The sequence below is a fragment of the Trichosurus vulpecula genome, chromosome 2 (genome assembly GCF_011100635.1).
Source record: "Trichosurus vulpecula isolate mTriVul1 chromosome 2, mTriVul1.pri, whole genome shotgun sequence".
NCBI classification, from domain to species: domain Eukaryota; kingdom Metazoa; phylum Chordata; class Mammalia; order Diprotodontia; family Phalangeridae; genus Trichosurus; species Trichosurus vulpecula.
In genome coordinates, this window is record NC_050574.1 from 17446241 (window position 1) to 17518074 (window position 71834).

At 45.7% G+C, this 71834-nt stretch overlaps 1 protein-coding gene across 1 annotated transcript; it reads right to left on the reverse strand.

Moving 5' to 3' along the window:
* Window positions 1-8687: 8687 nt before the first annotated feature.
* Window positions 8688-52467, reverse strand: DISP3 (dispatched RND transporter family member 3). The gene is made up of 20 exons (XM_036746390.1): window positions 51390-52467; window positions 49586-49805; window positions 44879-45015; window positions 36944-37078; window positions 36443-36603; window positions 35366-35505; window positions 32001-32149; window positions 31438-31599; window positions 30904-31065; window positions 29205-29318; window positions 24363-24499; window positions 22792-22973; window positions 19838-19968; window positions 19516-19688; window positions 18978-19104; window positions 17709-17854; window positions 16012-16171; window positions 15002-15115; window positions 14201-14367; window positions 8688-9050 (listed from the first exon to the last, which is right to left on the reverse strand). The coding sequence occupies exons 1-20, from the start codon at window positions 52465-52467 to the stop codon at window positions 8688-8690; spliced, it is 4158 nt and encodes a 1385-aa protein (XP_036602285.1).
* Between the last annotated feature and the right edge of the window lie 19367 nt (window positions 52468-71834).

Genomic DNA, 71834 nt, shown 5'->3' on the forward strand with positions numbered 1-71834 from the left:
TTCAAGATTCCATTCAGGTTCTGCCTCCTGCATGAGACCTTTCCTGATCTCTTCCAAACACACCCTAAATTTGTGCATTCATGCTTTGTATTTACTTACCTGTGTACCTTTTGTATTTCTGTGATCCCAACTCTGGTAGAATATAAGCTCCTTGAGGGCAGGTGCTTTTTAATTTTTTGCCTTTGTATCTCTAACCAGGTACAAATGTCTAACACGTAGTGGTGCTGAATAAGTGATACTAAACAAGTAGTTGTTGAAATTTAATTTATTTAAGAAAGAGATGGAGAGAAAGGAATAAAATAAGGTAGGGGACAAAGGAATGAATACTGTTTTATGGACTGAGGGACTATTGGAGAATGAAGCCAAAGGAAAGCTGAAGAAATGATGTATGCATATGTAAGAAGCAAGAAAAGGCCATTGACAAGGCCACATGTCCCATGTGGCTGGCACCCTGAAATCTGACCACCTGCTCTATCTTTTCACTCATTCGCCTGCTCTTCTAGGAGATTTCTTCCTTCCTTCCTTCCTCCCTCCCTCCCTCCCCCCTCTCTCTTTCTCTTTCTCAGTTACTCAAAGAGAGAAAGTTTAAAGGTCGACCTGACTTCAGCTGATCTCCCAACACAGGTGGAAGCTGGGGTGAGCACTGCTTATCCCTATTGGAGGTGCCAGGTCCAGAGGGAGTATTTACCCCAGCATCACGAAATATATGTGATGATGGGCTGGAAGTCAACCCAGGAGAACTAGGTCCTACAAGGCCCCTTGAATTCAAGAACTCTGCAGGCAGCATGGGACAGGAGAAAGAGCTAGCTCTGGAGTAAGAGGATATGGGTTCACACCCTGTCCCTGTCACTTATGGAGGCTTACTGGAACCCATGGGCTCAGACAGCCTACTCACAGCTTGTGTGACCTTGAACATATCTATTCACCTCCCTGGACCTCGGTCTCCTCATCTGTAAAACGAGGGCATTGGACTAGATGGTCCCTAAGGTCTCCATGAGCTCTAGAACTACGAGACTATAGAGTTCAGATCCTAACCCTAGCTTCAAGGAATTGGGAGAGGAAAGGAAGGAGGAGGGGGTAGAGGGTTCTGCCTGTCACTTGTTTGACTTCCTCTCTCTCCCCACTTAGCCCCTTGTCACTCCTCCCTGCTCTGTGTCAGCCCGTCAGCCTGATCCCTCCCTCCCCATTGGCAGCCCTGCCTGCTGGTAATGAATGCCACTTCATTAAGGTTGGCCAAAGACTCATTAAGACTGCAATCTGTGCATTGGTGGTAAATAAGCATTAAGATTTTTGCCCTAGGAATCAGTGTCTTCTCTCTAAAGGGCAGCCCTGATCCTGTTGGAGCACATCTTTTCAGAGTGGAGGCAGAGGATGAAGGAGGAAGCCCAGCCTGGAGCTTTTCCCTGACCTCATCAGCTGGCATGAACTGAGCAGTCAGCTTCCTTTCCCTGGGAGAGCAACACAGCCTGTTTGACAAATGATCATGCACTGATTCAGATCACAGGATCATAGAGTCAGAGCTGGAATGGACCTTAGAGATAATCTAATCCAATCTCCTCATTTTAGAGAAAGGAAAACCAAGTCCCCTGGTCACACAGGTAGGAAGTGGCTAAGCTAGAATTTTAATCCTGGTCTTAGCTTTATACATAGACCCCAGAAAAAGTGATCCACATGATCAAAGGGGGCCTCTAATCCCAAAACATCCTTCCTTCCTCTTCTCTACCATGCCTAAAATTAGAGTTCTGCTTTTGGGTTCAGGCCCAAAGAGAGCAAGTGACTTGCCCACCGTCGTTCAGTGAATTAGCAGCAGTGTGCAGTCCTGAAACCTCTCTGGGCCCCAGCTTTCTAATCTGTCAAAAGAGGGATCTGGTTTCTATGGCCTCTGGTGACCCTTGCAGATCTAGGCTTATGAGCCAATGATCTCATCATTCCAGGGGCTGTAGGCTCTAGGAGGAGATGGGCAAGATAAACCCGTGTCGGCACTTGGTAGCAGGCTAGGCTCACTAAAAAGGGTGGCATCATTCTTGCTAACTGCTTCACAGCTGAATTTTTAGTCACTACTGGCTTCACCTAGAGGGAGCCCAGCTATTCCAGGGTAATCACTAAAACAACCCACCTCCCTCCCCAGTCCCTGACAAATGACTGGAGCAGGTTTCTGGGGAAAAAAAAAAAGGACTGGGTGAGCTGAGGGTTTCTCTTCAACTATATATTAATCAAATAGCATGCAAATGATATGCAGACACAATGCAAATGTGCCCACTATTAATACCACGGTCTCAGGCATTTTTAAGACTGGGATTCAGGTAGAGTTCCACTTTCCTAAGTATCTAATTTGTCACTTCAACTTGATGGATTCCTTCGTTCCCCTATACCCCTCCCTATTTCAGCCCCCATCAATCTCCTTCCATTGCCCTAGGGGTGATGGTCCAGGAGGTTGAGCTCTTCATAATACCTTTGACAGTTGGGTCTCCCTAAGCACAAAGGCCTTTTCCTAGGCACTGAGTCCCAGAACCTGGGAGTTTTAGTAGCTGGTAGCTTAGGGGGCAGGGACTTGCCAGCACTTGACTCAATTTTCAGAGTCATTTAGATAAGAGTCTTAAAAGTAACTGTGACATTTTCATTTAGCAGCAGCTGGAGCCTGTTCCTTCAGGGCTTAGTCTCAGATGTCAACTAATGTTGAAGAGTGAAATGAAGTCTAGATTGGGAGTCAGACGTCTTGGGTTCAGGTCCTAGCTGGGGAACTTTGGCAAATCACTTCAACCCTTTGGATCTTGGTTTCCTTATCAATACAATGGGGTGGTGGCAATCTATGGCCCCTAAGGTCCATAAGCTCTAAGTACTTGGTTCTGTCTTCCTTTTACTTCCCCAGCCTTCCCTTGACTACAAAAGTGAGAGAGTGACTCAGGCATGGCCGCGCATGCCTATAATCCCTCTTACTGGGGAGACCAAGGATGGTGGACTGATTGAGCTTGGGAGTTCTAAGGCGCAGTATGGCTAAGTCAATTCTATTGACTTATATGCACTATTTGTGGCACCAATATGAGGAGTCTGTTGGAGTGGGGAACCACCAGGCTGCTTATGAAGAGGTGAACTAGACCAGGTCAAAAAAATGGAGCCAGATAAAGTCCTTGTGTCAGTCAGTAATAGGACTGGGTCCGTGAGTAGACACTAAACTTCCAACTTGGGTGACACAGGAAGACCCAATCCCAAAAAAACAAAACAAAAAAGAATAAAATGAGGTTATGACCTCCTCTTCCTTTTACCTTTCTAGCCTGTTTCCTCACCCATAAAATCAGAACGTGGGATTAGATGATCTCTTCCTTCTAGCCCACTGCTAAGGTGTTTGCTGATATAAACAGACAAACAAATAAGCAAGCAAATAAAGAAACAAAACCCCAGCTGCCAGACCGCCCAGCCCAGTGCAGTGAGGACACGAGTAGAGTTCAGGGGCTCCAGTTCAAATAGATCCCTGAATCTGTGATCCCACCACCACTAACCACCCTCTGCTCCTAAGGGTTTGGTGAGGCTTTCTCTTTCCTCAGTTCTCCCCATTCTCCCCGAGAAATGCATGGCTTGGACAAGCTGGCCTTTGAGGTTCCTTGGAACTCATTCTAAAATTCAGTGATGTTTCCATTCCCAACTCCCTTTCCTCAGGAATGGGAGCTGGGTGTCTCTGACCCTTCCTTCCGACTCACTCCCCACCTTTCTATCACTGGCTCCTTTCTTAGTCTGGGCTTTATATTTGGGATCATATAACTTGGAGCTGGAAGGAACCCTAGAAGACCACCATCTGATCAAGCCTCTTCATTTGACAAATGTGGAAACTGAGGCTGAGAGAGGTGAAATCACTTGTTCAAGGCCCCAGGGGAAGGAGGAAGTAGGATAAAGAGATTATAAAGTTAGCTATGGGAGGGACCTTCAACCCTCTCATTTTATGGAGAAGAAAACTAAAGCCAGACCCAGTATAGGTGCTGCTCACACCCACCAACACACTTTTTTTTAATCTTAAAAAGGAAGTCACTCTTTAACTGGGGCATCTAGATGGCATCATAGTGAATAGAGCTCAAGCCTGGAGTCAGGACGACCCGAGTTCAAATGTGGCCTGAGATACTTATTAGCTGTGTGACCCTGGACAAGAAACTGAACCCCATTTGCCTCAGTTTCCTCATCTGTAAGATGGGCTGGAGAAGGAAATCGCAAACCACTTCAATATCTCTGCCAAGAAAACCCCAAATGGGGTCAAGAAGAGTTGGACATGACTGAACAACAAACTTTTCAACAGGAAGGTCCAGTGGGCACGGAGTTAATTCTTTCACAGGGGCATCCCAAAGGAGCCCAGGTGGCTTCTGGCTGGGGAAGGCTGAACTTACAGCACGGACTGGGTGGTGACTCAGCAAAGATGACTGATTGTGAAAGGAAAACATAGGCCCCCAATCTAGCCTGTTCGCTCCATCTGCCCACCACAAAGATGCTGCTGAGGAGCAGGTGGGAGGACTGAGTCAGTCTGGGGAAAGGAGGGATGGTGGAACGAGTGGAGCATCACTGGCCAATGTATAGGCAGCTGTGTCTCTGCCTGTAGGGGAAAACTTTACTAGGTCACTCACATCCTTTTGCTGAGGCCCCTTTGTGATTGATAATTTAGACCTCTGACTTGGTGGATCATGGGATATGTGAGAATCATGGAATCATGGATCACGGAATTATGTGAGATCAAATCTGTGGGATGATTACTACTGAGCTCCAACCATTGGGCTATCCAGGTGGCCTGGTATAGTCTGCCAGCAAAGTAGCCTTCTCTGGGATGGGAATGAAGGACTGGGATTCTGAATCTTTGGTGTGGCAATGCTGCATAGATGCGGGCTTGGAATCAGGAATACTGGGGTTCTAATCCTGCCTTGGACATATTAGCTGTGTCACCCCAGGCATGTAATTAACACCCAAGCCTTAGTTTCCTTCTCTGTAAAGTGGGGAATAATTTCATAAGGTTGTTATGAGCATCAAATGAATTAACACTTATAAAGTACTTTGGAAGTCATAGAGTATTAGATGTGTTAGACATGAGAAAGCAGGAGTCAGGAAGGTAAGAAGAGAAGTTCCATTACAAGGTGATCCCCAAGGATATCTGCCCTCTCCTGGTTGAACATTAGTGTGAATATTAGGCTTCCTCTTGCTCCCACCTCCCCTTCTCTGAAATATTTTTTTGGAGGGGGCAAGGCTGGGCAGTTGGGGTTAAGTGACTTGCCCAAGGTCACACAGCTAGTAAGCGTGTCAAGTGTCTGAGGCTAGATTTGAACTCAGGTCCTCTACTCTAGCTGCCCCTTCTCTGGAATATTTTGGGGAGACTGACAGTCATCCCAGGAATTTCCCAGGTGGCCATCTCTAAAATGGAGATGGTAGCATGATACCAGATGGTGAGCTGGCATCTAAGCCAAGCTGACCTGGGCTGAATCTGGCCTCTGACATTTATTAGCTGTGCAACTGTGGAAAGTCACTTACCCTCTTGGTCGCCCTAGGTAACTCTCTGAGTAGAGAAGATGTGTTGGTAGAGGGAGTTTCTTCACCTGGGTGGTCCCTACGTCAATAACATCACACATCTTGTCCATAACTATCACTAAAATTCCCTGCCCTTCTGACATTTCTCTCACATTTCATAAGGGAGCACACCTGGAAGGGACCTTAGATAGCATCTGGTCCAACCACCTCATTTTACAGATGAGGAAACCGAGACCTAGAGAGGGGAAATAACTGGCTGAAAGTCATACAAACATCAAGTGGCAGAGTCGGGATTTGAACTCAGCTCCTCTAATGCCAAATCCAGTCCTCTTTCCACTGCACTGCATTGCCTCCCTGCGACTTGCTTGCCCAGGTGACTAAGGGATCAGTTATATCTTGGTTAAATCTGCACAAGACCCTGCCCTCCATCCCCCATTAAACTCTGTGACTGTCGTTTTCATTTAAATGAGCAGGGGACGTGAATAAGCATTTATTAGTGCTAAGTGCTTTACAAACATCTTCTCATTTGATCCTCCCAACTCCGTCAGGAACAATTATTGGCCTCATTTTATAGTTGAGGAAACTTAGGCAGACAGGGGTTAAGTGACTTACCCAGGGTCACACAGCTAGTAAATGTCTGAGGCCAGATTTTAATTCAGGCCTCCCTGTCTCCAGGTTCAGTGCTCTATGCTCCGAGCCATCTAGCTGCCTTTAGTAGAGGATCTTTGGGCAGGGGTGTTATGTCCAATGAGAGGTCTAGGCACACGCTTGAAAATAATAACATATTGTGGACTGACATAAGGCATTATAACCTGGGGCCCCTTAAATGGAAGAGGCAGTATCAAGCTGGCATTTCCTAAAATGATATTCTTGGGGCATGGGTCTGACCATGTAACTCCTTTGCTCAGGAATCTACGGGGGCTCCTGTTACCATTGAAAGAAAGTTCAGGCTCCTTTACCTATGCCTTGGGCCCTTTGAAAACTGACTCTGATCTCTCTTTCTACTCTAATTCCACAACCTTCCCTCAAACAATCTGTATGGTAGCCACACTAGAACACTTGATGTTTTCCCAGGCATAACATTTTATGTCCCACCACCACACCTTTGTATAGGTTGTTTCCCATGCCTGGAAATTTCTCCTTCCTCCCCTGAGCCTCTTGGATTCTACAGCACCCCTTCAAAGCTCAGCTCAAGCGCCACCTCCTACAGGAAGCCTTTCCTGATTGCCACTTACAACTTTGAAACTCACCCCAGAATTTACTTTGTATAGGCATAAGGAAAGGATCTGTGATTTTATAGGTAAAAGAGATGTCCAGGTTAGGAAACTCCTTCTATTGATGCAATTTATAGTCTTAAGAGTATGGTTGAAGATAACTAAGAGACTAAGTGACTTGCCCAGGGTCACACAGTCAATATACGTCAGAGGCAGAATTTGAACCCAGATCCCTTTTTGTGCTCCCTCTGTTGTGTCTGTATTTCACATGTACTTTTGAGTACATGTTGTTCCTCACCACCACCCCCCCAAAAAAGGAGGAGACTTTTGTGTCTTTATATCCTCAGGACCTGGCACTATAATGCCTAGCACACAGTAGGTACCTAATAAGTGCTTGTTGGATGAGCCGGATTGAATTGAATCTTCTGCCATCCCATGTTGCTGGAAGTGGTGGTGTATAATGGAGACAATGTTGGCTTGAGAACCAGAGAACCTGGCTTTAAGTCTTGCCTCTGATGCTTGTTATCTGCATGACCTTGGGCGAGTCACTTTACCTTGCTCCCCCAGGGCCTCAGTTTCTTCAGAGGTTGGACTAGAATCACTAGATGGTCTCTCAGGTCCCTTTGAGCTCCAGGTCTAGAGCCCTAAGAGTTATGATGCAGGAGAAAGAGAACTGTATTTGCAACCAGACAAACTATGTTCAAATGCCAATTTTCCAACTGTGTGACCTCAAATAAATCACTTTGTCCCTCTGGGCCTCAGTTTCCTCATCTGTAAAATGAGCCAATTGAACAAAGCATTCCTTTGAGCTCTCAATCCGCTAATCTGTGCATTGTGTTTCCATTTGTGAGACGTTCCTCTGAAAGCAAATTCCCCTTTGCCTTGCTCCGTCTTGCAGATCCAGCTCTGCATCCCCTCCCAGTGAGTTTCCTTCCCCCTTCCCTTTGGGTCGGGTGGCTGAGCACAGCTTTCACAGCTAATTATCTCCATTTTAAGAAAATGATGGAGTCATCAATGCTTCAAATGGACTTGTTGATGATACTGGTCTGCACTTCCAGTTTGCTTTAATAAAAACCATTCGATCTGAGTGGGTGGGGGCGAGTGGGCCTTCAGCTCTCCCTTGTAGTGTCCACTGTTCTCTAGGTCCCTTCTTCCAAAGCTATCTCAACCTTAGGCCCTGGGGATGGGCACGGGGGCAATGAGCCTGGGTGGGCTCTGGACTCTTGGTTCCAGGAAAGGAAACTGATCTGGGGAGGATTGTGGTCAGGACCCTGGAATCATCAGACAGGGCCCTTAGGAGACCCTGGGGAGGATGGAAAGGGAAAAGATAACATGCAATCCAGGAAGGGGATCTCTGGACCCTTCTCTTATGTAGTCAGGAACCCTTTAGGAAGAGGGGACAATCTGTGGTGGGGATAGAGGGGAAAGTGTCTTGGGTAGGGAGCAAAGAAGGGAAACTCCCACCTTCCTGTTCCCTTGTCCCTGCTGTGCTCTTTGAAAAAAATAGGGAAAAGAGTGTTGGGTGGGAGCGCCATTTCTACCCTAATGGCTCAAGAGCCTGAGGGGACTGGCCCTTTCCAACATCTGTGAAAGATCAAGAGTATAGCCTGAGACACCCAGCCAGGAGAGGTCACTGCTGGGTAGTGGCCACCACCTGTCAACTGGGCTCCCACTTTGTCCTCAGCTCTGTCCCTAGGCAGTGGAGGGGCCCTGTGCCCTTCCTCCATTGTGTCTTGGACACTGCTCAGTCTGGGGACCAAGGAAATAAAGAGTTCAGTGCCTTGCTATGCAATAAAGTGCCACCAGAGTCAAAAATCAGACTCCCTTTCCCATGCTTTCCCTGCCCTGGAGTCCCCTCCCTCCTCTCTGCCCCTCCCCCCACCCTGGTTTTTCCTTCAGGCAGAAAGTTTACAAAAAATGTCCCTTTTAAAAAAAATAAAGTCAGAATAAAGGAAAGAAAAGGTAGTGGATGTCCCAGGACTAGAGGTTGGTCCCACTGGGTAGGGGGATTTTGTATCCATTTCTTAGAAGCAGAAGACAGATACCCAAGCCCAGACTACCAGTCAAGAGTACAGCCCCAAGGGCTTTAAGGAAGGAAGTCCTGCTTCGGGTGAAGGAGCTGGGTGCCATGATACCCAGCAGGGCTGTGCTGACGGTGAGAGTGTAGAGAATGGAGACCCCCGTGTTGAGTGCGACGATCTTCCCAAATTTAGCAAAGGGAGCAATAATACAGAAGAACAAGGGCACCGTTGCTATGACTGTGGTGACAGCACTTGAGACAATGGCCACACCTACGTGCCGGACAGCCTCTAGGGTCCTCCACTGGCGCTGGGCACTTGGGTCCTGTCCAAAGGCAAAAGAGAGATGGGGAGGGTTTCAATCAGGAGAGAACCTAGAACCTGTGGGATGCCCCAGATTTCAGGTTTGTAGGCTCATATGGTTAAGAGACCTTGGATTTATCCAATCTCATTTTATAAATGAGGAAATTGAGTCAGAGATGAAATGACCTGCCCAAGGTCACACAGGTAGTAAGTTGAGTGGTCAAGATTTAAACTCTAGTTCTAGGTCTCCACAGTCTTTTCACTGTAGCAATTGGGATTCCATGATGTAGGTGCAGACCCTGCCCAGGAAGCAAGTCCTATGAATGGTGAACCATGATGTGCCTCAGTCCCATTGGGATAGCACTTAGTACTAGAGTGGGTAGAGGATGAAGAGAACTCCAGGATGGACAACTGGATCAGCACCCCTCTCCTACCCCACCCAACTACCCTCACCAGCTCTGGGAGTTGATGGATAGGGTTAATATCACACTCTCCTACCACTCAGTACTGCTCAGAACACGGAGGACCCATCTTCCTCCCTTCATCTCACCTGGGGCTGATGGGACAAATGTGTGTAACATACTTCAGTATATGGAGCATGGTTGTGTGTGTATTATGTATATTATATACATATGTGTGTATATATGAAATATACCTGTATGTTTGTAAGGTAAGGTGATGTATGCTTCCTGCTGCTTGTGTGTGTGAGACAATGACAGACACAGAAAGATGCACAGAGAGAGAAGAGAGAGGGAAGGGAGGAGAGAAAGAAGAGAGAGTGATTGAGAGAGAGGAGGAGGGAGAAGGAGAGAGAGAGGAAGAAGAAGGAAAAGAAGAAGGAGGAGGAGGTGGAGAGGAGGAGAAGAGAGAGACACAGAGAGGAAGAGAGATCAAAAACAGAGAGACAGAGAGGGAGACAGGAAACATAGGGAGAAGGTGAGAGAGTAATGACTGTCAATAAGTCATTGTTGTGGTTTGTCCTTCATTCTCGAAGAGGACCATGACATCAGGAAGGTGATGCCATGACTTGCAAGTGAATTAGATTCAAGTGAGGGAAGGCTGTGCAAAGCCATCAGCCTACTTTTCTCCTCCAGAGCCATCTGGGTCCAGTGGCCCGATATAAATCAGAATGGCTGGAGATGAACCCCGCCAATATAAGACAAGGAGGTAGAGCACTGATGAAGGTCGAGTCTCATCTCTTATTTAGTAGATATTTTAGTTGTCTAAGCCTCAGACTACATGTTAAATGTTACATGTCTCACCTCTGGTCATGCCAGCTAGTACATGTCAAATCCTGGTCTTCCTGATGCTAAGTCCAGACTGTTATCTACTATGTTATGCCATCCCTGGCATCTCAGGGTACATTTCATTGGGGGGTGAAGGTGGAGGTCACATCTTTGATTTCAATGATTTAGAGAAACCTCTCCACCAAGGTAAATGAGTACCTGCTCTGCAACTTACAGTCTTAGAGAGTTGTCTAGGACATATAAGTCAAATAATTTGCCCAGCATCACATAATCCATATGTGTCAGGGGTGGGACATGGGCCCAGGTCTTCCTGACTCTATCTACCAGGCAACCCTACCTCTCCCCAGGGTACATGTGGGAAATAATATACCTGCCTATGAAGTACCCATAGGTACTGTACTACATATGTGAGGGAATAGGGCAGGAGGATAGAGCATCCTGGTTAGGGAATAAGGAAGCTTGCCATGGTCAATCTTTCAGAAATATGTCCGGGGTACTTCTAACATGTTTTTTCAGGACCCTGGTCAGAGCCAAACACAAAGCAAGGTGAGATTGGAGTGAGTGTTTGAGACTGGCTACGTTGTTTGGAGTTGGTCCAAGGTGCAGACTCCTAGGATCTGAGTTCAAATTCCACTTACCACCTGTGTGACCTTGAGCAAGTCACTTGATATCTTTAAGCCTTACTTTCCTCTCTTGTAAAATGAGGGAGTTGGCCTGGATGAGCTCAAATCCCTTCTAACTCTAACCACATTGGTTTCGTGAGTGAAGGGAATTCTCAGCATAGAAACTTTCCCCACAAATGCAATCCAGTAACTTGGCTGTATCTTCTAGCAAATTTAGAGCAGGGGTTCTTGGCCTGTGGGTCCATGAGCTCACACACACACACACACACACACACACACACACACACACGCACACATGCACATGCACGCACACACACACATACATGTACACACATATGCATTCATGCACACACACACACACACACAAACTCACTCATGCGCACATGTGTGTATTACCAGTAGGGATCTCAGATAAATGTGCATGTATGTGTGTATATATCAACATAACTCTCTCCATATATACGCATGCATGTATGTATTTCAACAGAAATCTACACGTGCATGCATACATGTATATTTCAATATAACTCTATATACATATATTTCAACATAATTCTGCATGCATGCATGTGTATTTCAACATAACTATATATGTACACACATGCATACATGCATGTTTCCATATAATTACATATATATTTTACATAACTTTATGTATGCATATATGTATATATTTCAACATAGTTTACTCTCTACATATGCACATTTCAACATGATTCTCTCTATATATGTATATTTCAATATAATTGGTTTCCTTTGTAATCCTCTATATTTTATTTTATACATTTAAAACCATTCTTCTGAGAAGAGGTCCAGGGGCTTTGACAGACTTCTGTCAAAGGGATCCATGACACAGAAAAGGTTAAGAAGCCCTGCTTTAGGTTTCTAGAGCATAGGGAGATTAAGTGACTTGCCCAGAGTCACACAGCCCACACCGTCAGAGGTAAGTCTTCCCAACTCCAATGCTGGCCCTCTCTCCAGTCTTCCATGTTGCTTCTTCTGACCACATTGGAGCAGTAAAAATGCCTTCTTGGCCACGACCCACCCAAGAGGGGAGGACACTTTCTCCCTTCTCCATCCTTGTCTAACTAGGACTCTGGGTACACAGCACACTAACCCTGAGCCCTCTCTCCACCCTATCACCATCTCTAGTTAGCTCAAGAGCTTTAGATCTCTGCTGGTAATTTGCTCCATTGCTATCCTTCTCACCAGTGTTGGAGAAAGAGCTCGGGCATCCATGAGAAATAGGTTCAAGATAACTAACTCTGTACGGGACCTTGGGTAAGTCGGTTCTTCCCTTCTGTGCCCCATTTTCCTCGCATGTATAGTGAGAGAGCTGAGGGTTCCTTCCAGTTCCATGGCCTATGATTCTATGGTTTGAGTCAGGTGGGGAAGACCTTCTCCCCTCCCGCCCCCCCCCACATCCCCCACTCACTTCCCAATTTCCCTGTTAATTTCAAAGACACCACCTTTCTTCCAGGCACTGGGATCAACAAGCTCTTTTATCCTTTTTGTCACCCTCTTCTATATCTAGCTGGCATGGATGTGACTGTAGTCAAGACAGATTATGAAGGACAAGCCAAGGAGAAGTTGATAAAATTCATGGAAAACTCAACTCCTCCCTTGAACTCATCCCACAGATCTGATCTGTGTCATTTCTGTTTTCTAGCATCTCTCCCCTCCCAATTCTCAATTTTGCTCCTTTAGCAAAAATCACAAACCTCAGTTATTTTCTTCTGAGTCTACAGGGAGCCAAATGAGGCTGATCCTTGAGGACCAGTCTGGGATTCCCCTCTCCCACCCCCAACATCTGGCCCAAATTGCACTATCTAAGCCTTTTTATTCACACAGCCCCAATCCTGAGACCAGCTGTAGTAGCCTCCTAATGGTCTCCTTATCTCAAGCCCCTCCCACTCCCAGTCTAGCTTCCACTTAGCTGACAAAGTGATGTTCCCAAAGCAAAGCTCTGACAATATTACCCACCCTGCCTTCATTCAATGAACTCCACTGGCTCCCTATTACCTTCAGAAAAAAAAAATTAAATCCTGTGTTTGGAATGTAAAGCCCTTCACAACCTGGCCCCTTCCTACCTTTCCAATCTTCTTATACTTTACTCCCATCCATGGGCTCTATGATCCAGTTGCACTGGCTTCCTTGATGTTCCCCATGCATGACCATCCACGTCCCATTTGCATATCTTTGCACTGGCTATACCCCCTGCCTAGAATCCTCTCCTTCCCCATCTCGTCTTCCTGGATTCCCTGATTCCCTCAAAGCTCAGCTTATAGCCCTGCTAGTACCTTCCCTCTGAGATTTTGCCTTCCTTTGTAGCCTCAGGGTTTAGCACAGTGCCTGGCACATAGTAAGTGCTGGATAAATGTTGATGGACTGCTTTCTTGCTTACATTGCTATATGTTTCCCAGATTTAGTTCTTGTTGTCAGTCAAATAGCATTTTTAAGCTTCTATGATGTGTCAGGCACTATGTCAAGCACTTGGGGGCCCGAGGTGTTAGGAGGTGGGAAGGATGGAGGAAGAGTGAAGAAGGGAATCCTGTTATGATTGAATGGAATACAGAGCTTTAAAACAAAATAACCAAACCAAGACAGACCCAGAATTCTGCAGTGCTCCAGACATAAAACCTAGAATGCAGAGTAATAAAAGGAAAGGGACCTTTCCCAGGGAGTCAGTGAGGTTCTTCATGGAAGACGTGTTTCCATTTATGTTCTCAGACTTCTGTTCTCCTTGACTCTGACACCAAGTACCTAGTTCATTGGTAGGTACTCCACAGGCCCTTCAAAAATATTCACCAACAAGATAATTCACCTGGTGTTGCCTTTTAACAACACCCACCCTCAGATCTCAAACAATTCTTGTAGCATAATGGAAATCACACTGGACCAGTAGTTAAGACACATGGAATCAAGTCCCACCTATAATACTTGCTAGCCGCATGACCTTGGGTAAGACATTTCCCCTTTCTAGGTCTCAGTTATCTGCAAAGTGGGTATAATAATATTGGCACAACTGCCCTTGCAGAATTGTCCTGGGATAAATGTTCCATAAGCTCTGAAATACAATATAAATGTAATTTATCATCATCATCATCACTGCCACTGCTATGATTGTGTGGGGAGGGAAGCCATCAGCAGGGCTTTGAGATCTGCTCTTCTAAGCCCCACTCACCAGGAAGATTGCTTCAGAAGGAATCCCAGTAATGTGGAGCATTGACTCCAGCTAGTGGGGGCTGGGGGACAGCACAGTGGATCCTGGGACGGATGGGGCGGGGTAGGCAGGTTCTTACCTCAGCTGGGTGGAGGGGGAGGCTCTCCCCAGCCAGTAGGTACCCTTCCACCAGATGGACACAGTAATCCACAGAGGAGCCCACAAGGATGGACAGAGATATGGCCTCCACAGCACCCATCTCCCAGCCAGACCAGTACATGATGGTGACCACCAAGCACACAATGCCTGCAAAGAAAGTAAGACCATAGGCAGGAAGCACTGGCCAAGGGGTGGTTTGAGCTAAATTGCTGATCTTGCCCTATGTACTTCTGACTGGGATGGGGCCTGGCCTATTCAAGGCTAGGACTATTGAGTAGGGAAAATGAATAGGCAGGAGGCTTCCAGGTGTGGATATGGCTGAAAGTAAGGGGGGAAGATGATGGTGATAGGAATAGAGCAAAGGACCCAAAGGAGAGGATAGAGGGGGAGCAGGTCACAGAAAGTCAAGAAGATTTTCAAGAGAGACAGAAATATGATTGAGCCTCAATTATCCAAAGCTCCCTTATCCCCAACCAACTTACCTAACCAGAAAATATCAATGAACCTATGAAAACACCTCTGAAAGCAGAAAAAGACCTTTGAGCAACACAAATTGTTGACGTAAAGCCCATGAACTTTTTATTCATAGGAGAAAAACTCCATCTATACACACCAAGACCTCAGGAACTCTTACTTTACAAACATTTCTAATAAGCATAGGGGGCTTGGATTTTCTGTTGAAAGGAAGCCTATTGGAAGCAACAAATTAGATGTAACAGGTTGAAAGTGCTCTGGTGAGTCCCTGTGGAGACTCCAGGAGCTTCCCCTCTCCCCCCCATACCTAGGATGCTTAGCAGCACAGGCAGCAGGAGCAGGATGTGGGTGGTAAACACGGCCACAGCAGCAACACAGATTATCAGTGAAAGGACTAGGCCATATAGAGCACTCTGCACACCTGAAATGATGGAGAGAAATAGGATAAAAGTATCTCAACCCAGGTCACAAGCTGCAGCTAGAATTCCACACTGGTCTGAGACTGAAGAGGTTAAAAGCCTTGTCCAAGGTTCTAAGATAGCTCCAAAAGACTCGTGATGGAAAAGGCTATCCACATTCAGAGAAAGAATTATGGAGTCTGACTAAAGATTGAAGCAAACTATTCTGCTTTCTTTTTTGTTTTGTTTCTTCTTTCTCATAGTTCATTCCATTGATTATAATTGTTTTTTGCAACATGACTGACGTGAAAATATGTTTAATGTGAAAGTATGTGTGGAGCCTATATCGAATTACATGCCATCTTGGGGAGGGCAGGAGGGGAAAGAGGAGGGAGGGGAAGAAAACTTGTAATTCAAAACCTTATTTAAAATAAATTTATTAATTAAAAATAAATAAATAATCATAAGATTAAAAAAGCCTTGTCCAACAACACACAGCTATGTATTTGTAAAGACTAAACCCTAGGTCCATTTACATCTATCCCAGCACATGACCCAGAAAAAATAATGCTTCATGTTAATAATATGGACATATTTGTTTAGTTTTACTCCTATGGATTTAGGGCTGCTCTTAACAATTTAGGCAAGGTCATAATTACCACCACCACACTCAGAGAAGTCATAAGTCACCTTGGCCAGGAGGCCCAGCTGATCAGAGGCAGAACTGGGATTCAAACTCTGAGCCTACCCCACCCCTTCCCCTGTCTAGGCAGCTGATGTTTAGATGAGGCCCCTCCCTCCCCTCTGCTCAGGCATAGCCTTTCCCCCTTCAGGGTCTGAGGAGGTTGATGGGACAATCAAGGAAAGCAGATTGGCAAAGAGAAGCTTTGTGTATCAGGGATGGGGGGGTGGATCTTACCTATGATTTCCATGAAGACTTGTTTCCAATGTTCACAGGTCTGGAAGCCTCGGCGAAGGGCTGAGCCCTCTGGGGACAGCTGTAGCTGCTGCTGGAGGAAAGTCTCCCACTTGAGGTAGTCAGAGTATGTCTGGAAGGATGACTTGCCTTTGTAGGTAGTCTGTAGGAGACCAAGAGTCCTGTCAGTCCAAGGATCCCTTAGCTTGGCACGACTGGGGGAGGAGGTGTGCCTTTTGTTCCCTACCCCATTGAACATAGGCTCTCTCACCACCCTGAGGGGTAGAAATATTTTGTTTATCCTTTACATCATAATGGTTTCAGGGATAGGTACAGTAAAACATGAAACATAGGTGTAGATTCATAGAATGTTAGAGATGGAAGGGTCTTAGAACACAGAATGTCAGATGTGGGAGGGCCCTTAGAACAGAGAATGTCAGATGTGGGAAGGCTCTTAGAACAGAGAATGTCAGAGCTTAGAGGCCCTTTAGAACACAGGATATCAGAACTGGGAGAGCCCTTAGAACACAGAATGTCAGAGCTGTGAAAGATCTTAGAAGTGAGAATGTCAGAGCTTAGAGGGCCTTTAGAACACAGGATATCAGAACTGGGAGGGCCTTAGAACACAGGATGCCAGAGCTGGGAGGGCCCTTAGAATACAGAATGACAAAACTTCAATTTTAGAGCTTAAAGGAGGCATAGAGATCATTTAGGTCAATCCCTGGATTTCACTGAGGAGGAAAACTGAGGCCCAGATTCCTAAGATAACTTTAGCTTCTTTCTCAGCAAATCAATTGTTTCTGGTACTCCAACCCATGACTTTGTACCAATTAATTAACTTTCTTGCTATTCCCTATCTCATTCTACATCCAATGACCATTCCTTTGCCCATCCAAAGGAATCATCTACCCCTCTAATCCAGATGTTTCTTGAAGTCTCCCTGGCTGCAGGTAGACTGATGGAGATTTTCAAACCAACCCCAAACCGCACGTAGCCAGCAGGCATCAAACTGGAAGGGCCCTTAGAACACTCAGTATTAAAACGCAGAATAGGAGCCAGAGGACCAACGTCTCAACTTTGCCACCAACTTGGACATGACCTTGGGCAAATCCTTTCTCTTTTCTCATAGGAGAGAAAGAGTTCTGTGGCTTTGTTTCCTGCTTTGTAAAAGTAAGCAGTTGAATTATAGGTCCCTTTCAGTGCTATCTATGACATTTAATATTCTAAGGACTCCTCCCAGCTCTGACATCCAGTGTTCTAAGGGCCTCCCCAGCTCTGACATCCTGTGTTCTAAAGGCCCTCCCAGCTCTGACATTTCAGGTTCTAAGGCCTTTCCCTGACATTCTCTGTTCTAAGATTTGTTTTAGCTTAGTCTGTGCTCTAAGGCTCCTTCCTGGTGCTTAATCTTGTAATACAAGATGATGCCCATCAATCTGCTCTCCTATTTCTTTTCAGCAGCCAAGTTCAAGGTGCCTGAGGAAATCCTATTAATGGACTGTAGGGATACTGGACGTTGGTCCCTGCTTTGTTGAATAGACCAGCACTAGCAGATCCTGCTCACTTTCCAAAAAGACTCAGGGATTGGCCCTGCCATGGGGCAGAGAAAGAGAGGCCAGTTTGCTGTGGTTCCAGCCTCCTCTCCAATATCCAGTGAGTTGGTGTGTAGATTATCAAGGCCTCTACACTTCCCACTCCCTCACCGACTCGAAGGCCATGGAGATCCACTGCACTTTGCCCTCTCGGACACCCACGGCCCCATGGGACAGCTGCCCAGGGAGTAGGTTGGGCTCAGGCAGATTCTTGCACTCTGGGTGTAACATCTGTAGAAAGGAGGAGATGCTATAACCTAGAAAGAGAAGAGAGGAAACAGACACAGGATGGGGCTGTAAGATTGGGGAGATGAGGCTTTGCTTTGATGGGGATAAGAGTGGGGCCCCTGGGGAGGAGGGTTTCTGATTCTCCCTCCCTACTCCCCCTCTTCAGGACAGAGCTTGCCCAGCTCCAGTGTGTGACTGCAGGAGGTGGCCAGCACTCTCTGTCTCTCCTCTCCTGGCCACTCCTTCACCCTTCGAACTATATAGACCATGCCAACCTCAGAAAACACCAAGACCAAGGTGGATGCAGCCCTGGCATGGCTTCTGCCTCTGACGGTCTGGGGAAGGCCTCTCTTCCCATACCCCTTGTGTCCTAAGGCACTTCCCTCAAACATGGGCAAGGGATATGCTCTCAAGACTTCTTAGAATCCTTCCTGTCATTGCCAGCCTCTTGGGAAAATGTCTTCTATAGGATGTCTTACCATTCCATGGAGCAAGGCAGCCTCTTATTTCTTAGAATTACAGCATATCAGAGTGGGAAGGGGCCTTAGGACAGAGAATACCAGAGCTGGGAGGGGACTTAGAGCATGGAATGTCAGAGCTGGGAGAGGCCCTTAGAACATGGAATGTTAGAGCTGGGAAAGGTCCTTAGAACATGGAATGTCAGAGCTAAGAGGGCCCTTAGAAGAGAGAAAGTCAGAACTGGGAGAGACTCTTAGAACATGGAGTGTCAGAACTGAGAGGGACTTTAGAACGGAGAATGTCAGAGCTGAGGTTGACCTCAGAAATCATGCAGCCCAACTCCATCATTTTATAGATGAGGGTCATAAGACCCCAGATCTAGAACGGGAAGGAACCTTAGAGGACAACTAGTCCAAACCTTTAATTTACAAACCAGGAAATCGAGACCCAGAGAGGTTAAGAAATTCAGGTCAAACAGGCAGGAAGCAGCAAAGTCAAGGTTTGGACCCTAGTCCCCTGGAGGAGGTTGAGGCCCAGAGAGGGCCAGCGATCTGCTCAGTCACCGGTGCCAGGACCCGTTTGAGACCTCTTCCCAGCCCACCCCCTTCCTGACTGCATAGACTTTGATAATGATGTGCTCCCTCGTTCTCCCCCACCCTCATTCTTCGGGCCCAGGCCCTGGCCTTCACTCACCTGAAGGGAGGCACTGGGCCCCACCTGGCTTCACCAGCTCAGAGTTGTCTGCAATGGCTTTGCACAGCCGGCAGAGATGCCCAATCTCTTTGAAGAGGTCAAAGCTGTCATCGTAGATAACGCTGCCCTTTCACAAGGAGACAGAAGCCAGCCAGGACCAATCACATGGGGCCAGACCTAGGGACTATCAGGGGGCTTAGTCCCACCCGCTCCAGGAAGCCTTCCTTGACTGCTCCTGCTCCACCCCACCCAATCCTGGCCGGAGACATCCATCACCTTCTCTGATCAACTAAGGGGCTCACAGAATTATAGGATTTAGAGCTGGTAGAGGCCCAAGGGTGAGACCATCCCTTAATCTCTAAAATGGGGGTATTAGAGTGAATGATCTCTAAGGTCATCTCCAGGTCTAAAAGTCCTATTATCTGAAATTCAGGACGCTTTTTACTATCCTAGCCTGTTCCCAAGTTTCTGGATCCACCTGTTCCCTGTTCCCCTTAATCTAAATATGTGGCCCCACCCAGGTGGAGGGGCTGTGTACCATGTCTCCAATGACGTGGTTGTCAGAGTGCCGGGTACGGTTGACACCAAGGATGCCAAATACCACGAAGACCATTGCACCTGTGTCCACCAGTGGGCGTACAGCAGGCTTCCCACAGCCGGTGTTCACACACGGGTTGAAGCCTGAGGTTGCAGACAACCGAGTCTTAGGGGCTGGCAGGCAGGAAGATAGAGAGGAAAATAATTAGTGCAACGGGGCACAGGCTGCTTTCTTGGGTGTCCTCAGACTTTCCCTCGATGCGGTACTCCCCCCCCAAAAAAATCCATTACCATTCCTCCCATCAGAGCAGTCTACAGCTAACCTTTCTCACTGGGCACGTAGAGGAAGCCTTTGTTGGGTCCATCTGGGCTGGAGCTGAGAAGGCAGCCTGGAGGTGCCACACATACACGCCCATGAAAGGGTGGCTTATGGGACTGGGCAAAATATAACTTCCTGCAAAGGCAAGAGAATCAAGAGCATTGATGAGAGAAGGTAAGCTGAGACCCTGGTCATGCAGAAGAGGTGGTGGTCAGCAGCATAGTAGTGGGAGAGCTCAGGAGGGATCACCCAGAGACATTAAAAATATGTGAAAGGATGATCTCGGAGAGGTGTGAAGCCTAGGGAGGCAATGTGACCGAATGGTTAGAGCATTCACTGGCTTTGGAGTCAGGGAACCTGGCTGTGAGTCCTGACCCTGCATCCGTAAAATGAGGGGGTTGGGCTGGGTGACCTCTAAGGTCCTTCCAGCTCTTCCATTCTAAGTAGGTGATTCAGAGCTGAGGTTTCAATGTAGCCTGAAGCCTAAGTATGTGCTGGGAGGAGGGGAAAGAGGAGATTGATATGGTTCTGGGCTGGAGCTAGGCTTATTATTTCTAATATCTCACATTCATGTAATTGATATACTTCAGTAAGTCTTGAGGTTTAGAAAATCTTTTCTTCACAACAGTCCCTTAAGGTCGATAATACAATCATTACTGGCCCCTTTCTACAGATGAAGAAACCAAGTCTCACAGCTGAAGTGACTTGCCCATGTTCACATAAGTGTCAGAGCTGAAATTTAAAGTGAGATCTGATGATTTTCGAGTCCAGAATTCTCACCACCACAACACAATGGCTCTCTGGCTCCTATTCTATCTCTTCCTACCCCAAGTCCTCTCACCTCTTCACCCAAGAAGCGTCAAGCAGAATAGGGCACTCTGTCGCCATAGCATCCAGCCCCCTGCTTCCACGCAGGCTGGTTCTCTGCCCACAGTGGCATCGAATATTCATGGGAGTGCAACTATCTGCACTGAGTGAGTGTCCATCCTGTAGTTGTGGGGGTGAAGGAGAGGGAAGCATCGGGAAGGGCAGACAGTGCTGACAATTATAACAGTGATGCCATCCCTATCATTCCAACTGCTGCTGGAGTTGGACTGAAGATTCTTGCAGCCTACAGGGGATGAGCTCACATCCCATTACTCTTCCTCTATTAGAAAAAGCCAAATTTTATCCTCCTGTGCCAAAGTCTAAAGAAAATTAAACACAAAAGGACAATAACAGGGTCAGGGGCCATTACTATTTGAGCTCTTGGGGTCATCAATTGAGAGCTGGAATGGATCTCAGAGGACAACCAGTTCACCTCCCCTCAGCTTTTGGTCGTTCACTTGTTTCAGTCATATTTAACTCTTCCTGACCCCATTTGGGGTTTACTTGGCAGAGATACTAGAGCGGTTTGCCATTTCCTTTTCCAGCTCATTTTACAGATGAGGAAACTGAGGCAAACAGAGAAGCAATTTGCCCAGAGTCACACAGCTAGTATCTGAGGCAAGATTCAAACTCAGGAAGAGAAGTACTTCCTGATTCCAGGCCTGGAACTCTACCCACTGCACCACCTAGCTGCCCTCATCTTACAGATAAGGAAACTGAGATCTAATGACTTGCCTTAAGCATCAGGAGTAGGATCTGAACCCACGATCTCTGACTCCATCCTGCCTCCCTAAATTAAGAGGAGAAGAATGAGATACGACTAATACTTTTCTTTGTTTGTGGTTGTTAATAGCTGTGATTTCATTGGTAGTATCTATCAATACAGGTTAGCCTCTGCTCTGTGTCTGATTGTCTTAGAGACCTATCTGGGGCACTTAGAGATCAAATGACTTGCCTGGAGTCATACAGTTAATACCTATCAGCAGTGGGACTTGAACTCAGAGCTTGCTGTCTCCAAGGCCAACTTGGACCCGCTATTTCCAGTAGCCTTATAACAGCAGATGAATTGAGCAAAGCTGATTGACGTGAGCCATAAGGAAGCCTTCGTATGTGTGAACAGAGATGTAAATGGTGGTAGTAATAAGGTTTCGGTGCCTGTCGATAATGAAGGCAATGATTGACAGTTACAGAGTACTCTGTTTTGCCAAGCACTTTACAAACATTATCTCATTTAAACCTCCCAACAATCCATGGGGCAGGGTCTCTTATGATCCTCATTTTACAGGTGAGGAAACTGAGGACCAGGAAGGTAAACTGAGGTTCTGAGATTCAGGTAGTGGAGTGGAGTGGAGAAAATGCTAGATTAGAATCAGAGCGCCCGGGCTCAGGTTCCAGCTTTGATGCTAATTACCTATGCAACTTTAGGCAGGTCACTAAACACCTCTGTGCCTCAGTTTACTTATTGGTAAAATGAAGGAGTTGAAACAGATGACCTCCGAAGTTCATAACTCCCTGCTATAAGTCTATGGCCATGTGATGCTAAATGACTTGTTCAGGGTCACATAGCTGGCAAGTACCTCTTGAGCTGGGAATTGAGGCCAGGTTAAAAGACCATAGATTTAAAGCTGGGAGGGACCTTAGAGGCCATCATGTCCAATTCCTTCATTTTTCAGATGAGGAAACTGAGTCACGGAGAGGTTGTAGGGCCGATCATGCCACTAATAAATTTCTGAGCTGGGAATTGAGGCCAGGTTATAAGACCATAGATTTAGAGCTGGGAGGGAACTTAGAGGCTGTCATGTCCAATTCTGAGACTCGTCCAGGGACACATAGCTAATACATGCCTGTGCTGGGAATTGAGGTCGTGTCTTTCTGACTCCAAGTCTAGTGTTCTCTCCACCACAATTCCCAGCTTAGCTCAGAAGTGCCATTAGGGTCCTTGTTCCCAGGATCGGACCTTTGACATCAACTGGCCTGGCCCAGTGCCCCTTCACCCAGCCCAGTCTTGCCGTGGGTCCTCCTCGATGGAGGGCTCAAGAGACTGGGAGAGATCCTGGCCCATCTGCAACATCAGGGCCTGTGCCATATTACCGGGTTCGCTGCTGTTCCTTGGCCGCCACATAAAAGCTGAAGTCAAACTTCCAGCCTCTCTTAGCATCACAGGCCAGAGACGTCATCATCCATTTCCGGAGGCTCGTCTGCTGGAGCAGCCCTACTGTAGACATACAAGCGGTCAGCTTCTTGGTGAAGTTACCGTAAGGCACTCTATACACCTGAGCAGTGAATTAACAAAAACAAGACACATAACTCCAGGGGCCGTCCCAGCCCCAGCCCTTCCCCCGCTCTGCCTCTGCCACCTCCACTGCCCGCTAGACCATCTTCCCTATCAGTGTCGAAGGTCCCTCCCAGATTACTATTCATCTATTTTACATTGCTTTCCATGTACAGATGTTGTTTTCCCCAATGGAATATAAGCTTCCTGAGGGCAGGGAACATTTGCTTTTTTCTCTCTGTGTTCCCAGGGCCAAGCACAATGCCTGACATGAGGAAATGCTGCCCAGATTGGGTTGATCCTCAAAGACCTCAGGATCCCTCCCTGTGAGCCCAGAGCAGAATCCCCAATCCCGGGCAAGTTTGAGTGGGGGCATTGCTTTGGGGAGAGAGAAAACATGCCGAGAAGACAGGGCTGGTATTCCTTAATATGGGCAGGCGGCGAGGGAGGGGGCAAGGATAAAAGCAGCACCAATGGAAGTTTAGAGCATTTTAATGTTTTTGTAAAGAGATTTGCCTGTATCGTCTTGTCTGAGCCTCGAAATGATCCTGGGAGATAAATGCCTCCAGGTGTGGTACCCATTTTACAGGTAAGGCTCAGAGAAATGCAATGACTGGGCCAGGTTCACACAGCTAGTAAATACCACAAGTGGAATTTGGACCCTTTCTTCCTGATTTCAAGTCCACTGCTGGTTCAATTTATTCTGAAATGTTGCCTCTCAAGAGCAACCAGACGGGGAATCAGGAGAGAGAAGACTTGGGTTTTGAGTCTAGGCTCCACTGGGAAACTGAAGGCCTCAGTTTCCTCGTCTGTAAAATGGGGATAATAATCACTGCCTTGCCTTTCCCAAAAGTGCCATGAGGTTCCAGTGCGATTGTGTTGATTGAAAGGACAAAGGAAAGAAAAACATAATTTGTAAGTTGGGGGGGGGGGCAATTGGGGTTAAATGACTTGTCCAGGGTCACACAGCTAGGAAGTGTCTGAGGACAAATTTGAACTCAGGTCCTCCTGACTCCAGGGCCAGTGCTCTATCCACTATGCCACCTAGCCATCCCCATGATTTGTGATTATTATAAAATGAAATCCTAAGAGGATAAAGTCCGACTCTACTCCCCCAAGGGAATGGGTCATTGATCGAGAACTAGAAGGGACCTCAGGGACCACTGAATGCAACCCTCTGGCTTGGCAGATGAGGAAACCGAGGCCCAAGGTCACATCAGTATCAAGCAACAGAGCTAGGGTTTGAACCCAAGTCCCTTAGCTCCAAACTCCAGCCCTTGCTACTACACCAGGATAGGGCAGTACAGTGGATGCGTGTGTGCTCTGTAGCTTAGTGGGCATCCCCCAGAAGCCTGAGTGACCCAGGACACCTAGACAGAGAAAGACTCACCTGGAAGGAGGGCACCTCCCCATCCCCAGGGGACACAGTCTGCCATGGCGCAGGGAGGCTGGCATTGAGAGAGAACCTGTAGATGGCTGGTCTGCCCTTGCTCTTGGCCTTGGAGATATAAACAGTGCCCTGGGGTTCTAAGGGACACAAAAGAGGAGGTTACAAGAGCAAGGTGTTTGTTGATATTTCCATCTCTCTCCCCAGTCCCTGTATTTTCAGTTTCATTTACCCAATGCCTGGGATACCAGGATGGTCTCTCAGACTAACTCATGGGACTTGAAATTTAGAGGTGCAAGGGACCTGAGACACCATCTGCTCTGACCCCTTCATTTAAAAAATTGTTAGAAAATTTTTGTTGATATCCTTTGGTTTTATATCACCTATATTTTAAAAACTACATTTATATTACCATCTTTTTTTCTTACATCACCTACATTCCCTAATGTGTCCCTGCCTGGAAGATGCTTCCACCTCTTTAGTCTTGTCATCCCAGAAGATGCCTCCATTCCTGTTTCCCCCTCCTCTGAAACTCCATTTAAGGAAGTGCCCAAGCCCCCCCCCCCCCATCATTATTCCCCTCCTGGCTCTACACTTGATCCTCCAGACTTCTCCACCTTGGCCCCCATTGGATACTTTTCCTTCTCCCACCCTTTCTAGCTCCCTTTTATGCCTTGTCTTCTCCTAGTAGAATGGAAGCTCCTTGAGGGCAGGAGCCCTTTCTTTTTGCTTGAATTTCTATTCCTAGTGCTTAGCACAGTGCCTGGAACATAGTAAGGGCTTAATAAATTCTCTCTCTCTCTCTCTCTCTCTCTCTCTCTCTCTCTCTCTCTCTCTCTCTCTCTCTCTCTCTCTCTCTCTCTCTCTCCCCTCTCTCTCTCTCCCCCTCTTTCTCCTCTCTCTCTCTCTCCACCCCCTCTCTCCCTCCTTCTCTCTTCTCTGTCTCTCTATCTCCCTAACTCCCTCTCCTCTCTCTCCTTTCTTCTCTCACCCCCTCTCCTCTCCTTGTCTCCCTCTCCTTCCTTCCCTCTCTCCTCTCTTCTGTCTACTCTGTCTCCTTTCTCTCTCTCTCTTTCCTTCCTTCTCTCCCTGTCTCTGTCTCTCTCTCCCTATCTCTCTCATAGTAAAGAACAAAAAAAGGAAGAAAAGTTCAGCAAAACTAAGGAACACATAAAAAAGTGTCATGTTATATGCAGTTTTCTATACCCATTGCTCCCTCCCTCAGCCCCCACTGTGCAGAAGTAAGCCTTCTCTTCTTTGGGACTAGCCTTGCTTACACTCTTATTTTACAGATAAGGAAGAAAAGATCTAGAAGGGTTCTGTGAAGAAAGCAGTAGGAGCCAGGATCCAAGTCCTAGTCCTCTGATGTCCAAATCTATGGGTTTCTCATTTCATCCACGATTCTCTAAGACCTTCTCCTGACATAAGGAAACAAGCTCCTAGACTGGAAGCTTCCTGAGCGTAAGGACCTAGTTTTATTCATCTCTGCATGCCCAGTACAGAGCCCAGGGCCTTAGTAAATGAAGGCTTTGCTGTAAGTCCCAAGATTTGTACTGGAAAGAACCTTGGAAGTCATCTAGTCCAACCCACTTTTGGTTTTATATCACCAGTCCTAACATGATTCCTTGTACACAATAGGTATTTAATAAAATGCTTGTTGAACTTAATTGAATTGAGTAGGAAATGAAGACCTAGAAAGGGGAAATGACTTTCCTACGGTCATATGGGAAGTAAACCATAAGAGTCAGAATTCCAACACAGCTCCTCTGACTTCAGATGCAATGCCATTTCTACTATGTTATGCTGTGATTTTGTCCTGGGGCCATGCATAACCTTTATTAGTAGCTCTCTAAAGTATTGCATTGGTAACTAAGGTGGGACTTCCTTATTGTTTTAGAATGATAAATTAATTAAAGTGTCTTTGATTGAGATTTACTAGGTGCAAAGCCCTAGGCCCAAACCCCTATCTACTAGGTGCTAAGCCTATGTGGGCACGAAGCCCTCAGGGTCCTAAGGGGAGTTGCTAAGACCAGAGCCAACAGTAGGAGCCTAAGTTCTGGTCACTCAGATGATGTTTGATGGCATCCAAAGATTGTATAAAAAGAGACAACAGAGTTATTTGCTTGTGGCTCTGGGCCACAGGAGGAGTGGCAGTGACTCTGGGCCAGCCATTGTTATGAGCTCTCAGGCTCCTGAACTCAGATGTTGCTTTCTTGGAAACTATGAATTGTATTTGGTCTGTTTATAATGTATGTTTGTAATTGCTCTGAAGTTCAGGGTGCTGGCTTTTCCTCCTGAACTAAGTGAATAATATTGGTATGTTGGATTGAAGTAAGATTGTTAACCCTCCAATGCTACTTTTCTTAGTAAAGCAGATCAAAGAACTTGTGCTGGCAGCTATTTGTATAATGCTTTAAGGTTTACAAAGTTCTTTAGGCATCTGGATACCCTACTACTATGAAGGCAGGACTAAGGTATAATCCAATTTTTAAAAAAAAATCTTTCCGCTCACCTAGGACAGTCTTCTGCAAAGTGGGTGTTTTCTATTTTTTAATGTTTGAATAAAGTTAATAAATGTATATTAAGCTGTGTGCATAGTAGACTTGTGTAACCAGAATGTCCTTTGTTTTCTTTGGGTGGCTCAGTTTACCTCATTGGGCCTTGCTGGGTCTGCTGCTCCTCTTCTGGGACAGGAAGCCCAGAAAGCATGCCAAGAAGCAGAGAACTTCCTGTGTGATGAGTCACGGGGCTGGCTGAGGGGAGGTGTTAACTCCAGAGCCATGCCTTGTTGGGTGTTAACCTGGTCTACGCTAGGGAGAGGGGCCAACTCAAGAACCAATCGGCCCTGGTCATTCAGGCGGCGCTTGATGATGTCAAAAACTCTATAAGAGGGGAGAGGACAGCTTGAAGAGCTCTCTCTTTCCTTTTCCGGTTGGCGTGGGAGCAGTGGTGAGCATGACTCTGGGCCAACCCTTGCTCTCGGGCTTTCCCAGATGTTGGTAACAATGAATTGTATTGGGTCTGTCTGTTGATATTTGTAATTTGTTTGTATTTTGTTTTGAAGTTCGGGGCCCTGGTTCATTTCCCCTGAACTAAATGAATGTTCTGAACCTCAGGGTGCTGGCTTTTTCCCCTGAAGTAAGTGAATGAATCCGTATTTTGTCTGTCTCTTGATGCTTGCCTGTATGCTCCCCTGAACTAACTGAATGCTGGTGTTTTTTTCCCTGAACTAAATGAATGTTGTCTGTATGCTAACTGAATGCTGGATTAAAGTAAGCTGGTCAACCCCTTCACCGTGCTTTCCTTGTTTAAGCAGATAAAAAGAACCTGTGCTTTCCCGGCATGCCAGCAGCCTCCTGGGTGCTGGCTGTGGGGGGATCTTACGCCCCCACAGGAGCTGCTAGCTGGATTGTTAAAACAGCTTGGCATGAATGTCCTTACTTTTAATGCACCAGCTATCCTTTAGGCTCATCTGGGCCAGTGCATCTGCCTGAAGCTGGAGGTTATCAGAATGTTTATGATGATTCACTCTGTGTGGTCAGAGGCTCCAGGACTCCTTTCTCAGCCCCCTGTCCCTGGTTGTCAGGGTTTGGCTTTCACCATGTCAGTAAGATTATTTTGTCAGTGGGGAGGGAACATAAACCCGAACTCTTGGAACTTCAGTCTGCTCAAATCCCACCTCTTAGGCCACCAGCAACCATACCAGTACTATTTGGTGGTAACAGGTTACTCCCATGCTGAAAAATTCAGTGGTTCTGTTTTCCCTTCCACTGAGTCATAAATAAGGAATCATAAAGGCCATCTAATCCGATGTCCTCCTTTTACAAATAAGGAAACTGGGGCTGAGACCAATGAGGTGACTTCCCTAAAGTGAGAGAAGTAGTAAGAGACAGAGCTAGGATTTGAACCCAGGTCCTGACTCCAAGTATAGCCCTCGCTTTGTTGTGCCAGGAGCACTGGTCTGACAATCAATCTGATGCCACCCTACTTTTCCAGTCTTATATTATTCCTTTTCATCAATCAACATGTATTTATTAAGCATCTTATATATTTTTACTATCTTACATTTAAGTACACATTCCAGGCACTGTGCTAGGCACTGGGGACACCTGGACCCTGTCCTCAAGGAACTTATTATATGCATTATACTAGGGGAGAAGTCTTTGTCTTCCAGACATGAACTGTGCTTCCCCATCAACTTGACTTTGTTCCTATTGTCTCCCAGGTCTGAGATGGCCTTTCTTCCCTCTTTACATACTGAATGCCTACCCAGCTTTTAAATACTCAATTCAAATGCCTCCTCCTCCAAGAAGTCCCTGCTGATCGTCCCAAATGGTAGTGACCGCTAGCCTCATTGAACCTCTAACAATGTTTACTTTCCTCCTTTCTGTTGTATTTATCATGTAATATGGAGTATTATGTTTATCTATAATTGTGCCTTATTCCCTTACCAGTCAGCGAGCTTCATGAAGGCAGAGAATCTGTCTGTTCTAAATTTTGAATCTTCTCTAGCACCTAGCATGATTCTACATATACATGGCGGGCACAAAACAAATACCTATTGAATGATGAAGAATGAATGAATGGAAGGGGGAGGAAGGAAGGAGCAATGGGAGGGAGAGAGGAAGGAGGGGAAGGGAGGGAAGGTGGGAGGAGGAAGAAGAAAGGAAGGAAGAAAGGGAAGGAGAGAGGAAGGAGGGGGAAGGGAGGGAGGAGGAAGAAGAGAGGGAGGAAGAAAGGGAGAGAGAGAGGAAGGAAGGGGAGGGAAGGAGGAAGGCAGACTCAATAAATTCTGTAGCTCTTTCCCCCTCCAATCTTCCTTCCCTTAGATTCTCCCATACTGACCCTGTTGGGTGGCTTCACTCCGGCTACCCCAGGCAGGTCCAGAACCCCTTTTCTTCTTCTCCAGAGATGTTCGGATGTTATTCTGAAGACTGTGGGGCTTTTCCTGAAACAGACCTGTCCCCCAAGCTGAGTCAGGGAGGAAAAAGCTTCATCTCACCTGGACAGAAGGAATGGAGTGGGGCAGAATGGGGCTGTCTCAAGGGAGCCCCAGGAGAATGGTCTTTCAAGGGTGGGGAACCTGCGATCTTGAGGGCACATGTGGCTCTCTAGATCCTCAAGTATGGCCCTTTGACTGAATCCAAACTTCACAGAGCAAATCTTTTAAGGGGATTTCGGAAGACCCTTCCAGCTCTCCACCTGGGGTCCTCTGAATACTGATTAAGATGAAGCCCTAGAAGAGCTCTGCAGGGAGACAGAGACAGCACTTTGTGCTTAGCGACCAGAAGCCTAAATTCTACTAACCATAACAGATACACATACTACACCCAGTGGTTTGCAAAGCTAGCACACATTATTTCATTTGAGTTTCCTAACAATCCTGTGAAGTAAAGACTACAGGTATTCATTACCCATTTACAGATTACAAAACTAAGGCCAAAGTGCCTGGCTCTAAGTCACACAGCTGATAACGATCAGAAGCAGGAGTCAAACCTCTGTCTTCCTGCCTCCAAGCCCAGTGTATTATCCACTCGACCACACTGTCTCTCTGCTTGCCCCGGGTCTATTCCTGGCATGAAACAACATTTTGTTCTCTATTTTATCCAGCTTTGAAGTGGGAGCTCCTGCCCCTTCTGATGTCTGTTATGAGAACCCAAGCAATAGCTGGAATGAAGACTAATCTGCAGATATCCGAAGGCATCGGGGCATTGGCATCAATTAGGAAGGCAGTCCTCTCAGATGATTCCAAAGCCCTTGGGCTAATGCTTTTCTAGTGTGTGAAAACCAGGTTCATCTGAGTGATGCCATCATTAAAACAATGGTGGTTACGATGATACCTGGATTTTCTCCTGGGGGCTCAAACACTTGTCTTTATGGCATCCCTGGGGAATCATGTGACCTTGGGGAAGTACCTTCACCTCTCTGGGCTCCCATCCTCTCCTGTAAAGTGAGGGGGTTGGGCTAGGCCCTTTCTAGTGCCAACATGCTGGGATTCCATGACCAGCTATATCAGGGACTCTCATCCTTATTTCATTGATGGAGAAGTGGAGGCCCAGGGAGAGGCAGGAACCTTGATGTCATCTGGTCCATCCCCCAACCCCACCCCAATTTACCATTAAGGAACCTGGGACCTAGACCTGCCCAAGGTCACATAGATAGTGAGTGGCAGAGTCAGTATTTGAATCCAGATTCTCTGTGACTAACTCAAAATCAATGAGTATTCAAACCCAAGTGCCTGGTCCTCTTGGCCCACAAATTGTATTATAATAATAACTGCCATCATTGATAACAATATTTACATAGGGATTCACCATTTATAAGGCACTTTTTGGTTTAGAAGGCATTTTTCTCACCATCAGTCCTTTGCAGAAGAGAAAACCGAGTTTCATAGAAGAGTGACTGTTTTCTGGTTAATAACATCAGAGCTAGGACCCTGGCATGAACTTTGAGTTCTAAATGTGGTAAGGACTAAACACTTAGAAGATGTCCCCAGCTGACCCTGTTCCTCTGCCCTCTGACCTCCTCAGCCTAGAATTCTCACCTGAACAGGTGACACATGAGATGCCTTCAGCACTCAGGTTGTACTTGAGGTCCAGCAGCACCTGGATATTGGTGTCCGGTCGGAAAAGGAGTGGTGCTCGGCTAGCCGGGCGGAGCCGGCTAGCAAAATATAGGGACAGGATGAGGACAGTGACAAAGAGCCCTGCAATGAGAGGCTGGCTTAGGAGGCAGGGCTGGGCCCCACATCCTCCTCCACCACCCCAAAGGGACTGGGATGGGATTCTGAAGGCAGCTTCGTACATAGCTACTCGCTCCAGCTCTGGGACAAGCAGCTGGGTTTACTGGGTGGAGCTCCTTGGGAAGCTTGGAGGGACTGGGCCCACTTTGTAGGATGTGTGGGTGGGTAGGGCAGAGAGTGGAAGTTTTGAAAAAAAAAAGTCAATTAGCCTACAGGCTAGGGGACCAAAGTCCAAACCCTCAATGGGGCCCCCTACTGACCCACCTGTGAACTAGACTTAAGCCTCAGAGGGTGATGGAGGGAGCTCAGAAGGAGCAGGGCAGGGGCCCTGCTTACCCACAATGACCCAGCGGCTCTTCACGGCTGACCACAATACCCAGTGGTGGAGAAGTTCTTGCAGCTGAGTGATGAGCTGGCCTCGGCTGCTCTTCTCCAGAGGAAGCTGCAGGTTCTCAGGGAGCACAGACACGAGGGGGACATCCCCCATCTCCAGGGTGACTGATGAAACAAAGGGGATAGCTTTCTCTGACTTACAGCCCTGGGGAAACGGTGGGGGGCATCCCTCTAGGGGGCCTGGACCACAGGGCAGAATGTCTAAGAACTCCTATGCCATCTTAAGAGACTAGCCCAGGTAGAAGTCACGTCCCTGGTTTCTAAGCCTGTACCGTTTGGCCCATGGGTTCGGATCCCTAGAGAAGGGGTCATAGAAAGGGGAATGTCTTCTACTGCAGCCTCCCAATATAGCTGGTGGAGACCTCAAAGAATCTGATGTTCATGTAGGGGCCCAAGATGTTATCTTGTCCAGCCTCCTGCTGCCAGGCACATTGTCCCAGAAACTAGGATATCTGCTGAAGGTGGGGGCAGGAGAGGCAGCAGGGGGCTGGGGAGGGGTATCTCACCTGGCTCCTCCTCCACATTCAACAGGGGGATATCATCATCCAGATAGGGCATAGGACCCTGGGCTGAGCCAGCCCCTGCTGGCTCCGGACTGATGAACAGGCCATTGGAGAGATGGAGTGAGCTCTTCCGGACACATTTCTGGTGGCAGCTATAAAAGGAAGGGCTCTGATGTAGCACATAATGGCCATGCTCCCTATGGGCTTTCAGGGAGGGCTGGGTCTGGATCCAGCTCAACCATCATACTGGGGTTCTTTTCAGCCTTCCAAGAACAGATTTTCACTAAAAACTAACTAAGAACTCTTGGTGGTGCTGGGAATTGGTTCAGCCATTCTGGATAGCAATTTAGAACCATGCCCAGAATGTTACCAAGTCATGTACATAATTTTATAGTAGCTGTATCACTACTAGGCCTATACCCTACAGAAATCAAAGAAAGAGAAAAAGGACATATGTGTACAAAAATATTTATAGCAGCTTTTTGTAACAGTGGCAAAAAACTGGAATCTAAGGAGGAACCCATTAATTAAGGAATGACTGAACAAATTATAATGAAATGGAATACTATTGTGCTATAAGAAATCAAACTTTGAATGAATGAAAGTGTCAGAGGAAATTGAAAAGACCTCTATGAACCAATAAACAGTGAAGTGAGCAGAACCAGGAGAACAATTTGTACAATGACAACATTATAGAGAAAAACAACTTGGAAGACTCTGTATACTTGGTGTACTCTGATTAAGGCAATGAGAAACCATGCAGATGAAACACATCACCTACCTCCTGCCACAGAGGCAATAGCTTTGAGATGCAGAATGAGACATAATTTTTTGGATATGGTCAATGTGGGGGTTTGTTTTGCTGGACTATGTTATGAAATTTTTTTAATTATTTGATTGAAGGGTGATGGGAGAGAGGAATAATAAATGCTTGTGGAAATAAAATTTAAAAATAAAAATATTTATTTTAAAATCATATTTATTAAAAAATAAAAAGCCCTCCTTTCCATGGCAAGATGAGAGAGCCCTTGCCAGCCCTGCCCCTGGAGAGGAGGGGCCTGAAGCTCTGCTCAGGATGGGGGTGGATGAATGGGAACCACAACCATTATTTTTGGGAATGGTGTTGGCAATCAACAGTCCTTCATATGAAGACAGCAAAAGCCATGCAATCATTCTTTGGCTGTCATGGTCCTTACTGGCTCTGACACTGAGAGATGTTCCTGAGATTGGAGTGGGGTACTGGGGGAATGGAGGGGGCAGGAGCTAGAGCTGGGCTCTGGGGAGGGAAAGGCCCATACATATGGCCTAGATCATGGGTCACCAGGAGTGGGGAGTGAAAACCCCTGGCACTGAAGACCCTTAAACTATGGCCATGTTCTGTCTCTGATATCAAATACTCAACTAGAAACACTAAAAAATTGGTTTAAGATGGGGGGAAGAGGAAATACTTAAGTTAGAATTTAGTATAGGTGTGAGAAGTGAGAGAAGCTAAGGGAGTCATTCTTGGATATAAGTTAGATAGCTGGCACATAGAATCATAGAATGCTAGCCCAAATTCTTCAGTCTGCCCCTACCATCTGTTTCACCCTACTCCTCTAACATATTCCACTACTTCAGAAAGGGACAGGTTTATTTCTTCATTGCCTATTTTTGTTCATATAATTTATTTTTTTTCTTAGAGCTATAGCTAGCATTTCTAGTACAATAGTGAATAATAATGGTAATAATGAACATCCTTGCTTTACCCCTGATCTTATTGGAAAGGCTTCTAGTTTATTACAGATAATGCTTGCTCTTAGTTTTAGATAGACACTAATTCTCATTTTAAGAAAAACTTCATTTGCTACTATGCTTTCTTGTGTTTTTAATAGGAATGGTATTGTATTTTGCCAAAAGTTTTTTTCTGCATACAAGAAACCTTAATAAATCTTCTTGACTTGGCATGTCTTTCCCTCTTACTGGAATGTAAGCTCCATGAAGATAGGGAAGATGTCTTCTTCCTTTTTGTATCCTTCTGAACCCCAAGCACACAATAGGTACCTCATCAATCAGCTACAATCAACAAGCATTTATTAAGCACCTGCTGTGTGCTGGGTGCTGTGCTAGTTGCTGGGGTTAAAAATAAAGAGAATGAAAGAATATCTGCTTCCAAAAAGGATGGTATTCTAAATCTTCATTAAATAAATGTTGGATAAAGCAAGATTGTAAACTTTCCTACTAGGCTGTAAGCTCCCAGAAGTCATGCACTATGGTTATTCATTTTTTGTGTCTTTTCTGGCACTTGACATTTACATGTATAGGTATATGTATGTCTGTGTATTTTATATATACATATGCATATATATATATATACACACATACACACACACACACGTGTATGTGTATATATAGGTTGTAAGTTAGATTGTAAGTTCCATGAGGGCAGGGACTGTTTTGTTTTTGTCTTTGCATCCCCAGCACTTGGCACAGTGCCTAACACACAAGATATGTTCAATAAATATTTGTTGATGTCCAAGATCAGACAGGGTATACCTCCTTCCCAGGGCAGTTTGAACACTGGGTAGGCACACAGTCAGGGTTTTGTAAAGATTCCATTCAAATGCCCAGGCATAGCCAGAGCTGGAGCAAATCTATCAGAATGAGAGAAGACTTCTGGTTGGTGGAAGATATGGACAATCTCACACTTTCCATTCCATTAAGATTTACTAAGGATGTGAGACACTGCGCTAGGTGCTGGGAATACAAACCCAAAATCAAATAATCTTTGCCCTCAAAAAGCTTACATTCTTCTGGGTGTGATACAATATCTTATGTATATTTATAAATAAATACAAAATATAAATATAAAATACAAAGTAATACAAGGTTATTCATTTCAAGAGGCAGAGGCAACTAACACCTGGGCAGCCCTGGAAAGGTCACATACAGGAGGCGGCACCTGAACTGGGCTTTGAAAAATCTAGGGATTCTACAAGGCAGAACATGCACTCCAGTCATGAGAGGCTGCCTATACAAAGGCATGGAGGCAAGGGACAACTAGCACTCCAGTTTGACTGGAAGGGAGTGTGAGTGAGAGCATAGTGCACGGAGTGCAGAGCCTGGAGTCAGGAAGACCTGAGTTCAAATATAGCCCCAGACACTTCTAGTTGTGTGAACTCTGTTTGCCTCATTTTCCTCACCTGTAAAAATGATAATAATAATAGCACCTACCTCCCAAAATTGTGAGGACCAAATGATATAATAATTGTGAAGCACTTAGCACAGCACTTGGCACATAGTAGGGCACTCTATAAATGCTATCATCTTTATTATCACCATTACTGTTGTTAAATTTTCATTGTTGCTGTTGACCATGACCCTGGGCTCACCTCGTCTGGCAGGAGCTCTCCAGTGGAGCCACGTAGAGGTTCCAGATTCCCAGGGCAGCAGGCATGGTGAATAGCACTGCCAGCCAACAGCAGGACACAATAAGAGACATGAACAAGCCAAAGTCATGAACAGCTGGGATCTGCAACAAGAGTGGGACCAGTTAGACCTTGGTCCAAGAGAGGCTACCTTGTCACCCAAACCTGCCCCTAGGTAGAGAGTGGGCAGCCAATTCCCATTTCAAACTGCTCTAATCACCAGGAAGTTTTTCCTCACATTAAGCGTAATCTGCCTCTCTACAACTTCCATCAATTCCTCCTCTTTCTACCCTCTAGAGACAAGCAAAATGAATCTGGTCCCCCATCCTCATAAGAGCCCTTCAGATAGTTGAAGACAGTGGTTGTGTTTCTTCTAAGTCTTCTCTCTTCTAGAATAAACATGAACAATTTCTTCAAATGGTCCTCATCTAGTTGGTGCTGATGACCTTCTCCAGATTCTCCTGAACTTGCCCATGTGCGTTATAAAATGTGGCTCCCAGAACTGAGTCCAATGTTTCAGACATATTCTGACCAGGGCAAAGTACAATGGAGCTAGAACCTCCCTAATTCTGGAAGCTCTTTCTTTCTGGATGCAGTCTAAGATCATGTTAGTTAAAGGTGACCTTGGCTATGTTCTGACAGTAACCATACATGTGGAGCTGAACATTCATGCCAGTGTAGCCCAGATACCCCTGGCCCTAGAAGAAATGTGAGAAAAGGATCTAGGGAGATAAGAATAGGGAAGGGAGGCAAGGTAAATTTGACAGAAACTAGAGGCAAGGTGGAGAATAGAATCTTCAAAGACTAAACAGTGGGAATATTGGCTTCTATAGTTAGTGGGGAGGTCAGGACGGGTATGGAGAAGAGACAAGGTCTGTCCAGGGGTCCATGGATAAGCTACCCCACAAATGAAAGGAAGTCAAGGATGTAAGCAGTTCCTAAGAGTAGAGATGGCTCCTAGGACCAGAAAGGGTCTGTGCATGCTCAGGCTAGAGCTGAGGCCAGGGATCTCTATCTGGGCAGGGAGCACAGGCTGCCCACCTGGGAGAAGATGTTGGCTGCATAGGCAGCAGCAGTGGTCAGGGAAGTGAAGAAAGTGGCTTTGCCCGCCGTCTGGATGGTGTGGATCATGCGCAGCTGTGGATTCTCCAGGTGGGTGGCCTGGCGGTAGGTGTTGATGAAGACAAAGACATCATCCACACCTATAGGAGGCAACCCAGGCAAGGCAGGAGTTAGAGGCACCTCAGAAGAAGGGACATCTCATTTGCCTCAGTCAACAGGGTTGGGAAGCCTGGGAATGTCAGATCATCCTTACATCCTGACCTGGCTTGGGCTCTTAGGACACTGGATACATTAGCCATATTATTGGGATCTTACCACTGTGCCCATGGTCACCTAACTCACCAGGCACATTCTTAACTGCTACCCTCTGATGAAAATGCAAAAAGAGGACACCACCAGACCCTCCATTTCCCACCCAGAAGTCCATGAGAAGAAGTGCAAGGGGTGTGAAGTCACCCACCATAGCCTGAGTCAACTCACCAATGCCCACAATGACAAAGGCAGCCACCCCATTGAGGATGCCCAGGTATTGGATTCCAAAAACAACATGGTAGAGGAACAAGGCAACCAGGCAACTCAGGCCAATGCTGGCAATCCCAAAGAAAGACAGGAACACTGTAAGATAAGGCAGAGAGAAACAGGTAGAGTGAGGCTTCTGGGGAAAAGACAGGACTAGCTGCTGGGGAGGTCTTCAATATACTATGTTTCCACAGGCACCAGAGACAAGGGCTGGAATAGACAAAAAACACCCATTGGAAAATGGAGCTGTCTCCAGAGACAGGAGGTCACCCTTTGCCAGCCTTCATTAACTGTAGTTTGGGTCAATCACATCATGTCTCTGAGTCTCAGTTTCCTTCTCTGTAAAACAAGGCTTTTGAAGGCTCTTCCAGTTCCAAAGATCTTAGATGTTACTTTGCAGAGAGTTGATCCCAAGTAAGCAAGGATTAGAAAACTTCCAAGCGCATGGAAAATAGAGCCAACCATTGATTATTCCCCCAGTAGAGTGGTAGCCCAAATAATCCTGCACTCATCTTAGCTGGACTATGGATTCAATCAATTTTAACATTACCACCTTTTCTCATAACGCTTGGTGAGGTTCAGCTAGAAATAGCCCTGGAACAAGTCTCTATCTTGCTGCTATTCTTTTTTTAAATTATGTTCCCTGGGCTATTGCATAAGTAGATAAAACATTGCTTTATGTAATTCAATATGAGTATTAGAAATATAAGCTCATCTTCCTTCATGGCCTTCAGGAAGTACAATGATTCTTAAATTATCTCTCCTTGATCTCTTTTTCAGATCAGTTGTTTTTCCTATGAGATATTTCACATTTTCTTTTTTTTTTTTTCCATTTTTTGACTTTAAAAAAAAATCTGTTGATGTCTCATGGAGTCATTAGCTTCCATTTGGGCCAATTCCAATTTTCAAAGAGTTATTTACTTTGTTAATGTTTTGTAGCTCTTTTTCCAAGCTGTTAATTATTTGTCATGTTGCAGCAGCTGGAGTTTAACAAAGGGCAGACTGAGACAATTCTCTAAGCAAGATATCCTTTATTAGCAGGGGCATGCAACCTGGTAACAAAGGGATTTTTATGATTAGCCTCCATTTGTGCCAAAGACCCAGAGTGAGGGCCAACAGTGTCTTTTATACCTAAGTATATCTTTCTTCTGACTGGTCTGACAATAGATCATTTGGATCACTCCCCCCCACCCCAAAAATAAAACAACCCTGATTGATGGACATTTTAATGAGGAGATAGGTTAATAGTTCTCAGCTCCTACCTATTATTAGGGGGGAGGGCTAATCCTTAAGTTCTATCCGGCTTTCAGATATGGCTGATCCCATTCATTTTAACACCTAAGAAATTCCAGTTGCTCCAGGAGAGACAGCTGCCTCTAGCAATCTTGGTTAGAAAACTATAAGCCATTTCAACCAGACTTTGCTGGTTTGGTGTCAGACAGTACACACAGGAGCTTTTGGGCTCCAGCCTCTAGCAAGTTCACTCTTGATTTTGGCAACCAGAAGGACAGCAACAGAGATATGATAAAGGGATTGTTTTATTCTTCTCAAAGGGGCTGCTGATGATGGGAGCCCCAACTCCTACAGCATCCCCTAATTACTCTTCTTGCAAGGGCAAGCAAGAATAAGAGAAGTAGGAGCAGCAACTTCTACAGCATCCCCTAAGTCTAGATGGAGGCTGGTCAAGGCACACACAGCTTTCTAGCTTGCGCATTCCCCACTTACTGACCAGTGCTCACTTGACTTTTAGAGGAACAGACAAAGGCAATTTGCCAGCAACAGCCTCACGAGTTTCCACTAACTTTAGTAATATCGTGGTGACTTAGCACAGCAAGCATTTGAGCATTCCCAGTGTGCTGTTTACAACTTGACTCAAATGTTTACATTATCTTAAGATTATAATATGATGCACAAGTGTGGTAAGACAGTTTACAAGTCATGAGCCTGGGAACCCACAGGTCCTGGGAACTGGTATCTTAAAAAGAAAACAAATCTACCTTACATAGGCTCGGTCTCCCTATTTTTAGACCAGGTCACCCCAAACTTTGATTAGGTGTGGCAAAGACACAATAGTTATTCCCCTGAGTGGGGGCTTCTGCTCAAGCTGGTTTCTATTTATGGGGTAAACAAAAGCAAGGATCCTTGCCCAGGCAGATGCCTTGGGGGCTGGGAATAATTATGTTTCTCAGCCAGTTTGGGCTGGGAGAGAGCTCTTTTGAGCTAGGCTAAAAATGGGGGTTTGCCAGAAAGGGTATATCACAGATTAATATTAAATATCAAATGATATAGCATAATATCAATTTTCCTCAATGTCTTTCTTCCCTAGCTCTTGCCTTTTCCCCCATTCTTTCCTTAACTGCTCTCACTTGGTTTTAGAAATCATTTTTACCTTCTTTTTTATGCTCTTGCTTTACTGCTTCTAGGAATTCTTGTTGGACTTGTGTCCAAACTGCATTTATCTTTGAGGCTTTGCTGGTAGATGTTTTTAAGTCATTCTCTTTGGTGTTCATGCCTTGAGCTTCCCTTTCTCCATAATAGCTCTTTATGGACAGGTTCTTTCTTGTTCCAGCTTACTTCTTAACCTTAGACTTTATGGTACTGCTAGGTTCTGCAACCTTCTATGGTGAGGGGAATGTTTGTCCTGAGCTTCTATCCTATTGCGTTCTGTTGCTGCTTCATGGCTCATATTGAGGCCTGTGAGCTTTCAATACTCCCAAAGTGAGGAAGGGGAGGTTCAAGGATGGGTCTGTTCACTGCTCTCCTAGTCCGAGCTCTACAAGTCCTGACCCCTATCAGCTTATTTCTGGTTGGGAGTTTCAGCAAATTGCTATTTTACTGAGCCATTATTGGCCCTCTGGGGGGTTCAGGTTCTGAGAAACCTCCAGGTTCAGAGAAAGTGAATTTCTGGCTCCCTTTTGGTGTGGGTTGCTGTGCTCTCTGGGATCAGAGCCACACAGCTACCATATACTTCCTTAAACTTACTCCTTGCTCATTACGTAGCTAGGGACAATGTTCATGACCACTCTTCTTGACCTTGGATCTGTAACCCGGAACTGGGTGGTGGGTAACAAAATGGCCACTGACACCAGTTCCTACACCCAGTACTTGCTCAGAAATCCACTGGGATCTCTTTCTGGTCTTGTTGGGCCTCTCTCAGTCCCTGAGTGATGGAATTCTCACCCCCCCCCATAATGCACTCTGCCAAACCCCATCTCCAGTATCTGTAGACCTCTCTGTCTGTCTCTCTAAGATGAACTAGCCTGAAAAAAAATTCACTACAACTTCTTGGCTTTCCCAATCAGAACTCTGTCTGGTGCATTCTCTAGATCTCTGTTGAGGAGGGAGAAAACTAGGTTCTAAAACTTCTCACTCTGCCATCTTGGCTTTGCTCCGTAAGCCCATCTCTATAGGCTTCCTGAATGCATCCTTGGTAGCAGGCGGGACCATCAAGAGGACATGTACTCATCCTGTTCCCAAAAGATCCTGATTTCTTCCTATAGGCCTCTATATTTTTTAAAGCTTTTCATTCTAAGTAGCTTGGATATTATGAGAATTTGGAATGGCACACCTATTAAAAGTGCTGCTTAAGTTTTTATGGATCAATGTTCTATCTGGGCAACTGGGGGCAACGTATCAGTCTGTGATAATGGCACAATTCCAGTCCTGTTTATTGGTTCAGTTCTGTTTAGTGGCTGAATTAAAGCTATTTTGAGGCTCATATTTATAGCACAAGGCTTTGTCATCTGTTTATCTGTGAAAGATATTGAGCTTTTGTTTTATAATTCTAGGTACCTATTCATGCCTTTCAAGGTTTTTGGTAGATGCTAAATTTTTACAGCCTTTGTGATGCGTTGCAGTTTCTATTGTTCCTTGCATCAATTGCATCAATCTACATTGATCAGTATGCCTGATCAGTATGCTTCTTAGGGATAATCCTTCTGTAATTTCTACTGGCAATGGGCTGTTCCTGAATTGCTATCATAAGCTGCTCTATTTCCACGAACAAATCCGCGTGACTCAGTCATTTGTTCTGCGCTTCCTCAGTGACATATTGTTGGCTGAGTTCATGCAGATGTCACCCATGGAGGGCCTGTTGATTCCACTCTTGGATCTTAGCCATTTCACAGTCTCCATCTGGAGGTGAGCTGCTTTCAGTTACATCTGACAAATCCAATGGTGTGTACCTTTTGTCAGTCTTCATGATTGCTTGGTGAAGAAATAGCTGCCTGTTCCACAAGTGTTTCTGTAGGCTTGTTTGGCTTTTTAAAACCTATTTATCATGTGCTCTGAGTGACTATCAATCCTTTATCCTTTTTGGCCAGGAAGTGCTTATTTTTCTTTCTTTTTCTTTTTTTTAATAATTTTCTTTTTTTATTTTTAGTTTACAACACACGGTTCTACATAACTTTGAGTTCCAGATTTTCTTCCCTCCCTCCCCCTTCCCTCCCCAAGATGGCATGGAATCCGATATATCTTCCATGTGTAACTTCGCATTGAACTAATTTGAATACTAGTCAAGTTGTGGAGAAGAATTATGACCAAGGGAATGAATCATGAGAAAGAAGAAACAAAACCAAAAAAAAAAACCCAAAAACAAAAGAGAGAAACAAAGGGGAATAAAAGGTGAGCATAAAGTGTGCCTCAATCTGCATTCACACTTCATAGTTCTTCTCTGGATATAGATAGTATTCTCCATTGTGAGTCAGTGCTTATTTTTCTATAGCTGCCTTAGGTCAATGGGCCCTGTATTTTGTTAGTACTGTAGGGGTTTTTGTTAGGATACTTTTATCATTAGCATTATTATCATCATCATCCATATTATAACTTGGTCCAGACTTATCACTTCACTGGTATAGAGAACTTCTGATGAGTAATATGGGGCCTGGGGCACTGAGAGATTAAGTGACTTGCAAATATGTGTCAAAGACTAGACTTGAACCCAGATCCTATTGACTACAAGGTCAGAGCTCTACAGACCATGCCATGGTGCCACTTATCTACATTGCCATCACTGATTACTACATAACGTTACGTTCTACCATCATAATGTAATAATAATAATTCCCATGTTTATAACACTGTGATTTAGTTGGCAGCTAGGTGGCACAATGCATAGAACATTGGGTAAAGGGTCAAGAAGACCTGAGTTCATATCAGGCCTCAGACACTTACTAGTTGTATGACCCTGGGCAAGTCACTTAACTTCTGTTGGCTTTAATTTCTTTATTTGTAAAATGGAAATAATAGTAACACCTCCCTCCCAGGGTTGATGCAGTGAAGAGATAGTAAAGTGTTTAGCATGATACCTGACACATGGTAAGCTCTAAACAAACATCATCTATTACTGTTGTTTACCACCATCATTCTCATCATCGTGCTCATCATCTTCATTGTCATCATCATCTTCATTGGCTTCATCATCTTCATCATCCTCATCCTCTTCATCTTCATCATCACCATCCTCATCTTCATTGTCATCATCTTCATTGTCTTCATCGTCTTCATCATCATCATCCTCATCATCTTCATCATCTTCATCACCATCATCCTCCTCCTCATCATCTTCATCATCACCATCCTCATCATCTTCATCATCCTCATCCTCATCCTCTTCATAGTCTTCATCATCCTCATCCTCATCACCATCTTCATCCTCTTCATCGTCTTTATCATCTTCCTCATCCTCATCCTCTTCATCGTCTTCATCATCCTCATCCTCATCATCTTCATTGTCATCATCTTCATTGTCTTCATCATCTTCATTGTCATCTTCTTCATCGTCTTCATCATCTCATCCTCATCATCTTCATCATCTTCATCCTCATCACCTTCATCGTCTTCATCATCCTCATCCTCTTCATCATTATCTTCATTGTCATCATCATCTTCATCATCCTCATCATCTTCATCATCATCATTCTCATCCTCTTCATCATCATCTTCATCATTCTCATCCTCATCATCCTCATCCTCATCATCTTCATCATCTTCATCCTCATCACCTTCATCGTCTTCATCATCCTCATCCTCTTCATTGTCTTCATCATCCTCATCCTCATCACCATCTTCATTGTCATCATCATCTTCATCATCCTCATCATCCTCATCCTCATCATCCTCATCATCATCATCCTCTTCGCCATCTTCATCACCATCACCATCCTCATCGTCACGGTCATCAAAGGTTCAAAGACTTCACAACCCTTAGCTGCTGTATAATGAGGGAGTACTTAACATCCCAAAGCACTTTCTTCCCAAGCGGGCAGTACAAATATTTTGTCCATTCTTTAGATAAGGATACTAGAGTTGAATGAGGGTAAGTGACCTCCTCCAGGTTGTAGGGCTGGTAAATGTCAGGACCCAGGTTCAAATCCAGATCTCCCTACGACTTTCCCATGTACTGTGTTGCTTCTCAGCTGAGGTACCTGTGTGATTTGGGCTGCAGTTAAATTACAGTCTACTGGGTCCCCAGAGAGGTGAGGACCTGGAGAAAGTCCCAGGGGAGAAAATCGTCCACAGACAATCCACACAGTGAATAACCCAAAGTAGATAATGGACAGTTCCTGGAAAGTGATATGGGGAGTGGAACAGGCAAATACTACATCAGATCACACATGGCTCAATGGATAGAGTGCTGGGCCTAGAGTCAGGAAGACCTGAGTTCAAATCTGACCTCAGGTATTTACTAGCTATGTGATCCTGGGCAAGTCACTTGACCTCTGTTTGCCTTAATCCACTAGAGAAGGAACTGGCAAACCACTCCAGTATCTTTGCCAAGAAAATGCTATGGACAGCATTGGTGTGCACAGAAGGTCATGGTTGGACACGACTGAATGGCAGCAACATATCAGATCGACAAGAGGCAGTGGTCGGGAGGGAGAGGTGGAAACAGGAACAAAGGCCCTAGGATCAGAACTTTAGAACTGGAAAGTACCTTAGACACCATAGAGTTCTAGAATTTGCCAGAGCTGGAAGGTTTTGGTTTTTTAGGACATGGAATGCCTGAACATAGAATGAATGTCAATGCTGAAAAGGAGCTTAGAACACAGAATGGCAGAGCTAGAAGGAAGCACGTAGTCATAGATTTGTAAGAGCTGGAAGGGTCTTTACTTAGAACACGAGACAGCAGAATTTTAGGGCTGGAAAGAACCACCTTATTTTATAGAGGCTCTGGGAACACAAGGGATTTGGGGAGAAGGAATGAGGTAGAAAGGAGAAATCTTTTTTTAAAAACTCACATTTCTAAAGTACTTTAAGATTTGTGAATCACTTTCTTGGACCTCTGTGAGGTAGGTAATGCCAGCATGATTATCTGTGAGGTACATGGTCTGGCCAGTGGTCATACAGCTGGGAAGGGGCTGGCAAATCTGGGATTTGAACCTCAGTCTCCTCCAAGTCAAATACTCTTTTCACTATAATATGATGGTTCTCTTAACCTTTTGGGGAAGTCATAGGGGACAACCATATCCTTCCCTGTTGTAGTCCCCATTAGAGATGGAATCCACGTACTGTTTTTATTATTTTTATTTCATTATTTATTTATCATTCATAATAATAATAATGACTTAAATATGCTATCTAGTTTGATCCTCAAACTTCTGCAGTAGGTGTTATTAGTAGTTATAATTGACAGATGGGGAAACAGGAGCATTGATAAGTTAAGTAACTTGCTAGTATGTGTCAAAGGTGAGACTGGAACTCAGAATTCCCTGACTTTAAACCCAATACTCTATCCACCATGCCATGCTGCTGGCCTAATTATCTGGCCCATTTCAGTTGTGCTGATGAAATCCAGAGGCAAGTGAACTTTGTTGACCAGATGGGATGTTTTGTCACCTGGGACCAGATGGTAGAAGGTGAAGCCTGTCTGGAGAAGTGGGTAGGGGTGAATCCTACCTGAGCAGGAGGTGAGGATGTAGACCAGGGCAGCAATGCAGCTGCTGCTGATGAAGGCCAGGAGCATGTCATTGTTGAAGGTCCTCCGTACCTCATAGTCAAAGAGATCTGTTCCCCCATACAGGACTTGGACTTTACTGGAGGGAGAAAAGAAGATATTGAGGAAACAGAACCTGGAATCAGCCATCATTACATGGAAGAGATCACCCAGTTATCCTACATCACAGAGAACCAAGGAACTGCTCCCCTTCTTCTCACTAGCCATAATCACCCCATACCTTCCTTTTGCCTCTCCTCCAACCCCTCATTCCTATTCCTTTCCAATTCTGGAATTATAATCAAATTAATACTTCCATTGATCCTGGAAAGGGTGTGCCAATCTGCTCCCTTGTGGCTCCATTCACCATCTCTAGAACTTTCAGACTAAAGTGCCCCTTCTTGGCCAACCCCCCACCCCCATGCATGGTATCTCTCCCTTTAGAATGTAATCTCCTCGGGATCAGGGACTGTTTCCATTTTTTTACTGGTATCTTTAGAGCTTAGGACAATGCTTGGCACATAGGAAGTGCTAAATAAATGCCCTTTTTCCCTCCCTCCCTTCCTTCCTTCCTTCCTTCCTTCCTTCCTTCCTTCCTTCCTTCCTTCCTCACTCCCTTCCTTCCTTCCTTCCTCTCTCTCTCCCTCTTTCCTTCCATCCATCCTACCTTCCTTCCTTCCCTCCCTCCTTCCCTCCTACCCTCTCTCCCTACTTCTTCCTCCTTTCCTTTCATTTGTGGAGTGAGCCCTTGCAACAGATTTAGGTTGGGCACTCATTTCTCCCTTATATACCTTATGATTTACCCATAGCAAACTTTTCCTCCCAAACAGAATTCCCCCTGTTAGGACATTTACTTCTGACTCTCACGCTGTAAGCTAACTTAACCCCCCCAAATAACAACAATAAATGCAGTGCATTTCAAAAGACATATAGCAACTTGGTGGATTTGTCTAGGGTGTTCTCCATATCTGGAATGGACTCTCTCCTTCCACATCTTTCTGCCTGCTAGCAGCCTTCCCTTCCTTCAGGCCCCACTGAGGAGTTGCCTCTTCCAGGAGGCCCTCCCTAATGGCTCTCACTGGAAGCCATCTGTCCTGCCTTTACTCTCTCAGGCCTCTTTATCTGAGCTCACCTTCGCTCTCATCACACACTGCCTTATATCACACTTAGTTGCCTATGTCTGGTTTCCCCACACTATAGTGTAAGCTCATTGATGGCAGGGACCTTGGCATGTTCATTTTTATATCTCCATAGTGCCTAGCACAGAGCCTTGTACATAATAGATGCTCAATCAGTATTTAGTGAATGAATGAAGTTTTGAATCACCCAGGCCACTGCTTCCCTACATTAGCACAAAATATGAAGAATTTTCCACCAGTCAAGAGTGGGGTAGATAAACATTTCAAATATAGGTGTAGGGACACTCCAGAACACCATAGATAGGAGCTCCCCTTGGGACCAATGGGTACAGTGCCCCATGTCTGGTGGGTGGGGATAGCTATACCCTTTCGAGTTTTGGGGGAGGGAGCAGAGGACCCTTGGCTGCTTTGTCCCATGATAAAGCCTCTTAGATATGTACCATCCTGGTGATGGGTGGGATTTGTGGGTCATTCACTCATTCAACCAATCAACAAGTACTTATTAACTGTCTACAGTGTGCATGGCCCTATTCAAGGGTACATAGGAAAAAAACCAAACCAATCCCTGCCCTCCAGGGGCTTACATTCTCTGGGGATTCTGGGTTTAGAGCTGCAGGTACCTTAAAGATCAGATGAGGAAACTTAGGCCCAGAGATGGAAAATGAAGGTCTCCTATGGGCATTAAGTTGTACAGCTAGACTTTGAACCTAGAACTGCTCACTCTAAATAAACACTCTTCCTCCGGTTCTTCCTGCCTCCCAATAATAGGGCAGATGCAGAAGTATTGAGAATAGTTTAAGTGAAGATGGTGGGGGGGGAGGAAGAGGAGACCAGTGAGGCAAAGGTATGGGCTAGACCATAGGACCATAAGTCTAGAACTGGAAAGGACCTCAAAGGTCATCCAGTTCAACCCCTTCTACTTTAGAGGCAGGAAGACAGAGGACTCGAGAGATGTGCAAGGTCATCTGGGTAGCAGGTGGGATTTGAACCCAGGTCTTATGACCCCAAATCCATTGGTCTTTCCATTGGGCCACATTTGCCATCCCTTCCAGCTTACTGCTCCTAACAGCCCTGAAGAGGGAGGGAGGATATGGGGTGCGGTGAGGCCATCACACTTTTCTCAATAGGCATTTCTGAGCAATCCTAGAAACTCCAGGAAAAAGTGAAGGGAAAGGAGAGAAGAAGGAGGAGGGAGAAGACCCAGTAAATCATCCTCCCTGCCACCCCTCTTGCCTGTGGATGGACATTAATGGAGTTCTTGTGTCTGTAAACAATCCAGCAACCTCCACGGTCAATTTTACCTGGAATCTTAATCATTGCTGGTTCTAAGAGGGAGTGACAGGGGCCTGGCCTGGGCCCATCCAGGGCCTTTGCTGTGTGATTTACCGGTCCCAGAGGAGGTCTTTCTGGATAATTAAAGCACACAACAGTAATCTACCAAGCTCATTCACGCCACATGCTGGCCTTTCTCCTTATCCTAGGCTCAGGATGCCTTTCCTGACATTTCCACCCCTGGGGCCATCTCGTGGTTACACAGAGACAGAAGGGAGCCCCACCCCCAGGAGGGCAATGGAGCTTATACCTGGGAGCCTAAAGAAAGTGTATGCTTGTGGGGGGGGGGAAGAGTGTGGGGAAGAGTGGGGTCAAGGGTCTTTGATATCTGCTGTTTCCATTGGTTAGTCAATAAATATTTTTAAGAGCCTACTATGTATCAGGTACTGTGCTAAGCATTGGTAACACTGTCAACACACCCCATATACTCTCTCCCTCTTCAGGACTGTTAGAAGCAATAAAATAGAAGGATCACCCACGTGGCCCAATGGAAAGACCAATGGATTTGGGGTTGCAGGATCTGGGTTCAAATCCCACCTGCTACCCAGATGACCTTGCACATCTTGATCTCTCTGGCCCTCTGTCTCCCCATCCATAAAGTAAAAGAGGGTTGAACTGGATGAGGCCAGCTCCAGACCTCTGGTCCGACGATCTAGCCCACTCTTCATTAGCTGCCTCTTCTTCATCCCCATCATCTTCACTTAAACTCTTCTCATCACTTCTACATTTGCCCTGTTATTGGGAGGCTGGAGGGAGAGTGAAAAAGACAGTCCTTGCCCTCAAGGAGCTTACAGTCTAATGGGGGAAGACAACAGAAAAAAGGAAGCTGAAAGGGGATTGGGGGCATGACTGAGAACTCCAGAAAAGGACAGTTGAATTGGAAATGAAGAGATGACTGGCCTGCTGCACCCTTCCTAAGAGTGGCTCTGGGCACTGCTTTCTGCTGTGCACCATCCAATCAGAGGGATTCTTTCCCACTACAGTCTGAAGCTTTAAAATCCTTTCTTCAGGAGCCTTAGTTTCTTCATCTGTAAAATGGGTACAAGAATATCCTTGCTGCCTACCTCACAGGGCTTCTCCAAGGAAGGAGCTTTGCATGTGGAAATGTAAGCTATTGGTATTTTTTCCTATTTCTTTATTGTTTTTAATTTCAATCAATGTAGTTTGTTTTTAATACCACCTTCATTTCCAAATGTCATCCCTGCCTTGCCTAGTTAGCCCATATCTCGCAACAAAGAACAAAAAAAGATGGGGTGGGGGTGGGAAAGAAGTTCAGAAAAACTGACCAACATGTGGATCAAGTTTGGTAGTGTATGTGTGTCCCACACTCAGAGTTTCCCACCTCTGCAAAGAAGGCAGGGAGGTACATTTTGTCATCTTTTCTTTGGGGACAGAATTGTAAGATTGAGAGCTGGAGGGTTTCTTAGAGGTCATCTGGTCAAACTTTTTTCTTCAGATGAGAAGACTGAGGTCCAGAAAACGACTTGCCCAAGGTCATGCCAACAGTAAAGAGTCAGGGTTTGATTTCCAACAATCCATCTCCTGTGCCCCAGCTGCTTGGGGAGGGGGTGGGGGGTGGAGAGGTGGAGTGGTGCTCCTGGCCAGTCCTGAACTGCCGTCCCTGGCTTGGGGGCATTGTAGTCTTTCCTGTGGCTTACCTTCCAGTGGAAATGTGACCTTCTAGCTTACTGAACTAATCTCTCTGAGTGTTTGCCCTGGACCCCAGAGCATATTTTCCTTCCAGCTTCCTCTGGGTACAGAGATTAGCCATCTGAAGGACTAGGGAAGTCTAGCCTGGAGAAAAGAAGACTTGGGATTGGGAACTGCGGTATGATGGTCTGAAGAGGGATCAGATTGGTTCTGTTTGGTCCCAGAGGGCAGAACTAAGGTAGAATTAGGGTGGGAGCAATGGATGGGAGTTACAGAGATAGAAAGGACCTCCTAAATATCCAAGCTGGAATGGACTGTCAGGAGCTAGGACTCCAGCCAAGCCCCCATTAGACTTGCCTGGGATGATGTAGAAGGCATTCATGTTCAGGTACAGGTTCATGACCTGTAAGGTCATTCCAGCTCAGAGATTCTAAGAGATCAAACTTACTGATGGCACATGATGCCAGTAACCAGAATCTCTTCCCTGGTGGCCCAGCAGCCCCACATCCCCTCCCCCCTGCCCCCCATCCCTAGGCTGGTACCTCTCACCTCGTAGACTGCTTGGCCAACATAGCTACATAGGTGACCACAAAGCTCTGAAATTTGGTCCTCTGTTCCTCCCAGCGATCTTCCACAGAATAGTAATTGGGGAGAGGGGCTCCAAACAGGATCTCACTTCGGAGGAGGGAACTCTTTAGGTTCTCAGCTGAAAGACCCTCATCCACATACCAGTAGAATTCTGGGTGAGTCATGGCCAGCTCGAGGGAACCTGGAGGGACAGGGAGACAGGAAACAAAGACTTGCCCAGCCCTCCTCCTCTGCCTTTGGACCTGACTCAGGATTGTGGTGCATGCTAAGAACGCTCACTGTGGAGTCAGAGGACCTGCCTCTGATACACACTGTCTGACCTTTAGCACATCATTCAATCTCTCTGGGCCTCAGTTCCCTCACCTGTATAATTTGCAGGTTGGACTAGATGGCCTCTGAGGAACCTCTTTGCTCTGTGCCTGTGATTCTATGACCCTCTCTCTGCCCTGGCTGCACTAGAGACAAACCTAATATTCACCCCATGGTTCCCTTCATCTTCTCTGTTGGTCATGTGTTCTAGAGCTGAAAAGACTTAAGGTGTATTAGAGACCATCCAGTCCAACCTCTTCATTTTGTAGGGGGGAAACTCAGATTCAGACAGGAAGTGACTTGTCCAGGGTTACACAATTAGTAGCCACCCTCTTTCTCATCTCCTCAGACATAGGCTCCACCACTGACTTAGTTTAATGGTCCCTTCAAGTCCCAAACTCTCTCTCTCTTCCCTTCTCCTCCTTTCTCTCTCTCTCTCTCTCTCTCTCTCTCTCTCTCTCTCTCTCTCTCTCTCTCTCTCTCTCTCTGTCTCCCTCCCTCCCTCTCTCTCTCCCTTCCTCCCCCCCCCCTCTCTTCCCCCCATCTCTCTCTCCCCCCTCTGTCTCTCTCTCTCTCTGTCTCTGTCTCTCTCTCTCTGTCTCTCTCCCCTTCTCTGTCTCTGCCCCCATCTCTCTGTCTCCCCCCCTTCCCCCCCCATAGAGGGATTGTTTGAGGATGCTCAGATGTTTAGGATGTTACCTCCAAAGGCCAGGGAGGTTCCCAAGCAATCTGAGCTTCCCTCCATGTATTTGCAGCACTTAGGATGAGAGGACTCCCTAGAGATTTCTCATCCAACCCTCTCCCTTCTTCAAGTCAAAGACTGCCCTGGATTTGGAGTAAACGTAATTGGGCTCAAACCTTGGCTCTTGCCACTTACTCCCTCTGTGACCTTGGACAAATCACCTCATCTAATTTGGACACTTACTGACTGTGTGGCTCTGGGCAAGTCATTTAACTGCTGAGTGCCTTGGGCAACTTTCTAAGCTTCTAAATTGCAGAGAAGGTGTTGACCTGCAGGGTAGGGTAAGTGTCTCACCCTGAGGGAGATCCCAAACCAGATGAACTCTTGGTCCATTAACAACAACCCCACAAAATGTTGCTTGGGCTAAGAGCCATGTATTTACTCCCCTAGGGTTTCAGACTCTCCCACACCCAAACCCCATCTCCAATCTCCCACTTAGTTCTTCCTCCATCTCTACTCCTTTCCCAGATGGCTCTGAGGCTGGTGACTGTGCACAGCCCTGCCTCACTTAAATCCAATTCACTTGCAAGTCATGGCATTATCTTCCTGATGTCATGGTCCTCTTCCAGAATGAAGGACAAACAAGAACCCCTTCCCATCTCCTCCCTTCCCTATCACTTAGCTTCCATGGCCCATCTCCCAAACTTCCCACAGTTCCCTCCCAAACTTGGGCTCAGTCCCTTCCTGGTTCCCACACCTTAAAAGGCTCCTCACCCCGAATGTCAGCTAGGTCTTGGCCCATCCCATCATAGTAGATCTTGCCCCCCCTCTCTGTGGGGAAAAAGTAGGTCATCAGAGAGCTGGGTGGGGAACAGTAAGAGTAGGAGCCCAGAGGCAGATCCTTGAGGACCTCATGAGGCTTCCAGCAGAACTCCCGGAAGCCCGGATGGTCCATGATCTTCCTTTCAATCTCATGGATGGTGACCAGACGCTCTGTGGTAAAGATGTTCCTCTCTGTATCACCCCGGGCCAGGAAGATGAGCTCAATGCGCCAGTGAGCATGGGTCTGGGTATTGGCACTCACATACGCCCGAGAGTAATCCCAGTGAGAGGTGCCCCTCCGGAGTCTCCCACTCTGATTGGGCAGGGACACCCCAAGGGGTGGAGAATCAGGATGCTGACTTTGATCAGGCCCAAATCTCATGGAACCTGCCGTGTCACACTGGTGGCATCTGCTCTGATTGGTGGCAGCTTCCTTCTGGGTATGTGTGTTCCGACTGGCCACTAGGCTCTCTTGCCATACTTGGCGTCCAGTAGGATGGGACATAGGGATAGACCTCCGGAGGCGGGCAGCAGGCCGGGAGTTATTTCCAAGGTGTAGTTGCTGTAGCTGCTCTGAGATGAGTCGCTGCAGGGTCTCAGAAGTGAAGTCGGCCAAGTCACGCCGATTGCGTCCCCAGGAACCGAACTGAGACTTGAGGGCCAGGGCCAGGGCATCAAAGCGTTGGGATGCCTCGTGGTTGCGGATCTCGAAGGCGTTGTATGAGATGTCAATGTCCAGGGCTGGGTAATGCAGGAACATGAGGGCTGCTAGTGCTGTTGGGATGGCGCAGCCAAGGAAGAGGACAAGCCCCGCACAATATGGGTTGGTGAAGGCCCAACCCAAGGTGTTCCAGAATCCAGAGGCTGGTGGTAAGGTGTGTGGCACCCTGGAGTTCCAGCAACACTGCCTCCTCAACCCAGGGCCTGACTCTTGCTTCTGGGATCCCACAGGGGTCTCTCCTTCTGCTCCCTCTTCTTCTTCCTCATCTAGCCAAGCCTCCTGCAGCAGTGGGTCATCCTCCATATCCATGGTCTGTGCAAAAATGAGAAGAGGTCAGCAGGGCTCAAGGACTGGGGGAAGGTCACCTAAGCAGACACTGGAGCCATGGGTATCTTCCCTGGACACTGGGTACTGCCCTTCCACCTCCACTTCACCCCCCAAAATAACAATAAGAACATATTTACTAGCTGTGTGACCCTGGGCAAACTGGAACCTCTCTGGACCCCCCTTTCCTCATCTGTAAAATGGAGAGGTTGGACTTAACCATCTCTAGGATCCCTTCTACCTCTAAATCAATGACTCTAGGATTCTTAAATCCCAATTCCTTAAATATCTTTCTTTGCCCAAAGCACTTTGCCAGCTCTGAATTACTATGATATAGTAAATGGAGTCAAAAGTGGGCTTGAAGTCAAAACATCTGAGTTCAAATCTCAAGTCTGCTATCTGTGAGTCTGGGATGTCAAAGTTGAGAGGAACCTCAGGGGATATCTAGTTGAACCCATAACCAGACAAGAATCCCCACTGTAGCTTACCTCATGAGAGGTTATCCAGGCTCTGCCTGAAGACCTTCAGGGAGGGGAATGATGGCTCTTCCATATCTGAATGGTTTGTTTTACTTCAACATGTTATTCAATCATGTCTGACTCTTGGCCCTATTTGGGGTTTTCTTGCCAGAGATACTGGAGTGGTTTGCCATTTCCTTCTCCAGGCAATTTTACAGATGAGGAAACTGAGGCAAACAGGGTTAAGTGACTTGTCCAGGGTCACACAGGTAGGAAGTGCCTGGGGCCAGATTTGAACTCATGAAGATGAGTCTTCCTGACTCCAGGCCCAGCACTCTATGCACCATGGCGCTCCCTAGCCACCCCACCGTTTTACTTCTATACTGGTCTAATTATTACCAAGTTTTTCTTCTAAATTGCCCTCTTTGCAACTTCTAGTTCCTGGTTCTACCCTCGGGGGTCAAGCAAAGACCTTCCACATAAGAGCCCTGAGAACTGCCAGCATGAGCTCCCCAAGTCCTTCTTCTCAAAGCTAAGTATCCCCAGTAACATTGCACGGTCCTCCCGCGGCATGAATGCAAGGCCTTCACTGAGGTCTGGCACTTTCCAACGCTGAACACACAACTCTGAATGCAGTTTGACCAGAGCAAACTACAGTGGATAGGGGAGTGGTGGAGCCAGCTCGTAGGATCTCTCCAGAGCCCTTTACACCTTGGAAATCAGCAAATGCCACAAATCCCAGTTTGGTTCATTGTTTAGACCAAAGAGAGTGATGGAGAAATTAATGAGAATGCAGATGAAACTTTAAAATGTGTCATACATACATTATTTTTTGAGTGCGGACTGTTAAACATTTCCAGCACACTGTTGGGTCTATAGCTTCCTTATTCCCAGGAGCTAGCTCCCTCTTAATTCAGCCCATGATCACATGATATCTCTTGGTCTCCATAGCTCAATTTTGACTCATAGTGAGCTTGTGTTCCAACAAGACCCCCAGATCTTTCTCAGTCAAACTGTTATATCCGAGCTGTCTCATACTTGTGAGGCTGACTCCTCGAACCCAAGGGTAAGACTTTTTTTTAAATTCTAATTACATTTCATCTTACTAGATTCCAACATTCTTTCCTATCAAGATTGCCTTGGACCCTGACCATCATCCAATGCGTCAGCTCTCTATCCCTCCTGGCTTGCTGTCTATGTCTCTACTGTAGAACAAGGGGCTTAGATGTGGCTACATCACTGATGCGTCTTCTAACTCCAGGTTCTCCAATCTCCTTTGATCCCCCAGTAGCCTGATGACTTCCTTTAAGAGTCAGGCAGGAAGGGAGGGAGGGAGCAAAGAGGGCATGGCGGGGCAGACCCCCCCAGTGGGGAGAAAGGAGAGAACAGAAAGCAGAAGCAGTGGATTCCCCTAATTTGCCAGGGCTAATCGGAGCCCACCCAGGGACCACTGGGCATCCAGGGCCCTGTTCTCCTCCACCCAGCCTGCCCTGCTTTTGGAGGAAAATGAGCCATTATCGAGTTAGAGCGTGAGGCAGCGAGATGAGGAAGCTAATTACACCCGACCTGACTAATTAATGCTGACTTTCCGATTAAAATTCTCCAGTGTGCTTCATTTCAATTAGATGTTCCCTTTCTAGGGAAAGGAGGCAGCTGATGAGGAGCGTGCGGGGAGAGAAAGAGAAAAGAAGAGAGGGCTTAAGAAGGAGAGAGAAAAATTAAGGACTTAACGAGGGGAGAGAAAAAGCAAGAATGGGAAAAAGGGAGAGAGCACTGGAGAGAAAGCTGGAAAGAAGAATAGAGAAAAGAAAGAGCATGAATAGAGAAAGTGGAAGAGAGTCTAAGAGGAAGGAGAGAGAGATGGCACACAGCACATGAGAGGGAGAATTTTGGAGAAGAGAGGGGAAAAAGAGAGATTTCAAGGCACTTGAGAAGGGAGAGAGTGAGGGGGGAGAGACAGAGACAGAGACAGAGAGATGGAGAGAGAGAAAGACAGAGAGATGGGAGATGAGAGACAAGACAGAGACAGAGAGGGGAGAAAGAGAGGAGAGACAGAGACAGAGAGATGGAGAGAGAGAAAGAGAGAGAGAGAGATGGGAGATTAAAGACAAGACAGAGAGGAGAGAGAGAGACATACACACACACAAAGGAAAGAGGCAGAGAGAAAAAGAGACAGAGACAGAGAGAGAGACTGAGACACAGAGACAGAGAGAGGAGGGGGGGAGGAAACAGACAGAGAGAGAGACAGAGAGAGAAGGGAGAGACAGACAGAGACAGAGAGATGGGGAGAGAGAGACAGAGAGATGGGAGATGAGAGACAAGACAGAGAGACAGAGAGGAGAGAGAGACATACACACACACAAAGGAAAGAGGCAGAGAGAAAGAGACAGACAGATGCGGGGAGAGAGACAGAGACAGAGAGACACAGAGACAGAGAGAGAGGAGAAAGAGAGAGGGGCAGGAGACAGACAGAGACAGAGAGAGAGGAGAGAGACAGAGAGAATGAGGAGAAGAGAGAGGAGAGACAGAAACACACACAGAGAGTTGAGGTGGGAGATTGGAAAGACTGAGAGGGTATGTAAGAAAAGAAGAGAAGAGAAGGAGAGGGAGAGAAGAGAAACGGAGAATATGAAAACCCAGCAAATGGGCAGAAGACATGAAAAAAGGAGAGGGCTGGAAGGATAAAGGAAAAGATTTCTATAATATGCAATATTCCTGTGGACAAAATCATTAATCTTCATATTTTAATACCTTTAGACGAGGCTTTCAAGGGGGAGGCTAACTGTTGGGAAAGCCCATTTATATCCTAAAAAGCTGCCTCTTTCACAGCAGCCCCCTGCTATCCTTGCTGGGGAAATGGCATCTCTCTGGGTGGAGGGTGGAGAGTGGAGGTGTGTTGGCTACAGGGCAGACAGTACCCAGACCACAGTGGTTAGACACAAGTTGGGGGTGGGGGCTAGGATGAAGAAGGAAAACACTTCCCCAACCCGAATCCTCCACAGGATCCAGCAAGCTCTGTAGTCCTCCAGTCTGTCTTGCTTCACTGGATGACAAAGGAGGTTCCCCACCCCAGTTCTCCGCTCACCCATCTAGCTGGGACCATTGTACCTCCCAGGTGGCACCATGTACCTTAGCATCAGTGTGTGCAATAAAACTCATAGCTGTACAAAGATTTCTGGTTAAAACTAATCAATTAGCAAGCCTTTATTAAGTACCTACTGTGTCCCTCCCTCCACTAGGTACCAAAGATACAAAGACAAAAGTGATTCAGTCATTGTGCTCCTTGAGGACCTTATAATCTATTGGGAGAAAGTATACATATTCATAAACAGAAAACTGGTTACTAGATCACTTGGAAGGACCACAAGCATCTCTCAGCCTCAGTCTTCTCATCTGTAAAAAGGGGATAACAATTGCATCTCTCCCACATGGCTGCTGTGAGAATCAAGTGCGATAACATAAAGTGCTTTGCAAAACTTCAAGTGTTATTGTGTAAATAAGTCTAATGCGAAGATTTATGTAGAATCTACATTGGACTGCATGCCGTCTTGCGGGGCAGGGGGAGGGAGGGAAGGGAAGAAAATTTGAAACTCAAGAACATGTAAAACTAAGTGTTGTAAACTAAAAAGAAGGAAACCTAACTAAAAAAAGAAAAAACCTTAAAGTGTTATTTATAATGCCATCGCTATTATCATTTCCAGTAGATGTTCTTCTAAGGAAGGGCGAAGGCTGCCGAAAAGGAAAGGTGGGAAAGGGAGATGGAGTTAGGGAATTTAGACTGGGAGACACTTTAGAAGTCATCTAGACTGACTTTGATAGACTCAGCCCTTCTCAGCAATGCAAGGACCTAAAACAGCTCCAAAAGACTCATGATGGAAAATGCCATCCACGTCCAGAGTCTGAATGCAGAGCGGAGCAGACTATTTTCTTTTTTTGTTTTCTTCTGTTTTGTTTTTTTTCTTTCTCATGGTTCCTCCCACTCGTTCTAATTCTTCTATATGAAATGACTAATGTGGAAAAATTTAATAAGAATGTATATGCAGAGCCTATATCGGATTGTACGCCATCTTGGGGGGAGGGGGAGAAAATTTAAAACTTATGGAAGTGAATGTTGAAAACTAAAAATAAATAAATTAACTTATTTTTTAAAAAAAGTCATCTAGCATCTTTTTGTCAAACAGTTGAGATGACAGGTTCAAATGATGAAGTGATTGACCCAAGGGATTCGAACCCGGGTCATTTAACTCAAAGCTAATGTTCTTGCTACTACATTAAGGTGTCAGAGATAAGAAGTATCAGGGCTAAAGCCTAGTTCTTCTAAATCCTAGTCTGGACTTAGGCAGAACTTGGTCAGATGAGTTGGATTGCAAAAAGTAGGAGAGAGCTGTGGAAAGTTCACCCTGGCAGTGGCAGGTTATTAGGAAGCTGGAGTAGATATGGTAGCAGGACAGAGGCAGGGGGATGGAGTCCATGCTTTCTATGGGTCCTTGTCCTTTCCCCTCCCATTGCTCCCCTTCTCTCTCCAAGGCTCCCTGAACACTGGCTCCAACATTCTGCTCCTCAGTCCCCCATCCAAACAGCAGCATGCTATCTATGTTCCTTGGGTCTACCATGTCCTCACTGAGCAACCAAGGGAAGACCCTGGAGCCCTGATGAAGGTCCTTTTCTTAGCAATCCTCTCTCTTTCCTCAAATACTAGATTCAGAAAGAATTCAGTAGAAAACTAGCTTTGAAACCCACCTCAGGTGTTTGCTAGCCATGTGACCAATGACAAATCAGCTCCAGGTGCCCCATTTATGAAAGGAGGATATCATTGATAGTATGGGTCTTAGCACTGTTGGCTTCCATACTAGGCTACTATAATGATCAAGTGAGAATTGTATGTTTTGAAAATCTTCAAGTACTAGGTAAATGCTGTCAATCATTATTAGTATAGTGCCCTGCACATAGTAGGCACTTACTATACTATTTGTTGCATAATAATGACTAGCATTTATATAGTGCTTTAAGGTTTGCAAAGCACTTTAAAAGGTATCCCATTTATTCTTCACAACAGCCCTGGAAGACTAGTGCTAGCTATTATTTCCCCATTTTACAGATGAGGAAATTGAGGCATTAAGTGTCTTGCCCAAGGTCATACAGATAGTAAGTGTCTAAGACAGGATTTGAACTCAAGTCTTTCTGACTCCAAGCTCAGTGCTCTAGGCACCATGCTATCTAGTTGAAATTATTATAATCAGGATTTCTACAGGGCTAGTTAAAGATTGTGAAACACTCAGCACACACAGTTTCACATTTGAGCCTCATAATAACCCTATGAGCTTAGTAGACTAGTAGAAATATTATTTTTCTTTTACAGGTGAGAAAACTGAGGTTCAGAGAAGTTACTTGCCCAAGATCACACAAGTGAGGCAAGATTTAACCCTGGTCTTCCTGACTCCAAGCCTAGAACTCCAGACATTATACTGCCTCACGAAATAATAGAAAACAAATAACTCATATTTATTCATACCTAACAACCTTGTGATCATGCAAATGCTATTATCGACATTTTACAAATGAGGGAACCGAGGCTGAGAGAAGGTAAGCAACTTCCTCCTGCTAAAGCTGAGATTTGAAGCTGTGTGCTTTTTGACACTAGGTCCAGGGTTCTTCCCACTATACTCTGTTTCCTATTTAATCCTACCCACATTCAATCCTCTATGGGAGGCCAGTGGGGATCCTGAGGCTGTCGGGGAGCCCAGCTAAAGGAAAGACCACACAGGAAGAATAAGAGCCCCCATCCCAAAGGCAGAGCCCTGGGCTCAAACAGCCCTGTTTGTGTTTGGGCTTCCTGGCCCAGCAGGCAAGACATACCACAGAGAGGCTGGTTTGTTTTTCTTGCTTTTAAAATGACAAGAATTGATTAGTGTAATGCAGCAACAGAGGGACCCAAACAGGACTAAGTGATGCCTGCTGCTTCATGTTTGAACACTAAGACTGAAAGCAATTGGGGATTACTTGAAAGGAGGGGTGGGTTCAGGAGGCAGAGGATACACCTCTGGGAGACAGAGAAAGAACAGCTCTCTCTTCGACTCCACTCTCATCAGCCAATCTTTCCCTCCCCTCATCCCCTCTGAGGTACCTGGATTGACCTGGATTCCAATTTAGCCCCAGCCCTTAGTGGCTGTGTGACTCTAGGCAAAGCACTCCTGGCACCTAAATTTCTTCATCTGCATAATTAGTATAATCACCATGACCCCACCTATCAAAGACTTGTTTTGAGGAAAGAGGTTCCTAAATGAGCATGAGAGACAGAGTTGTGGTTATAGGCTAATGAAAAGAACCTTAGATTTTGCATCAGAAGATCTCCCACTCATGGGAGAACAAACCCCAGGTTTATGGGGGTTATTTTTCTTGCTCTACCATTTCAATAAAGGCTTTTGTTTTGAGCTAATTCTGTCCTCTGGCTGACTGTTGAAAGGTGAACACATTGGTGGGGGTTTGTGAGCTATAGCTTTAAAGGAATCAGAACTACAGAACCTGGGGTAGTTTTTTCCTGGGGGACCCATCTTGTGAGGCCCTGGGTACACACTGTGCAGTATTGGGTTTGTTGCTTGCTGTGTTTTCTCACCCATGAAATAAGAGAGAAGAGTGGTATATGTACATAATGGAATACTATATATGAGGAACTCAGAGAAACATGGAACGATTTGTGTGAACTGATGAAGGGTAAAAAAAATGAGCAGAACCAGAAAAAGAATATACACAATGACTACATCAATCAATTGAGGCAGGTAGGTGGTGCAGTGAAATGGTGGACCCAGAATCAGGCAGATCTGAGTTCCGATGTGGCCTCAGGCACTTACTAGCTGTGTGACCTTGAGCGAGCCACTTAACCTGTCTGTCTTAGCTTCTACATCTGCAAAATGGGGGTAATCATAGCACTTTCCTCCCAGGGTTTTTGTGAGTATCCAATGAGACCATATTTATAAAGTGCTATTATCATTAATATGAATAGATCATTAAAAGGATTCCACACTCTGAGTAACTGAAAAACCAACAATGGCCCCAGAGAAAGGGAAAATGTATATTTTATCAGATACTGACACTCAAATAGGCAGGGTGCTATAGTAGATAGAATACTGAACACGTACTCAGGATGACCTGGGTTCAAATCCCCTTAGACATTTACTAGCTGTATGACACTTAACAACCCCTCTGTGCCTCAGTTTCCTCATCTGTAAAACAAGGGGATTAAACTCAGTGGTCTCTCAGGTCCTTTCCAATTCTTAATGTATGATTCTATAATCCAGCTAAAAGCTTAACTTCCTTCATTACAAGAGAGTGAGTAATTTCCAAAAACAACTTGTGTAGAAACAAAAATACATCACTAAAACTTATTTTTAAAGTGATTTTTAAAAAGTGAGTAGGCTGGAATAAGTCTTTCCAACAAAAGATCTCCAAGATCCCAGCTGCTTCTTTGATCTCTGTCTCTTTCGAATACTCTTCCCTGGGTCCCAGAGTGATCTGGTGGGAGGTGGTGAGGGATAAGGGAGTTGACCTCTGAAGGTCTCTCCAGACGCAGCGATTCTTTTCTTACAGAAATGAGCAGATGGATTCCAGCTGGAGGAGCACAGGAATTCTTTGTTCAGACAAGCAGCTAGGTTGGAAGTCCCTCAGCCCCTATAAGGCCTAGGTCCTATGTGGATGGCTATTCTCTTGTACACAGACCTTCAGGACAGCTCTCCAATCCCACCCCTTCCAGCTCTCCAGCTGGCTCTGTTTACAAGTTTCCACCTCTCTAGAAGAAAAAAAATTATGGAATCCCTCCTCATCTACCCCCACCTTCCTTGGCCAGACTATTAAAATGTAATCAACAAAATCACATTAGGCATGCAGATTCTACTTAAAATACATATCTACACACACACATATAAGTAATTTAACTGTAATTAAGAGCTAATCACCAGCATCTTAGAAGCAAAAGCTGCTGTCTCCTGGTTTGGCTTTGGTCCTGGGGAAATGTATTTCATGGAGTCACAGAATCTCTGAGTTGGATAGAACCTTAGAAGCCATTTAATTCAACACACATCTGACCAGGAGTCCCTTTTACAACATGCTTGATAGGTGCTCATCACTTCTTTAAGACTTCTAATGTTGGAGAACTCACCACCTTTCCTCATGTAAGCCCTCTTTCCCATTGGCTTTCCCATTGGGTTGAAAATAACTGCCTTTGTACTGAAAGAGCTCCTTCCAGGCCAGGAACTTCAGCAGGCAGAGGATGTTCTTTCTATTTCAATTTTCTTGGAAGTGTTTCTGTACTTTTTCTTGAATTTTCTCTGTGATGCTAGTGGACTAAGACCCTGAGAGGGGTTAGGTTGGGAGGTAGCGTGGGGCAGAGGAAGGGACACTGGATTTGGAGGAAGAGGACCTGGGTTTGAATACCAGCCCTGCTCCCTCTGTGACCCTGAACAAATCATTGAATTTCTCTGTGTTTTAGTTGCCTCATGTATCACATGAGGGGGTAGGATTAGATGATCTCTAAAGTCCTTACCATCTCTAACTCTACAATCTAAATCTATGACAAGCTGCTCAGCAGGGTGAATTTAGAAATCCTCAGCCCATCAGACCATCTCATATGTCCCTATCCTAAGTCAGAGGAGAACAGAATTGGAAGGAATTTTGGAAGCCATCTATTCTAACCCATATCCGAACAATAATCCCTCTTACAATGTAGCCAACAGGTGGCCATCCAGCTTTTGTCTGATCATCTCTTTGCCTGATGCAGAACCCACCGTTTCTGGTGAGGCAGCCCATTAAACTTCTGGATATCTCTCATTGTTAGGAAGTTGTTCCTGATATCGTCAAAATCTGCCTCTTTGTAAATTACATCCATTGATCCTAGTCCTGTTCCTGTTAGGAGTGTTTGTATGGTGGTGGTAGTGATGGTGTGTGGGGTCACTTCTCTAAGCCTGCCTCATTCTATATAGCCACTGGCATGGAAAATCCTACCATCCCCACCACCCCCTGTCTTTCATGCAATGATCTCAAAGTACTGTTTCAAGAAATGGAAAGAGTACTGGCTCTGGAGTCAAGGGACCTGGAGTCAGAATCCTGCCTCTGAAAATTTATACCTCCATGACCTTGGACAAGTCATTTAGCATATGGTCCAATGACTCCATCTTGAGCTTACAGACTGGAGGAGCATTAAGAAAACCATGATAAAGATGAAGTGAGGTCATGCTAATCACCCTCTGAATCAGTGAAGAAAGCAAGTGCTAAGGAAGAACAGTAAAAAAGGCAATTTCAGGACCCTGGCCAGCAGCCAGCAAGCTCTGAAAATGGATACCTAAACCTGGAATGCCCAGACTTCACAAAAATATGGTCGTTTAAAGTTCATGTTTCTTGTGAGGACATTTGTTTACTGTACTACATACAGCTCCCTTCTGCTCCTCTGAGGACCCTGCCCGAGATGAGATCCAAATCAGCAGCTCTGCAGGAAGAACCTGTTATTTTCTAGATGTCATTATCCAAAGGAGATCAGAGAAGGGACGTGAATGAGGCTGTCGACCAGGCTTCAATGTGGAAGAAATTAGATTTGACTTATTCAGGTGCTTCTAGAATCACCAGCCTATTCTCCTTAGACACAAAATTCCAGGACAGGACTTCCGGGCACCAAATTGGCACACAAGCAAAAATCCCAGGAGGAAGTCAGTAATGGAGCCAGGAATCCCATCTTACAAGCATTAGAACTGGAAAGAACCTTCTATCATAACAATTCTCATTTCTCTAGCATTTTAAGGTTTATAAGATAACCTTGTGACACCGGAGTACAAAGATGATCATCTCCATTTTACTGGCAAGGAAATTAAGAGAGGTTAAGTTACTTTCCCATGGTCACACAATCAGGAAGTGTTAGAATTGCAACCCAAACCAAAGGTATCCAGACCACAAACCCAGAGTTCATTCTACTATACCATTTTTTGTTGTTCAGTCATTTTCCAGTCATGACCCCATTTGGAGTTTTCTTGGCAAAGATATTGTGGTTTGTCATTTCCTTCTCCAGCTCATTTTACAGATGAGGAAACTGAAGTAAACAGGGTTAAGTAACTTGCACAGGGTCCTACAGCTACTAAGTATCTGAGGCGAGATTTGAAGAAGACCTTAGAACATGTACAGTCAGAGGTGGCATGTAGAACTGGACATTAGAACATGAGATGTCAGAACCCAACATTCCACTGCTTAGAACATTGAAGATCAGATCTGAAGGGAACCATAGGATATATAATGGCACAACCAGAGAGGATCTTAAAACAGGGGTCTATAAACTCAAGTCATTTAATCCTGTTTGCCTCAGTTTTTTCAGCCTGAGGGCCATGTGGCCCCTTCTTTCTTCCCTTTCATTTTTGTATAGTGCTAAGTATGCTTTTTACATTTTAAGATAAAGTTTTATTGTATTAAAAAATATAAAAACCAGGGGCAGCTAGGTGGTGCAGTGGATAGAACACCAGCCCTGGAGTCAGGAGGACCGGACTTCAAATCCAGCCTCAGATATTTATGAGCTGTGTGTCCCTGGGTAAGTCATTTAACCCCGATTGCCTCAAAAAAAACCTCTCTTTGTGTGTGTGTGTGTGTGTGTGTGTGTGTGTGTGAGAGAGAGAGAGAGAGAGAGAGATTCTTAGCTCACAGGCCGTACAAACACAAGTGGCTGTCTTTGGCCCTTAGTCTGTCATTTGTCCACTCCTGCCTTCAAACATAAACTGACTGAGGTAAAGTATAGAGCTGAACCTTAGAACATAAAAAGTCAGAACCCAAAGAGATCTTAGAATACTATAGGTCATGTCTGAAGAGAGCCTTAGGCCAAAAAAGAAGCCAGAGCTGGAAAGGATTTTGGAACATGCACCATCAGGGCTGGGAGGGACCTTAGTACATAATGTCAGAACTGAGAGGAACTGTAAAACAAATGTCAGGGCTGGAACATTGAATATCTGAGCTGCAAGGCACTTCATAGCATATGCAGTCCAACCCCCTCATTGTACTGATGAACAGTCTAGATGAGATCTCAAAGACATAGGAGTCCTTGGAGGGATTTTAGGAGGAAACAGATGAAGGGGGCTGGCTTCCCATTGCTGACAGCTGGTGAAGAGACTGTGGCCCTCAGACTTGTAAACCTAACAGCTCAATAAATAACAGACAAACAAGCATTTTGAGGGTCAAGCAAGCCCATTTTCCAACCAGGGCAATAGCAACCCAAACAACAATAAAAATAATACCAATGACCATGATGCTATCCTGCATGTTTTTTGCTCAATCCATTTCTCTGAAGAATTCATGAGTCACTGATTTATCCTTCCAATACTATGAAGAAAAATTCATAGGATCATCAAAGATTTAGAGCTGAAAGGGACCCTAGCTCATCTAGTCCAGATCCTAGGTTCCATAAATGAGGAGGTTGAAGCCCAAGGTCACACAGGGGAGGGAGGGGGAAGAGCTGGATTGGTCTTCTGGAAAGGAATCTAATGCTCTTTCAACTAAACCAGGTTCCACTTTCCCTCAGGTAAAATAAAATCTGAGGAGGCAAGGCTTTGTACCAGAAATCTTAGGCTAGAAGAAACTCTGAGAAGTCATTGAATCCAATCTCTAGTTGTTAGGTAAACATAATGTATTATAGGATTCAATGAGAAGAGCACTGAATTTAGAATCCAGGACTTGGGTCTGAATCCTAGCTCTACCATTTACTACCTGTGTGACCTCAGACAAGTAACTTAACCTCTCTGGTCTCAGAGGTCACCTGAGAGCCTACAACTCAAACCCAGGCCTCTCCATTCCAAAGCCAATGTGCCTTCCATTAATTACCCAGCCACCCTGATCTCTATGGGCCTTGGGTTCCTACCCTCTAAAATTAGGGGTTTGGACCAGGTAATTTCCAGGATTCCTTCTGGCTTGATGGTTTTTCCCATCTCCACAATAGAAGAGAAGGCAGTTAGGCGACACAGCAGATGGAGTACCAAGTTTGGAGACAGGAAGACTCATCTTTGTGAGTTCAAATCTGGCCTCAGACACTCACTAGTGGTTTGACCCTGGGCAAGTCATTTAATCCTGTTTGCCTCAGTTTTTTTCATCTGTCAAATGATCTGGAGAAGGAAATGGTAAATGACTCCAGTATCTTTGTGAAGAAAACCCTAAATGGGGTCATGAAGAGTTGAACATGAATGAAATGACTGAACAAAGGGGATGTTTAGCTTGGATTAGATTTGGGGGCACATGACCTCTTCAAGTGTTTGAAAGGGCTGACATATAGAAGAGGGTTTAGACTTGTTTTGTTTGGTCCCAGAGGGCAGAACTGGGACCAGTAGGTGGAAGTTGCCAAGAGGCAGATGTGGATTCGGAAAACATTTCCAAGCAATTAGAAATGTCTCAAGGTAGAAAGTACTGCCATGGGAGAAAATAGGCTCCCATCGCCAGATATTTTCAAGAGGTGATTGGGGGCACATCTCCTCTACAGAAAGGAAGGTCCTTGAGGAAAAGGACTGTTTGATGTATCTCCCGCACATAGTAGGAAATGAATGGATGCATGTTGGTTAATTGAAGTAGCAGAAGGGTATGGGCTGGACAGAATGGCTTCTAAAGTTTCTTCCTGACTCTTAGATTCTGTGAATGGACTCCCAGAGGTCATCATGTCCCCAGAGGGAGTGCTCTCCCAGAGGTCAGACTAAATGACTAATACTAATACTAGTAGTACATGATACCAGATGGTGATAAGATCTGTCTCTAATTACTGAAGACTACTTTGGAATCAAGCTGGGACAACCTCCCCATTGTAGAGAGCCAGGCAGGATCCCCAAAGGCCAGCCCCCATGGACAGTTTTCAGGGGCTCAGGCCACTCCAATTTGTATACCCTTCTTTTTAAAGAAGTTCACATTTCTTCACCAGCTACCTCTCCAGGCTCTCTTCTCCCTAAGGTTTCCAAATAATTTCCCTATGAGGTAAATCCTTGTGGATAAGTTTTCAGAATGGTTTGAGAGGGATCTTTAGTGGAGGGAGGAGGCAGGACTCCGCTAAAGACCCTGTTGAGTGACTTGCCCAAGGTCAGACAGGCTAGATTTGGAATTTGATTCCAATCAATCAACAAGCATTTATCAGGTGTTTACTACATGCCAAGCACTGTGTGAAGTGCCAGGTATACAAAAAAAAGTCCAAAGCAGTCCCTGCCCTCAAGGAGCTTACCTTCTAGTGAAGGAGACAATGTGGAATTAACTAGGTTCATACAAGATACTTACAGAATAGATTTCAGGGAATCTTGTGGGGTGTGGCGGGGGGGAGAACTAGCAGCTGGGACCTTCTGTAGAAGGTGGCATTTGGGCAGAGAATTCAAGGAAGCTGGAGGTTCTAAGAGGCAGGAGTCAGGAGGGTGAACATTCAAGGCATGAGGAACAGAGACAGAGAAACATGGATGAGGAATGAAGAGGAAGTAGGCCAGTAGGGCTGGCCCATGGAGAATAGCATGTTAGAAGACCACAAAGAGAGAAAGAGGATGGGATGGGAAGGGCCCTGTTGTGCTAGGTGCTGGGGATGAAAGCATGAACATAAAATAGTCCAGGCCTTCTGACTTGAGAGCCAGGGTTCTTTCCTCTGAACCACACTGCCTCTGAGCAAAGACAGGTAACTTCAACTGGCTGTGTGAAGTGGGGCTCTGGGGTTAATCATTCTGGTCCATAAAGCAGAGGAGGCCCAGCCTAGGCCCAATAGAGCGATCAGGCCAGGCAGCCAGCACTGTAAATGAGCCCACAGATTGCTTGGTTAATAAAAAATAAAAAAATAAAAAAGATCCCTAGAATATATGACCAATAACTATGGCCATAAAAGCCAAATTGGATTCCTTCCTGGAAGATGAGCTCTGGGCCCCATCTCTCTCCTCCCACTGAGGATTAACAGATATGTAAAACATTGCTGCACCAAGACTGCTCTGGCTGGCCCTGTCTATAGGCAGAGATGGTGGGGGGAAGGAAATGAGCATTGGGGGGAAATGGAAAGAGCCTCTGAGTCAGGGCCCTGGATCACAGACCAGCCTCAGGTCACTGACTCTCTGTATCGCTGTGAGCAACTCACTTCCCATCTAATTCTATCTTTTATATGAAGAGGGTGGACTAGATGGTCTCTAAGGACCCTCCCAGCTCTGTTCATCTGTGTTCTAAGGTCCCTCCCAATTCTGATCATCTGTGTTCTAAGGAACCTCCCAGCTCTGATCATCTGTGTTCCAAGGAACCTCCCAGCTCTGATCATCTGTGTTCCAAGGAACCTCCCAGCTCTGATCATCTGTGTTCTAAGGTCCCTCCCAACTCTGATACTCTGTGTTCTAAGGTCGTTCCCAACTCTGATATTCTGCGTTCCAAGGAACCTCCCAGCTCTGATCATCTGCGTTCCAAGGAACCTCCCAGCTCTGATCATCTGCGTTCCGAGGAACCTCCCAGCTCTGATCATCTGCGTTCTGAGGAACCTCCCAGCTCTGATCATCTGCGTTCCGAGGAACCTCCCAGCTCTGATCATCTGTGTTCCGAGGAACCTCCCAACTCTGATACTCTGTGTTCTAAGGTCCCTCCCAACTCTGATATTCTGTGTTCTAAGGAACCTCCCAGCTCTGATATTCTGTGTTGTAAGGAACTTCCTAGCTATGCTGTTCAGTGTTCTAAGAGTTCTCAAAACTCTGATATTCTGTGTTCTATGGCCCCACTCAACTCTGATATTTTATGTTCTAAGGAATCCTTCCAACTCTGTAATTTTTTCTTCTAAAGGCCCTTTCAGTTATAATATTTTATGTTCTAAAAACTCTTGAAATTCTGGCATTCTGTCTTATAAAGCTTCTTCCAGTCCTGACATTCTTCATTCTAAAGTCCCTCCGAGCTCTAACATGTTCTGTTCTAAGATCCCTTCCAGCTCTGCCCTTCTATGACTGGGAAGTTCTAGAGTAAGTATGGGCCCTCCACCTCCACAGATTTGCCTCACTGACCAGCCCTCAGGATTGCTTCTGGCCTGAAAGGTCACTGATAGTGAGGGAGGGCAGTGTCAGTGGGACGCTGGATTGGGAGTGGAGTCTGGGTAATCAGAGTTGGAGATGGCACCATCCTGCCACCCTCCCATAGCCTGGACACCTGCTGCCCAGACCATCCAAGCAGAAACTGAATTAAAGCCTCCACACGGCTCAATAAACAGGCACTTTCATTTTAGGTCGGAAGTAAAGGGGGGCTCCTCATGGCATGCATTCCATAGATTTAGCCCAGTGTGTGCATGTGTCTGGAAGAGCTGTGAAGAGAGGCCAGGCCCACACTGACCAGTCCTGGAAATATCAAGGCAGAGCATGAGGCTAAAAGCAGCTGCTGAAGCCTTGTAGGCTTAGATCAGAAACAATGAAGGAAGTCCAGCAGCTTGGGAGCAGAAAGGGAAAGACAGACTGGCCCCCACCCCCGCCCCATCAGCCACTGAAGAAATTACTTCAGCAGTACCTGGAATTGGGACAATATTGGCCTGGGGATTCAGATCACCTAGCTCCTGCTCCCAGCTCTGCAACCTGAGCAACTCCCTAACTCACCCTGAGACCTTAAGCAAGTCGGCAAGTCCTTCCACCTATCTGAACCTCAGTTTCTCCATTTGTAAAATGAGAACAGTAATTCCTGGCCCATCTACTTCATGAAGAAATTTTGAGGATCAGTGAGATAAGCCAGTAAGGAAAGACTCTTGAAATCTAGGAAGGTGTTTTGTTGTGTTTTGTTTTGTTTTGTTTTGTTTTGTTTTGCTTTGCTGTGTCGTGTTGTATTGTGTTGTGTTTTGCTTTGCTGTGTTTTGTTTTCTTTTGTTTTGTTTTAAAAACTGGGTCTCCCTATCTCACCTAGGTTGGATGAAAGCTTTTATCTTCTTCATTTCAGAACTGGATGGTTCTAAAGGGGATGGTTTTCCCTTTACAGCGGTCCCTGCTGCCAGGGCCTCACCATGTGGATGCTGAACTCAGTGCAGGTGAGGTTAGCTTACTGCAGCTCAGAACTCCTGAGCTCAAGAGATCCACCAGCTTCAGCCTCCCCCATCGCTGGGATTACAGGCATAAGTCTCCAGGCCCAGGCCAGTGAAACCTAGGAAGTATTAAATAAACAAGATGGGGCCATATTCTTAGGCATACTCATGAGACAGAAATCAAATTCAGATGGAGAGATAAGACAGAGGGGTTGAGATGGGGTTCATGGGAGAATCAGCAAAATAGAACAAGAGACAATGGAGAAGAATATGAAAGAAGAGACTGTGGCAGGGAGGAGTCACAGATGGTAAAGGCAGAAAAGAAACAATGGGAAGGACAATGAAGAAACAACGGAGGCAGAGAAAATGGTGGTAGGAGAAGACAGAGATAGAGACAATGTGTGTATTTGGGGGGTGGGGGTGGGGGGAGGTTACTACCTGAGCAACTCTGGGGCAGCTAGGTGGCACAGCAAACAGAGAACCGGGCCTGAAGACTCATCTCCCTGAGTTCAAATCTGGCCTTAGATACTTACTGGCTGTGTGACCCTAGGCAAGTCACTCAACCCTGTTTGCCTCAGTTCTCTCATCTGTAAAAGGAGTTGGAGAAGGAAATGGCAAACCACTCTGGTATCTCTTCCAAGAAAACCCCAAATGGGGTCACGAAGAGTTGGACACGACTGAACAACTCTGAAAATATCCCTTAACGTCCCTAGGCATTGGCATCTTTGTATATAAATGGGGTTTTTTGAGATCATTTCTGTATCTAAATCTATGATACTTTGATCTAGTCCTGGTCACCACCTCCATGACCTCTTCTTCCTCCTCCCACTCCAGATTTAGAGCTAGAAGGGTCTTACCATAGCACAGAATCATAGATGTGGAACTGTGATAGCAACAAGCCAAACCTGGACATGTAAACTCCTTGTGGGCACGGAATGTTGGTTGTTGTCTTTGTATATCTCTGGAAGCTAACAAGAGCCGTGCACACTGAAGCTGCTTATGTTGGTTAAATTGCCCATGATCACACAGGCAGTACGTGTTAGTTCTTGGATTTGACCCAAGTTCTTTGACTCCAAATCCAGGACTTTCCATGATGGTAGTGGGGGGTGGGGAGACGATGGTAAGGAGGAGGAGAGGGAGGACAAAGGAGGAGAATGGGTAGGGAGACAACCAGGGAGAGAACCAAGTCAGGAGAGAGAAGAAAACTAAGCAAGAGTTTATGAAGGACCCCCTAGGGCAGCTAAGTACTGCAGCAGATAGAGTGACAGACCTGGAGTCAGGAAGACCTGAGTTCAAATCCAGCCTCAGATACTTACTAGCTGGGTGACCTTGGGCAAGTCGCTTAATGCTGTTTACCTCAGTTTCCTCAACTGTCAAATGAGCTGGAGAAGGAAATGGCAAAACATTTCAGCATCTTTGTCAAGAAAACCCCAAATGGGGTCCACAAAGAATTAGAAGTGACTGAAAATGACTGAACAGCAACACGTACGAGGCACTGAGGATACAAAGACTAAAGTGAAACAGCTGTATCCTTAAGGAACTTACGTTCTGATGCTGGAGACAGCATGTACATACATGTAAATAGGAAGATGCAAAACACATATAAAGCTGACAGAAGGTAATCTTGGAGGGGAAGGCACTGGCAGCTGAGGAGACCAAGAAAGGTTTTGTGGAGCAGAAGGCACTTGAGCTCAGTCTCAAAGGAAGCAGGGAAGGAAAGATGGAAGAAGGAGCCATCAGGGATATCATGACTTGACTCCATTTTATCCCCATGAAAAGGGTGGGGAGATGCTTCAAGTAGGAAGAAGGTGGGCTGAGCAAAGGATTGGAGGAGATTGTTGGGGAATCCACTTGTCATAATGGTCTCTGAACTCTAAACTTAGTCCTGCCAGCCCTGGGCTGGGATTAGAACATTTTCTAGCTAAAAGATCTTGTTCCCTGCTCTGCTGGTTCATGCAGACAGAGTGCAGAGGGTGGAGGATGTGGCAGAAATGTTTATCACCTGCCTAAGGAGAAAAGGGAAGGGTGAACAATCCAGGTCATGAGATGATCGACACTGAAGGGCATGGACCACATTGGCCCACATTGGTCCAATACTGCAGCACCCTCCCCTCCAATGGTCCTCAGTCTCCTGGGATAGAGATTGGCCCAGCTGCTGTCTTGATAACAATAATAATAATAAAAAGTTTGGCAGCTATGAACTTCAGAGACCCAGTGGCAAATCTTGAAGTCATTCTTCTCCAACACCCACTTTCAGAGTGGGGCCAAAAGCCAAAGAAGATAAAATGAAATTATTTACGATAGCTAAGGCATAAAAAAATCTCATCGTGGTTCAAAATCAGGTTGGAGATTCTCACTCCATTCTCAGTCTCAGGGGAATGGAATCATATGCCTGGGAGCCTGGAAGGAAGTCTATACACTTAATCCTTTCCCAGGCTTAAAGGAACACTTAGAAACCCTGCCCCATCAAGGGAACTACCCTTCTGGAGCATCAGAAGTATAGAACATCAGATGAGGGAGGATTGTAGAATGTAAAATGTCAAAGGCAGGTGGAAATAGCATAGAATGTCAGAGATGGAAGGGGCCTTAGAAAAAGAGGTCAGAACTGAGAGGAGCCTTAGAATAGCGTATTAGATCTGGAAAAGACATTGGGTAATATCTAGGCTAGGAAACTGAGTCCCAGAGAGGGAATATCTAGAGTTTGAGTCATTCTCAGTCTCATGTGTAATATTTCCACTGTAAGGTCATAGAGTCACAACAGAAGTCACCCAGTTTGCTTTCATGGTCACATGCCCTCCCCCAGGTTCTTGGGTCCTATGGGACTGGGGTGTCAGAAAGTGTAGGGAAAGAGAGCCAGGGATGTCAGAAAAGGGTGTTGGGGGCCCAGGAGAGGGAGCCAAGCCCTTGAT

Bases quoted from the DNA above. Each gene is read 5' to 3' on its own strand.
- DISP3 (XM_036746390.1), bottom strand. From the start codon at position 52,467: ATGGATATGGAGGATGACCCACTGCTGCAGGAGGCTTGGCTAGATGAG. The intron at 22,974-24,362 runs GTGAGTCTTTCT...TTCACTGCTCAG, and splicing joins GGGAGGTGCCCTCCTTCCAG to GTGTATAGAGTGCCTTACGG. The intron at 17,855-18,977 runs GTGAGTGAAGGC...TTCTCTTTCTAG, and splicing joins GGCCCAGTGCCTCCCTTCAG to GTTATAGCATCTCCTCCTTT.